The sequence below is a fragment of the Salmo salar genome, chromosome ssa02 (assembly GCF_905237065.1).
Source record: "Salmo salar chromosome ssa02, Ssal_v3.1, whole genome shotgun sequence".
NCBI lineage: Eukaryota > Metazoa > Chordata > Actinopteri > Salmoniformes > Salmonidae > Salmo > Salmo salar.
In genome coordinates this window covers 11277321-11348636 of record NC_059443.1, presented here as the reverse complement: position 1 = coordinate 11348636, position 71316 = coordinate 11277321, and the positions used below count along the sequence as shown (strand labels likewise).

Below are 71316 nucleotides of genomic sequence, written 5' to 3'. Positions count from 1 at the left end.
CAGTAGAGTCTCAACAAGCCAGTTTTATGAAATGTTCATGCTATTAAAACCACTGCTTTTGTTCCACTGAGCAAAATGTGATCCTGGATTCATCAAATTAAACCACAGATGATATCACTACTATAGACTACTGTAGAGGCCCTGGACTTTTCTTCAATGACCAGACGTATTGTAAAACCCTTAAACTGTCCCTCTAAAGAGAAGGCAAGGCATTCCACCTCACATTATTGGGCTCTCTCCCCATTGACCATAGTAATATCATGTTTATTTTCATCAGAGGTTCTTGAAGATGGCCATATCTTTTAGAGAGAGCTGAAGCACCAGTGGTTATAAACTACATGCTGACCTCTGTTAAATATGAGCTATTTGAATGCGTTTCAACATCTGTCCTGGAGGCAAAGTGATACTAATGATCCAGGGTTGTGGCGACGTCCCCAAATGGCACCCTACTCCCTTTACAGTGCACTACGTCCAAACAGGGCCTATACGGCTCTGGTCAAAAGTAGTGCATTATATAGGGAATAGGATGCCATTTGGGACAGACACTCTGTGCATGCCTTGTGCTGAGAGGGAAGTGGAGCCTGCCAACTCCTGCCGTTGCCTATCATTGAGAGCACTGGGCTGGAGTCGCCTTCCCCCCCCCAACACATTTCCTCTCCTCTTCTCCTCCTCTCTTCTCTTCTCATCTCCTCTTCTCTTTTCTCTTTTCTCTTCTCTCCCCTTCTTTCCTCTCCTCTTCTTTCCTCTTCTCCTCCTCTCCTCTCCTCTTCTCTTCCTTCCTCTCCTCTCCTCTTTTCCTCTTCTCCTCCACTACTCTCCTTTCCTCTCCTCTCATTTTCTCTCCTCTCTCCCCTTCTCCTCCTCTCCTCTTCTCCTCCTCTCTTCTTCTCCTCCTCTCTTCTTCTCTCCTCTCCTCCTTTTTTTCTCTCTCTCACACTACAGCGCTTCCAGATGTCCAGAGCTTGTGGGCTTGACTGTGTCTAGCTAAATCAAACAATTACTGCATGGGAGTTCAGTCCAGCTCTCCAGTTCACTACATATCCAAATCCAATTGATCTGTTGAGTATTTCTGTCAGTTGTGTGAATATAATGTAGTCTACAGGTATATAAATTTGTTGATATTCTGTTTGAATTACGTTTTTGTCTCTTTTTGTGAATACCTGGTCACTTCTCACTTACCAAGCCAACAATGATGTCCTTAAGTTTTCTGTTTCCCCCTGACATGACCATAACATATGATCGTCAACGTCAGAAAACGTAAAGTTCCGGGGGGATAAAAACAGAGTTTTCGCTTCACTAAGAAAACTGTGATGAGCATAGACAGACAAGTGAGACATTCTGCATGTTATTGGGCCTCCACGGCGGCATCAGCAGGAAATCTCTTTTAAATCACCAATTGAAGCCCACGCACTTGTTTTCTAAGTGGAGAAATGTTGACACAAAGGACCATCAAAGGAGATGCTGGCCAGCCCTCGTAGACAGGAAGAGAGAGGGAGGCTGGGATGTATTCCAGTGCTACTTTCCTGAAGTTGATAGGGGTCAAGTCGGTACTGTGGCGGCCGTGCGCACACAGGACACTCGCAGGTGTGCACACCACGGGGGTTAGGACGGAGACAAAGGATTAGGGGGGAGAAGGGGAGAGGGAGGGTGGGTGCTGCTGCCAAGTTAGCCACCTGTCGCTCTGTTGTTGGGAATTTGTAAGGACTTCCTTTCATCCAGCTGTAGCATGGCTCCCCGTGGGCCTGCTGAGGGTCCTGCCAGAACAGAGAGCTGTAGCATGGCACGCCGTGGGCCTGCTGAGGGTCCTGCCAGAACAGAGAGCTGTAGCATGGCCCCCGTGGCGCTGAGTCCTGCCAAACAGAGAGCTGTGCATGGCTCCCCGTGGGCCCGCTGAGGGTCCTGCCAGAACAGAGAGCTGAAGCATGGCTCCCCGTGGGCCCGCTGAGGGTCCTGCCAGAACAGAGAGCTGTAGCATGGCTCCCCGTGGGCCTGCTGAGGGTCCTGCCAGAACAGAGAGCTGAGGCATGGCTCCCCGTGGGCCCGCTGAGGGTCCTGCCAGAACAGAGAGCTGTAGCATGGCTCCCCGTGGGCCCGCTGAGGGTCCTGCCAGAACAGAGAGCTGTAGCATGGCACCCCGTGGGCCCGCTGAGGGTCCTGCCAGAACAGAGAGCTGTGGCATGGCTCCCCGTGGGCCCGCTGAGGGTCCTGCCAGAACAGAGAGCTGAGGCATGGCTCCCCGTGGGCCCGCTGAGGGTCCTACCAGAACAGAGAGCTGTAGCATGGCTCTCCGTGGGCCCGTTGAGGGTCCTGCCAGAACAGAGAGCTGTAGCATGGCTCCCCGTGGGCCCGCTGAGGGTCCTGCCAGAACAGAGAGCTGTAGCATGGCTCCCCGTGGGCCCGCTGAGGGTCCTGCCAGAACAGAGAGCTGTAGCATGGCTCCCCGTGGGCCCGCTGAGGGTCCTGCCAGAACAGAGAGCTGTAGCATGGCTCCCCGTGGGCCCGCTGAGGGTCCTGCCAGAACAGAGAGCTGTAGCATGGCTCCCCGTGGGCCCGCTGAGGGTCCTGCCAGAACAGAGAGCTGTAGCATGGCTCCCCGTGGGCCCGCTGAGGGTCCTGCCAGAACAGAGAGCTGTAGCATGGCTCCCCGTGGGCCCGCTGAGGGTCCTGCCAGAACAGAGAGCTGTAGCATGGCTCCCCGTAGCGCTGAGGGTCCTGCCAGAACAGAGAGCTGTAGCATGGCTCCCCGTAGCGCTGAGGGTCCTGCCAGAACAGAGAGCTGATTGAAAGCCACTGCAGATGGACGGAGGCTGAAGCTGTGCAACAGAGTTGGATTCGTAACCTCAAGTTCTTAAAATTCGAATTGCTCGCTTTTCTAATCCCTGGTGTGACTTGGAGCCCTGTAAGGGGCAGGGGCAGGATGGAAGCCATACTGCTAAGGAAGCACAGTTACTCCTGTTACAGCTGCAGTAGCAGGAGTTTTTGGAGGAAGGCTCACACAGTACTCCCATCTTCAGGATACAGAGATCCAGGTCAGGATCCAACCGAGTGGGTAGTGCAGGAGCAGATGCCTGCCTGGGGTTCTCCAGAGAACAGACGTCTAGACCGGGGGCTGGTTTCAAGCGAGAGCAATCTGTTGCAAACTGCTATATCTGTTGAATCCTGTGGGATCATGAAGAACGCTGTGAGATCGATCATGAAGAATGAAACACAGAGAAAGAATAATCCGGCCAGTGTTCACCAAAGCAATGCTGTTTTAATCAACGTCACTAAGCTGTTTTAATCAACGTCACACACGGAAGTTTGGAGGGAGAATTGTTTCTGTATCAGTTTCATGTCTGTGCATTGTTCATGTTTCTTGTTTTGTATTATGTTTCGTTCATTTATTAAATGATTCACTCCCTGAACTTGCTTCCTGACTCCCAGCGCACACGTTACAGAATAACGCCTCCCCTAAGGGAAGCATCAGGGAGTGATTTTTTTTTTTGTGGTGTTGGAAGGGATGTCGGGTCCAGGTGTCAGTACCGGAGCTACCGGGGAGTCCTCAGCCGGCTCAAGCTTCAGCCGGCTCGTCGGGCTCTCAAGCTTCAGCCGGCTCGTCGGGCTCTCAAGCTTCAGCCGGCTCGTTGGACTCTCAAGCTTCAGCCGGCTCGTTGGACTCTCAAGCTTCAGCCGGCTCGTCGGGCTCTCAAGCTTCAGCCGGCTCGTTGGACTCTCACGCATCAGCTGCCTCGTCGGGCTCCTATGCCTCGGCCGGCTCGTCAGGCTCTCGTCAGGCTCTCACGTCTCAGCTGGTTCGTCTGGTTTCCGTGCCCCAGCGGAGGCTACCAGTCCGCTCCTGATCACCGGGATTGTCTCCGGCACTCTAGGTCACCAGGCTACTCGTTATGGCGCACACCTGTCACCATCGTTCTGCGCACCAGCGCGTCTTCAGACTCACCTGGACTCCATCACCTCCCTGATTACCTTCCCTATATCTGTCAGTCCCTTTGGTTCTTCCCCCAGGCGTTATTGTTTCTGTATCAGTTTCATGTCTGTGCGTTGTTCGTGTTTCTTGTTTAATATTATGTTTTGTTCATTTATTAAATTATTCACTCCCTGAACTTCCATCCTGACTCCCAGTGCACACGTTACATGTATGAATCATCTATTGATGAATTGTTCCTATTCCCAGGACAAACACATTGACACCTTCCGGGAGTGGTCAATACTCCACAGCCAATCTGCAGAGGAGTACTGTAGTCAGTTAGATAGATAGGAGACTGTTTACCATAATAAGAGGTACTAACGCCTGTACACAGCTGTGAGCGTTTTATCCTTTTACAAGTCCAATGAAACAGGAGGCCCTTCCCATTTTACAAGGCTCCAATCTAATATACATGTTTAATATATTCCGACATATGTGTACAAGACTTCCTATCCACCACTCCTTTGGGCCCACGACCCCTTGGCCCTGTAACCAGCTCTGCCTTGCATGTACCATTTTGGAACTGAAAAAAACTGAGCTGACATGTTTTGATTGCAAAGGAAGCATAATGCTCCTCCGGGCTAACCTGTCAGCTCCCAGTGGTTTACCACAAAGCATGGGAGGAGAGGGGAAAGGAGACAGCCGAGAGGAGAGGAGAGGAGAGGAGAGGAGAGGAGAGGAGAGGAGAGGAGAGGAGAGGAGAGGAGAGGAGAGGAGAGGAGAGGAGAGGAGAGGAGAGGAGAGGAGAGGAGACCACATTCCCTAAAGCCTGCCTGTGTACTACAGTCAGTAGCAGAATGCCAGGGCCCAGTGCTCCCTGTCCTCTTCAATTGGGCCTGGATTTACAGACTGGAAAAATCTCTCTGTGCTGTCAATCACTGGATTGAATAAAAACAAAGTATAACATTGCGGTCTCGCTCGCTTTCCGTCCCCTCTGAGAGTTTGAACACGAGGGAGGGTGTCTGCATGCCGAACTGTGAAAATCTATGGCTTTTATTACCCCTCCTCCACTAACGCTTTGGAAAATTGGGATCGTTGCAACAAACCCCCATCTGGTCCACATTAGCTAAACCACCTTGAGTTTTCCTGATCATGAAATGAAACGTTGGTATATTAGAATTAGAAAATAACTCAATAGCTCAAAGCTCCTTCTTCAATCCAGACATGGTGCCACTACCTTTTCAATGATGTTTAAACAGATTTCCTTAAGAAAAATAGTCTTAACCCCCCACATGAAATCACCTCCACTTCACTGAGCCTACAGACTGTGTTTGCTTGGCTTTGTGATGGAAAGTCAAACATGCGGTGGGTCAGTTGTATATTTAGCCAGCGTCTTCCTGAGCCAGCCAGGGATATTGTTTACATCCCAAATAGCACCCTATTACCCATGTAGTGCACTATTCTTTTGTCATGGCCCCATCCTATTCCCTATGTAGTGCAGTACCTATAGGGCTCTGGTCAAAAGTAGTGCACTATGAAGGGGAATAGTGTGCCGTTTTGGACACAGACATTGAGAGGTGTGAGGAGGAAGGGAACATTATAGACAGAGTGGTCTGCCTATATCATCCCCTATGTCTAACGGAGGTTTGAGCTTGAGGTATTTCTTCATGATCCTTTAAATGATGCTGTATTTGTAATGTTTCTGAATGAATAGGTGAAGGGAAGACAGAATGTAAATGACTTGTGATATGGGACCAATAGGGACATGATAACTGTAATTATAAACTGGGTGGTTCGAGCCCTGAATGCTAATTGGCTGACAGCTGTGGTATATCAGACCGAATATCACACCCTTCTGGCCTTATTCTGGCCTTATTACCTACTATCCACCAAATTACTATTTACATTTACATTTACATTTTAGTTTTTGCGTGATTTATTGCTATCAGGGTCAGTATGATCATTTCAAAACCTCATATTCCAAACCCCAGGGTCCATAATACTGATATTTGAAATTTTTCAATGACATGTCAAAGAAAAATACTATTTCGGAAATACACTGTGTACTAGGTTTAAATCAATGAAAATATATTCTAACCTCATTCTTGGTATTTGGCATTCCCACAAAACCCAGGTATGCACCACAACAGACCAAAATGTCATAGGAAACATTGGCATTGGTATAAGACAAAAGCCACATATTCAGAGAACAGGAATGATCCCAATATCGCCGGAGGTGCCTATTACCCAAAACCCAGGTCCAGGTTGCACGTCTCTCTCTACCCAGACATATTAGGCCTGTCTGTGAATTGTCAAACACAGGGGCCAATGACTAATCTAATAGCACTGCCGTCCTGTGCCTCATTTCAAGCCAAAGCGCCTTCAAAAAGCACAGAGAGAGAGAGAGAGAGAGAGACCATTTCTGCTCTGACAAATCTACTCAGGACTTGGCCAGCTGGAGTGTGTACTCTTGTGATTTCCCCTTGAACCCCCACCTTCCCTTTTTCTCTCCTACAGCTACTGAATAAAACTCTAAGACTAAGAGGTCTGAGGAGAAGGTGAGGAGGAGGAGTGGTGAGGAGGAGGGGGAGGAGGAGGAGAAGGGATGAAGAGTAGGAGGAGGAGGAGGAAGGAGGAAGGAGGAGGAGGGGTGAGGAAGAGAAGGGATAAGTAGGAGGAGGGGTGAGGAAGAGAAGGGATAAGTAGGAGGAGGGGTGAGGAGGAGGGAGGAGGAGGAAGAGGAGGAGGAGAGATGAGGAAGACAGGTGAGGAAGAGGAGGAGGAAGCAGGCTTCCTACAGAAGCCCAGGCAGCCTTTTCATATCCCTCAATGTGTCTTCATTTATGTAACCCTCCACCTGGAAAAGTAATTGGAGAGAGAAACGTCTTCCTCCCCAAGAGACCTGACTACAGACATATGTTCTCTTTCAGTCTACAGTAGAGGAAACGTGTGTTTATTCCAGAGACACACAGGCTGATTCCATGTTCTCTTTCAGTCTACAGTTGAGGAAACGTCTGTTTATTCCAGAGACACACAGGCTGATTCCATGTTCTCTTTCAGTCTACAGTAGAGGGAACGTCTGTTTATTCCAGATTGGCCGCCAGGCCGTGATTCCATGTTCTCTCTTCTTAGTCTACAAAACGAGAAACTTTATTCCAGACACACAGGCTGATTCCATGTTCTCTAGAGAGAAACGTCTTCCTCCCCAAGAGACCTGACTACAGACATATGTTCTCTTTTTCAGTCTACAGTAGAGGAAACGTGTGTTTATTTCAGAGACACACAGGCTGATTCATGTTCTCTTTCAGTCTACAGTTGAGGAAACGTCTGTTTTATTCCAGAGAAACACAGGCTGATTCCATGTTCTCTTTCAGTCTACAGTAGAGGGAACGTCTGTTTATTCCAGAGACACACAGGCTGATTCCATGTTCTCTTTCAGTCTACAGTTGAGGAAACGTGTGTTTATTCCAGAGACACACAGGCTGATTCCATGTTCTCTTTCAGTCTACAGTAGAGGAAACGTCTGTTTATTCCAGAGACACACAGGCTGATTCCATGTTCTCTTTCAGTCTACAATAGAGGAAACGTCTGTTTATTCCAGAGACACACAGGCTGATTCCATGCTTGGTGCTGTAGTTGTAGACAGGTTGTGTTAAGAACCAAAGGTTCAGATGTAACTCTATCCAGTGCCCACAGTTAGGAGGGGAAAGTGGGGGAGGACCAAAGCACTAGACACCAGCCCCCATACTAACGAATTAAGAGAGCCCCCATACTAACGACATTACAGTGACCACAGACGCTAGAGAACCAGCCCCCATACTAACGACATTACAGTGACCACAGACAGCTATGAGCTGAACTAACGACATTACAGTGACCACAGACAGCTATGAGCTGAAACCTAACCACACACAGTTTAAGAATAGGGATTGGATAGGATAAATCTTCATCAAGTTCAGAATGAGATTTATAAACCCATTAAATGAACACATTAAGATCAGCTGACAAATCACCACAATTGACTGCAAGATAAAACAATGATTTTTCTTGTCATTCTGTATTTGTAACTGGATACATGGATAGCAACACAGCACACACATACAGTCCAATAGGTGACGAGATCTACACAACATTAGACTAGCACATGTTTATTTATTGAACCTTTATTTAACTAGACAAGTCAGTTAAGAACTAATTCTTATTTACAATGACAGCCTACCCCGACCAAACCCGGGCGACACTTGGCCAATTGTACGCCTCCCTATGTGACTCCCAATCACGGCCGGATGTGATACAGCCTGGATACGAACCAGGGACTGTAGTAACGCCTCTTGCACTGAGATGCAGTGCCTTAGACCGCTGCGTCACTCGGGAGCCCACATCAGTCAAGTCAGCGTCATAATATGTTCCCTTCAATGTATTCAAAATTATTTCAACATGTTTCCAATCCAAAGAAAACACCCAGAAACCAATTAGGATGGCTGCCATTTAAGGTAGCATGGCCTGGCAAATGATCCCAACCACAGTTAAGCATGGGTCAAGGGTTTTCGATAAACCTTGTAAATTAAACCAGACGGGGAATGAGTTTAATATTCAACAACGCAAAATAGGATGCTTTGGCGACTGCATTTTGATTGGCTGTTACTTAGCTCTGCACCAGAAATGTCCAGTTGTTCACTAAATCAACTAACTCCTTATTACGGTCATTACAGCAGAGGCTGAAAGACTAAATCTGTCACCTCTCAGGAAAGTCACCTCTCATCCAGGAAGGAGGACAATTCTGTCCTCCTTCAAAGGGGTAATTGGTACATTCATTTTGGGACATTTAATGAATGATATCTACCCATTATATTTTGGAGTATATAACTGTATAAACTGCAGATTTCCCCTTTAAGGAGTGACTTTGAAATTGATTTTAAACTGCAGACACAAATGGCTTCAAAGGAATTATAGTACATTAATAGCTCAAATCCTAATGTAATCTTAATCCAGACAGTGCGTAATAATGGTAAAAACAGATGGATTGACCAGATTGTGTGAGAACAGCCAAAGCCTGATCTTGCATAGTTCCACTGGACATTGAGAACAAGAGTGCTACCCATTACCTGACCACAACCACCAGGAAAATGAAGTGTGACCGTACGTGGTCAAACCTTACCCCTGTTTTATGCAATCAGTCCATTGATGTTTCCTCGTCTTCTTGGGTCTATTGAATACTAAGACCATGAGGTCTGGATGAATCCAGACACACAAATGTGTGTGTGTTACAAACGAAGCCTAGAGGGCGGACACGGTGCAGTCCTGTCTTCCACCCAGCAGAGCAGTTGGCCCAGGGACACCAGTTCCCCTTGTCTGTTAACCCTCCTCTGACCACATTCACCTCTGATTACAACACTACCTGACAGAATCTACGGTCCAAGTCCACCCATTTAGTGTTAAAGCCATATTGTGTAATAACCAATGGCAATAACCCATAAACCAAATATCAAGGTTAACCTCTGTTTAACTTGTTAAGAGAAGGAGCAGCCTGATCTTTCATCTTAGCAGTTTAAGTAGTATGACATGATGCATGGAGGAGAGCCTCCTGTCTGGCCCACTAATGACTGCCTCAGCAGAGGAGAAATCAGACCCGGCAGCGGCTCACAGAGGAACTCAACTGTCAGACACCATCACTTCTCCCATTTAGCACTGGGTTGTAATTCATCCTTCCCAACAATCTGACGACTCCGTTTGGATTTTGTTTAGTCTGCCTGTTCAGGTCCTGTCTGAACAATACAAGTGGGATACGTTACGTTTTGTTAAGTTTGTGTTTGTCGAGGTCTTTCTCTCTCTATCTACTCGTGTGTGTGTGTGTGTGTGTGTGTGTGTGTGTGTGTGTGTGTGTGTGTGTGTGTGTGTGTGTGTGTGTGTGTGTGTGTGTGTATATGTTATTTTCCAGTGATCGTCATGTAAAATCAGTTTCATAAGAGAGATAAAGAGATGTCGTACTGTTTTGGACTTCAGAGAAATCCATTCCACTCACTCATTCCCCAAGATGCTGTCCTTTAGATGAGGGGATGGGATATTTCTGTCTGAACATTTGTCTAAGGATTCTTCTTCCTCTCCATAAACCCCAGAGCAGCTGACCATTTGGGACTTCTCTGTCCAGGCACCACACTGTTTCTGGCAGGTGCCAGGTTCAGTTGGGACTTCTCTGTCCAGGCAACGTACTGTTCCTGGCAGGTGCCAGGTTCTAGGACAGCACAGATAGAAGAGCTAGCTTCCTGTGCAGACTGCTTTTTACAGAAACAGAGTTTTATAAGCGTCAGAGCCAGTACATGGAGGTCTGGAAAGGACCACTGAGGATGTGATAGTGGAGGATCTCCGTGGTTGGTATCCACCACAAAATGAAGCCATATTGGAGTGTCACTTCAGATTCCAACTTGTGGTGTGTTTACTATATAAGTAAACAGTGACTACTCTTACAGCTGGAATCCTTATTGGTGAAACAACCAGGTCCGTTTGGGATATTACAACAACATAGAAGTTACTGGAAACAACCAACACAGTTTTTTCCCCTCAGACATTGCAGGTGCGATAGAAAAGCACAATATGTATTGCAATTGTTTTTACCATGATGATCCTCAGCTGGGCAACAGAAACAATAACGGTGTTGGGGCGGCCAGTGGCGCTGTTTCCCCTTACTGGGGATTCCATCTTTAAGGTCCAGTGAATTTACTTTCTACCAATCGTGACACAAGACTATGGTAGCCTGCTAAGCTAAAGCCTAGACATCAGCTCAGGGAGCTACAAGTCTTCAGGTCTCAGACAAGGTAACTCATCATGAGAGGGTCATAAGCCACCATGTATATATATATTTTGTAATCAGCTGCTCCTCATTCTGTGGCACTGGTTTTGCTCAGCACAGCACAGTTGATGTTGAAGCTGTGCCTCAGGCCACAGTACATGTGTTAGCAACAACTGCCTGTGTGCAAACAGCAAGGCTGATGTGTCAGGGCAGTCACCCCATGTCAACTCCAACACATGGGAGAGATCACTATAAAACACTGTTGGATGAGAGAAGCGTTTATGTCTGGAAAATTGCTGCAGCAGCAAAAGGTAACAGTGACATGTTCTGTCAACATATTTTTCTTCCGTTGTTGAATCACTGCCATATTATATTTTATACAAAGTTACCAAATGTTGTTTGTATGGGCCAAGTTGACAGTTGAATGATTGGGTGAAGTTGAAATGTAGAAAATGTTTTGTGTAGAATGGTCATGTAGTCCAAGCAGTTGTGTAACACTGTAAGACATTCTGCCTTCAAACAATGCATCGTCTTTCCTTACAATTGTGAATTTGCATGTATATACAGCCTTTTATTGAATTACCTCTAATTAGTACAACAAACAATGCTTTTTGAGAAACCTTTATTTCATCAGATTGATCAGATTGGAGCCAAACATCTTATTTCCATTCACCCACAACTCAAATGTACTACCGGCAGTAAGACCAGGGGGCACAGCTGCTGTCAGAATACCATTTATTTCAAGATCACTTGAAGTGAAAAATTGGTGGTAAATATCCACAGATGTACTGACGTCTCTGTCATGAATATAAGTGTGAGAGGGACTCTCTGCGGTCTGGTAGAGTCGGTGGAGCTTGAGGGAGACGACACACGAGTGAGAGGCAGGGAGATTTACAGGCCCTGCAGGGTAGAGCTGAGCCAACTCTACCTGGAGGAAGCCTCTGGCACTGACAGGCTCCTGGCTGGAGCTCCTGGCTGGGGCTCCTGGAGGCTAACCAATCACTAGAACACAGAGCAGACAACATGGAGAACACTCAGTATGATTTAAACAATTTGCCTGTGAGTGGTAAGATAAGAAGTCTGAAAACAGTGGTTGAATGTGTAATATGGATGTAAGTTGACTCCGGTAGGTAACACCTCTGGTCTGTTTCTACTTAGGTCTTAGAAGCAGTGGTCTTATTTGTAACAGAAATTGTTATACAAAGTATTCACTGGGGTAATGTTTCTGATTCACCACATCAATTTAAATATTTTTGCAAAACAGGAAATATTTTTAGACCTGCTAGAGAACATTTGTGGGTTTCGCAATAGGAGAAAGTGATATTTTCCTCACCAAAGTGTTTCCAGCACATATTTAGGTGGATATAAATCATCTGCTGTTTCTCTGTATCTTTCCCTTACCAGAACACATAACCCTACTTACCATCTGAACAGAAGTGCTCAGTGACCTCAGTGTTTTTACTGGGATTGTTTTATTGTTCATGGTGTGTTTTCTCTAAACCTACCTACTGGGTTCGTCTCAGTGCTGACCTCATCTCTGGTTTCTGTTAGGAAAGAAAGCAATCATTCAGATATTTTTCAATAATATAGGTTCAGTAGTTAAAGAATTCTGCTGTGGATCTTCTTTTTTGTAAAGCCATAGTTTGGAATCATGGTAGAATAGAAGCCAGACGAACCTCTACTGTTGGCTTCATCAGTACCATTGAGTCTACCATTGACATGCTCCATACTGTCCAAGTCCTGCTGTTCTCTGGCTGTGTCCAACACTCCATTCACTACACCCCTACAACTATCCCTACGTAGGGCCTGCTCCGTGGCTGTGCCTGTGACCTCTTGGCTTTGGATATCTCTATCTCTACTGTTTAGACTGGTATTCTCGTCATTTTCACCTCCATTGACTGTAGTCCCCTGCTCTCCGGGCACACAGACAGTACCCTGGCAGCCCACCATCACATCCTCTTCACTGTTGAGATCAATGAGCACTCTGCTGGTTCTCTCTCTCCCCCCTGTGGGGTCCCGCTGAGTCTCTCTATCCAGCTCCTCGCTCCCATTGGTTGTATCCTGCCTGGTGGTTGTCTGCATGCTGTCCACATGGTCTGGGTTTATGGTTTTCCTTCCTGGAGGTTGTTTGTATTTTCTCACATCACTTGGAGGAGAACTGTCAGTCTCGTCGCTGCTGCTGTCATCTGTCACTGTATTGAGGATTAAGAGTCAGTTAGAACTGTCAACAGATTCCATTTAGAATTTACTCTTGGTATGAAAATCTATGGATATGAATAAGTGCTATTGGTTTAATAGGTTTTTATTCTAAGTATGTTAATTCTATGTTTGTTTAAATACACTGTTGGCCAAGGACTTCATCGAGTAGATTATGACATATCTTGAATCTCAGTAGAGGGTTTGGCGGCTGCTACAACCACGACCACATCATTTTTTTCATCTCTGTTGCTGTCCTACAACAAGACAAGGCCAGGTGATGTCATGTTCAGTCTCTTACATAGTGTTAGTTACATGTCTATGGGATGTAATTATAATAGGCTGGAATTCTGACCAGCAGAATTAGAATCCTGTGCTACCTTCTGCATTTCTGTCTGGAATGAAAAACAGTGACGCTACATCAATTATCTAGCTACCATTTCTTTACATTACATTGATGTAAAACATGACATACCAGTTTGTGTAATCTTTGTATTAGATCCCAGAGAGTCATCATCATCCTCTGAAGAAAGAAAGAAAGAAAGAAAGAAAGAAAGAAAGAAAGAAAGAAAGAAAGAAAGAAAGAAAAGAAAGAAAGAAAGAGAGAGAGAGAGAGAGAGAGAGAAAGAGAGAGAGAGAGAGAGAGAGAGAGAGAGAGAGAAAGAAAGAAAGAGAGAGAGAGAAAGAAAGAGTGAGAGAGAGAGAGAGAGAGAGAGAAAGAGAGAGAGAGAAAGAAAGAGAGAGAAAGAAAGATAGAGAGAGAGGGAGAGACAGAATCAGAATTGGTGTGGCCGTAACAGTCTATGACATCAATATTACAGATTACTTTTCCCCTACGGATATTTCAGTGATAGATTATTTTGATATTTAATATACCTCTGCTTTCTGCTGAGTTACTTTCAGATCGTCCTGCATCTGTGGGACATTGAATAAAACAACTCTGAAAATGATATTGAAACTTCCTATATAACATTATTTTCAAACCATATTCCACACACCTGTAAGATCATCGGAGTTGCAATTCTCTTTGGATCTGGCATCTGAGTCTACAATATCTGATACATGATCAGACAATGATCAATAACACAAAAAACACATGATCAAGCACATATCAATAACACTAACTACTGACTATTGATAACTTCCCAGCTCAACCTTCCCCACACTAACCTGTTAAATAAGCAGAGTTTGCAGCCTGGGTAACATTTGAGATTTCTGGAAGACAAATGATTGCGGAGTAATGATACACGTAATGTAACATTGATTTCATTATATTTCACAACAAAGTTTGACCGTTTGATTAGAAACTAAAGGTAATAAAAAACTACCTGCAGAGTTCTCTGTTGGTCTTAAAGGACTTGGGCGTGCTGTTGAACACGGTAATAAATTAGGTCAACATGGCAATAACAGATGCTAGTTAGAAACATTTCCCTCAAACATCCAAATCTACTTTCACTAACCTGGGGTTGGATCTGGTTTACCAAAGGTATTCTCAGGACCTGGGGAAAGTAGAACAGAAAGACGGCAGATTGGGTTAATGATTTTAAAAGTAACAAAATGAGGAGAGATACAAAATGTATATATAAAGTGTGAAGAACCGACCTTTGATTTTCCCTGAGGTGCTTTGAGTTGGGGGAGCAACGTCAAGGGCACCTGTAACAACATCTGAAAATGAGGTACCTTACCAACAGCTTATTAGAATCTCACCACCTGTGATCAATTTTTGAAAATGTGATTTCTCCATCAAGACTAACAACTGTTTGTGTCTCATCATCACAAGAAAATAAACAAGTGCATTAGCATGTAGCCAACCATCTCACCATTCAAAAAGCTTAACACATCCTCACTTCTGTCTGAAAAGGAAACAGTAGTATTATTAATGTATTGAATCTCCATAACCTCAATAATATAATGTCATATACTGTATCATACCTTTTTATCACAGCAATAAAAGCAAGCTCATTGTTTTTGGCCAGTGTATGACACGCTGAACAATTCACTGGAAAAGCTTACTGGAGCAAATCGATATAGGCTGATATATGATCCTTGTTTAGGGTAAATGAGGCTTACCTTTCATTGGTACCATGAACACAACAGCCACTAGCATCAGAACTGACAGAGAACACAGGGAGCTACGAGAAAAATAAAGAGCATTGGCCTTTTCAGTTGAATGCATTCAGTTGTACAGTTGACTAGGTATCCTCCCTTTCCCTTCCCTTTTATAAAGATAGTTGTACAGTGTTAAATCTAATGCTTTGTAAGACTAAGCCAAGACAACGCACAACATTTAAATTAAATGTTACATGACCTAAATGTTACATTGTTATAAAGAATATATCAATCAAAGAGGCCATGATGCAATAAAAAAAGTGACTTACAGCTTCATTGCGGGTGGAAGTCATCACACGAGTCCTCTATCTCTTTGTTAAAAGACCCATCAGAGGTTTTATACCTTTCCTTCTAGCTGATTGGCTGGAACCACAGAGACAATAGACACAGACCCACTTTTATGAGATAGAATGGGGGCTGTGTCAGGTGTCTCTGCAGGAAACAGTGCATGACCGCGGGAATGGTTTAAGATTGAGGAATCAGATGAGCATTTAAACAAAAAGGTTTACAGTTTACAAATGACTAATTATAATATCAGTCGACAAACAACTGACTGACTTAGAAGACAAAGACTCCCAAGATGTGACTGTTCATTCAAGAGGTGTACAAAACAAAGATCTTCTCTTTCTACACTATGTTGATTATAGGTGACTGGTTCCTGTGGTCAGTGATGCAAACAAAACATGCCTCTGGCATTTCCTTGTCATTGTTACAGCAATTTAGAAGAGGGTAGGCCTACACAATGAGTGGATTAATTGATACCGCACTCTGAAAGTGTAGCATGAGCATATACAGTGAGTGTACGAAACATTAGGAACACCTGGTCTTTCTATGACATAGACTGAGCAGGGGAATCAAGGTGAAAGCTATGATCTCTTATTGATGTCACCTGTTAAATCCACTTCAATCAGTTTAGATGAAGGGGACGAGACAGGTTAAATAAAAAAATGTAAGCCTTGAGACAATTGAGACATTGATTGTGTATGTGTACCATTCAGAGGGTGAATGGTCAACACAAAATATTTAAGTGCCTTTGAACGGGGTATGCTGGGTTTTTCAGTTTCCCATGTGTATCAAGAATGGTCCACCACCCAAAGGACATCCAGCCAACTTGACATAACTGTGGGAAGCATTGGAGTCAACATGGGCCAGCATCCCTGTGGAATGCTTTCGACACCTTGTAGAGTCCATGCCCGACAAATTGAGGCTGTTCAGAGGGCAAGATGGGGTGCAACTCAAAATTAGGAAGCGTTCCTAATGTTTTGTCCACTCAGTGTACGTTGTCCCTTAGCCATAACGACCAAAGAGAAAGTATGTTCATTCTGTATTCAATATTTCTCTTATCAAAGGCATTCTTCTTTGGTCGTTCAATATTTCTCTATTTTCTAATTCTTCTTTGGTCGTTCAAAACAGCACTGTTTAATTGAACGTTGCAAAACCCTCTGATATTGCCGACTACTTTCATGACTTTTTCATTGGCAAGATTAGCAAACTTAGGCATGACATGCCAATAACAAACTCTAAACCTTAATTTTCATGGATAACTGAATTTGAATTCTGTAAAGTGTGTGTGTTAGAGGTGAAAAAGGTATTGCTGTCTATCAATAATGACAAACCGCGTGGTACTGACAACTTGGATGGTAGCGGACTATTCCCACTCCTATCTATCTAAGCCTACAGGACAGTGTGTGTCTCAGGGCTGCAGGAAAGTAAAAGTACTTCCGATACCCAAGAATAGCAAAGCACCCTTTACTGATTCAAACAGCCGACCAATCAGCCTGCTACCAACCCTTAGTAAACTTTTGGAAAAAAGTGTGTTTGACCAGGTACAATGCTATTTCACAGTAAACAAATTAACAACAGACTTTCAGCTTACATATAGGGAAGGGCCCTCAACATGTACGGCCTTGACACAAATGACTGATGATTGGCTGAAAGAAACTGATAATAAGAAGATTGTAGGAGCTGTTTTGCTAGACTTCAGTGCAGCTTTTGACATTATTGATCATAATATGCTGCTGAAAAAAATATACACTACCGTTCAAAAGTTTGGGGTCACTTAGAAATGTCCTTGTTTTTGAAAGAAAAGCAATTTTTTTGTCCATTAAAATAACATAACATTTATCAGAAATACAGTGTCGACATTGTTAATGTTGTAAATGACTATTGTAGCTGGAAATGGCAGATTCTTTATGGAATATCTACATAGGCGTACAGAGGCCCATTATCAGCAACCATCACTCCTGTGTTCCAATGGTACGTTGTGTTAGCTAATCCAAGTTTATAATTTTAAAAGGCTAATTGATCATTAGAAAACCCTTTTGCAATTATGTTAGCACAGCTGAAAACTTTTGTGCTGATTAAAGAAGCAATAAAACTGGCCTTCTTTAGACTAGTTGAGTATCTGGAGCATCAGCATTTGTGGGTTCGATTACAGGCTCAAAATGGCCAGACACAAAGAACTTTCTTCTGAAACTCGTCAGTCTATTCTTGTTCTGAGAAATGAAGGCTATTCCATGTGAGAAATTGCCAAGAAACTGAAGATCTCACACAAAGCTGTGTACTACTCCCTTCACAGAACAGTGCAAACTGGCCCTAACCAGAATAGAAAGAGGAGTTGGAGGCCTCGGGGCACAACTGAGCAAGAGGACAAGTACATTAGTGTCTAGTTTGAGAAACAGACGCCTCTCAAGTCCTCAACTGGCAGCTTCATTAAATAGTACCCGCAAAACACCAATCTCAACGTCAACAGTGAAGAGGCGACTCCTGGAGTTGCAAAGAAAAAGCTATATCTCGGACTGGCCAATAAAAATAAAAGATTAAGATGGGCAAAATAACACAGACACTGGACAGAAGAACACTGCCTAGAAGGCCAGCTTCCCAGAGTCGCCTCTTCACTGTTGACTTGAGACTGGTGTTTTGCGGGTACTATTTAATGAAGCTGCCAGTTGAGGACTTGTGAGGCGTCTGCGGCGCCGTTGTTTTGGGTCGCCTACTGGGTTCCGATCCATTGTCCTGGGTGGTGGTCCAAACAGAGGATCCGCTTCGGGAAAGTCGTATTCCTGGTTGTAATGTTGGTAAGTTGATATTGCTCTTATATCCAATAGTTCCTCCCGGCTGTATGTAATAAGACTTAAGATTTCCTGTGGTAACAGTGTAAGAAATAATACGTAAAAAAACGAAATACTGCATAGTTTCCTAAGAACGCGAAGCGAAGCGTCCATCTCTGTCAGCGCCAAACACATAGCCATGCAACATTTCCTGTTGCTGCAAGATTAATTTCCTGCTGTAGCAAACGGGCTCAAATTAAGATCATACATCTGTGTTTTTATCACACCTGGACTACTGCCGAGTTATATGATCAAATGCTGCAAAGACGGACATAGGCAATTGACCAAAAACAGAGCAGCACGGTTGGCCCTTAAATGTACACTGAGGGCTAATATCAAGAAAATCAACGTGAATCTCTCCTGGCACAAAGCGGAGGAGAGATTGTATTCATCACTACTTGATTTTGTGAGAGGTATTGACGTGCTGAAAGTTCTGAACTGTCTGGTCAAGCAGCTAACACACCTCAGACAGCCATACATACCCCACATGAAATGTCACCAGTGGTCTCTTCACAGTCCCTAAGTCCAGAACAGAGGCTGGGAAACACACAGTACTACATAGAGCCATGACTACATGGAACTCTATTCCAAATCAGGTAATTCAAGCTAGCAGTAAAATCAGATAAAAAAAACCCCAGATAAAACAACACGTCATGGCACAACGCAGACTGTGAAGAGACACACACTCTACACACACCCACACATTGTAATATTGTACATTTTGTACTGTACATTTGTAAAGGTGGAGCAGATAGGCAAATGTGTATAGTGCACAATGTATTGTGTGATGTGTTTTATTTATGATGTAGACTATTGTTGTGATGTTTTGTGCATGTTTGGACCCCAGGAAGAGTAATGGCTGCCTTGGCAGAAGCTAATGTAGATTCTAATAAAATACTAATGTTTTGGAGTTATGCATTATCAAATCAACAATAGTTACGCATTAGAGTTAGATGTCCATGGGTCCGGAACGTCATACATACCTGGGGTGCATTCAGTTCGATTAAACAGTAGCTAGGTAGTGTGACGGTTTGTACTGAACAACACGTTTCCTCAAAACGTGTTTCAACATTCTTGAACAGACGTTGAGGTACGTTTTCTCCGCTTAGTGGGCGTAGTACGGTGTGGCTTGAAGCAATGAGTGATGAAAGGGCAGTGGAGCGTTCCCCAACCCACAACCCAACCCCTCCCCGGTTTTCAATTGGTCAATCAGAACAGCACCGTTTCCGTTGTGCGTTGTCCCTGTCTGGAACATCATTGGTCTTGTCCCAGTGAGAACATAGATTTATATTGTGGAAAATAACTAAGGAGGATGTACTACCATAGTCAATCAATCAACAATATAATAATAACTTTAGTAAGAAAATGTATCTTTAACTTACAATCTATGAGATTAGATAGGTTCAGAATTTATGTGAAACAGCACAAATATATGGCACACGGAAATCACAAGAGGGTGGTTTACGGTGAGAGGTGGGATGGACTGAGAGTAGCTGAGTGGTGGGGTTAAAAACTCATGTTCTATAATAGTTATGACTATAAAAAAAAAATATGAATAAGTACTATCTATCTAGATGTAATTTATATCAAAATATCGGATTACTTTATTTTTGCTATGTAACTACTGTAAAAAATGTGTGCATGATTTACATGTAACAACAAAAGAAAAGCTGTAAAAACAAAGTTTGTTTTTGTCCTTTGAAGAGGGGGGGTGGAGGGCCCCCCCAAAAATACATTAAAAGTACGATGTGGATGTGGACTCACATACACCACCCCTATCTATTGTCGAAACTTCTGGCATGTGGCGCACAGTGAAAAATATATATATAATATGTATAATATACTTAGGATTGAATTGTGAGACAGAGGTTCTCAAATTTAACCACTAGGTGTCAGTACAGGTTTTCAGAGAAGTAGAGCCTCGTGTTTTCTCTCTCCCATTTTCCACACAAAGACAGCACAGCGCCCCTCACAGGAATGGAGGTGCACATTGCCGCTAAACCAAGCATCGCCATATTGATGTCCCAACAACGTCGAGAGGTAATACACATTAGCTTATTTACCTACGTGAGATGGCCATTGTTTTCAGTCAACTTTGCATGTTATTGCATATAAGACAAATACTCTTAAAGCATACATAAGTATGTATAGCTTTACTACCATTAGCTATCAAGGTAGCCCACAAAATGTTAGCTAAGGCGTTGTCAGCCAGTTACCACGCTTAATGCACTCCGTTGTCACTTTTTTAATTCTGAAAACAAATAATATTTTGTAGCTTGTTGTAGCTAGCAATCTTCAACGTATGTACGTCAGCTAATACTATTTAGTAACATTTATAGATAAATACCTGCCCAGCAATTCATGTTTCGTGAATATAACTATTGCTAACATTTGCTTGTTAGCTAGCTAACGTAGTGTTCCCATCCGGCTTTTGATGCGGTGCAGTTCATCATGGAAGCAGCTAGCGCGAGCTAGTTGGCTACATGTGCAGGCCATGGCTCGTGCGTGTGTGACTGTCTCGAGGGAGTTTCACCACAGATGATTAAACCGTGTGGGTCCCAGCCGGACACTGTGTATCATAATGAAACTGCTTTGTGTACCACAGATGTTTCTGATCGGTTTCATCATACAGTGAATGATTTTCAGCATTGTTGACACTTGACAGACCGTTACACAATACCATAGAAATAAAGCTCGTAAGCAGTGACAGGTTTATGAGTCAAGTCAGAGAGGTTGAGTTGAGACTCTTTGGCCAAGTATTGTACTAAATCAATCACATGTATGTCTTCCAACAGGGCATATGACAGTGGGAATCCTAGTGATGACTCTACTGAGCCCGGTGCCCCCTGATTAGACTGGTTGGATGTCCTCCTTAACAACTACAACAATCAGGTTTGTTGATTTTAGCAAACTATCTTGACCAGTATAACTTTGACCACTACATCAGCGATTTCCCAAACACAGATTAAGCTTAGTCCTGTACTTAATTCATTTCCATAGAGCATGCTTTATAGTCCAGGACTGGTCTTAAATTGTGTCTGGAAAACCTGCCCATATCATGATGGCTACCTGACCAAAATATGTAGCTAGCAAACTAACATCTTGTGTGTTTTATCCTGCAGCCTCTACCAAACCAACGTAGCATCAGCTCTGCAGCGACCCCACCTGTCACCTGCAGCTTGGAGGAAACCTCCAAGGTACCATTCACACGGTGATCAATCACACTCTTATAGGCCTACTGTGCCAAGTCAAGCGAAACAGCAGTCAAATACCTGATGCAAACAGTATGCAAAATAGAATGATTCATTAGTCTACATTACTTTCAATCAGTCACTTAATTCTCCTTATAGATATTTCTTATATATGGATCTTCCTTGATATCGATTAGATAGGTTCAGAATTTATTAGAAACAGCAAAGTTGACAAATATATGGCACATGGAAATCATCAGAGGGTGGTTTACGGGGATAGGTGGGATGGACTGAGAGTAGCTGAGGGGTGGGGTTAGGGAGACAGGTGGGATGGACTGAGAGTAGCTGAGGAGTGGGGTTAGGGAGACAGGTGGGATGGACTGAGAGTAGCTGAGGGGTGGGGTTAGGGAGACAGGTGGGATGGACTGAGAGTAGCTGAGGGGTGGGGTTAGGGGAGACAGGTGGGATGGACTGAGAGAAGCTGAGGGGTGGGGTTAGGGAGACAGGTGGGATGGACTGAGAGTAGCTGAGGGGTGGTGTTAGGGAGACAGGTGGGATGGACTGAGAGAAGCAGAGGGGTGGTGTTAGGGAGACAGGTGGGATGGACTGAGAGAAGCTGAGGGGTGGGGTTAGGGAGACAGGTGGGATGGACTGAGAATAGCTGAGGGGTGGTGTTAGGGAGACAGGTGGGATGGACTGAGAGTAGCTGAGGGGTGGGGTTATAGGGAGACAGGTGGGATGAGACTGAGAATAGCTGAGGGGTGGTGTTAAGGGAGAGACAGGTGGGATGGACTGAGAGAAGCTGAGGGGTGGTGTTAGGGAGACAGGTGGGATGGACTGAGAGAAGCAGAGGGGTGGTGTTAGGGAGACAGGTGGGATGGACTGAGAGAAGCTGAGGGGTGGGGTTAGGGAGACAGGTGGGATGGACTGAGAATAGCTGAGGGGTGGTGTTAGGGAGACAGGTGGGATGGACTGAGAGTAGCTGAGGGGTGGGGTTAGGGAGACAGGTGGGATGGACTGAGAGTAGCTGAGGGGTGGGGTTAGGGAGACAGGTGGGATGGACTGAGAGAAGCTGAGGGGTGGGGTTAGGGAGACAGGTGGGATGGACTGAGAGTAGCTGAGGGGTGGGGTTAGGGAGACAGGTGGGATGGACTGAGAGTAGCTGAGGGGTGGGGTTAGGGAGACAGGTGGGATGGACTGAGAGTAGCTGAGGGGTGGGGTTAGGGAGACAGGTGGGATGGACTGAGAGTAGCTGAGGGGTGGGGTTAGGGAGACAGGTGGGATGGACTGAGAGAAGCTGAGGGGTGGGGTTAGGGAGACAGGTGGGATGGACTGAGAGTAGCTGAGGGGTGGGGTTAGGGAGACAGGTGGGATGGACTGAGAGTAGCTGAGGGGTGGGGTTAGGGAGACAGGTGGGATGGACTGAGAGTAGCTGAGGGGTGGGTTTAAAAGCTCATGTTATATAATAGTTATGACTATAAAACACAATTTATATTGTATAAGTACTATCTATCTATATATAATGTATATCAATTATCACATTTTATTTTTGCTATGTATCTACTGTAAAAAAAATAAAAAATAATTGTGAATGATTTACATGTAACAACAAAAGAAAAAGCTGTAAAACCAAATTAGTTTTTGTCCTTCAGGGGGTTGGAGGGGCCACAATTAATGACATTATAAGTGCGATGTGGACTCAAATACACCACCCCTATCATGTTTGTTTTTATTATAATAGGTGCATCTATTTTCTATGTCCCAGGTGATCCAGAGAACATCCTGTGTATAATATGTCCGGCTCTGTCCCAAGCCGCTCTCGAGTTTACTCTGATGTAAACACACAGAGGCCTCGGGAATACTGGGACTACGAGTCCCATGTGGTGGAATGGGGGTACGTAGAGCGTGTGTGGTTCAAAAGCTGAACACATTGTTTTCTGTTGCATGTTCTGGTATGTGTGTTAGTAAGTCGCTCTGGATAAGAGCGTCTGCTAAATGACGTAAATGAACTTGTCAAGCCATCACATTGCTTGCCTCTTCTCTGACTATGTAGGAACCAAGATGACTACCAGCTGGTGCGCAAACTAGGACGAGGCAAATACAGTGAGGTGTTTGAAGCCATAAATATCACCAACAATGAGAAGGTTGTTGTCAAAATACTCAAGGTTGGTACCATATTCATTTTAATTTAATTTAGTATTGGCATTTTATCCCCTAACTCAAATTTCGCTCCTCGCCAAAGAGACGTACTGTATGAAGTCCTAATGGTATTTTGTTATGTTTGTCAATAGCCTGTCAAAAAGAAGAAAATCAAGAGAGAAATCAAGATTCTGGAGAACTTGCGAGGCGGTCCCAACATCATCTCACTTTTAGACATCGTCAAGGATCCTGTGGTGAGTAGAGCTCATAATCCTAATTTCTATAAATCTGCCCTAGTAAAGTGTAAATCATAACACAACCACATGCTCGTTTTGTTGTGCCTTTTTTACAATGGCTGTTGCTCAATCACTAAGCAGAAACAATGTGCTTCATAATCAGCTACCTCCATCCAGAGTTTCCCCCTGGATTTTTTTTCAGCAGCTGTGGCAAAGTTAGCGGGGGCGTGGCCAATTGCGCAATTTTAGAGGCCCTCTTAGCCGCAGAGACAAAATGTTGCTGTTTTAAATAGGGATGCACGATATATCAGTGAACGTATCGGAATCGGCCGATATTAGCTAAAAATGCCAACATCGGTATCGGCCCGATGTCTAGTTTAAAGCCGATGTTAAAAACAGATGTCAAAGCTACCGTGCATACCTATATAACGTAGGTACATGACGTAATAACGCCATGTAAATTGTTGCACTACACGTGCAACACATCATTCCTAACCTAGCCCACAATGTCTGCTGTGTGGATCGAGCAGTCAACAAGTCAAGCAGTCATTTGAAAGAGTAAGAAAATTTCAGCGAGACAACTCAAAGGCGAAATCCATGAAAGCCAAGATAATGGAATTCATTGCCCTTGACAATCAACCGTTCTCTGTTGTGGGTGATGTTGGCTTTTGCTGACTGGTCGAGCACCGGTACACACTACCAATTGCTCTGTTTTTCAGATGTTGCCCTACCGGAGTTACACAGTAATAGCTTCACGACATGCATACTATGGAACGGCGTTTGGCTCTTTGTGTGTCAAAAAAGATACAGTAGCACTGTCAAAGCTGTACAAAAAAGTCTGCAAACACCGGCCACGAACAATGTGTTTACAATACCGTGTTGGTAATAAAGCATCATTTGTTCGACCGCAACTTCTGGGGTAGCTAGCTTTAGCTTGGTATCTAGCTAGCACCAATACAACCAGCCTGAAAACAATGACCAGTAGAAACTGCAGTCATTTTCATTGTTCTTAGCAATGATTTAGGAATCCTTGTGAGTAAGTATTAGCTAGGTTGCCACTTGTTGTTCGCCTATTGAAATTGAACTTCAGTTCATGAAAATAAATAGCTAGCCAGCTACTTTACCCTGTTGCCCAAAGCTAACGTTATAAGCAGCCAACTAGCTTCATCTGGCTAGTGAGACTTGACCGGACCGGCTTATGTGTTGTGAAGCTAGCCACAATAAGGATTAGGCACAATAGTGGAATTTGCATTTTGCCTTCAAAATAAAAGTATGTAATTTACAGTGATGCAAATGAATACAAATATAATTATGCCATACTTTTATTTTGAAGGCTAACTGCAAAGTTCACTTTTGTGGCTAATTATTGTGGCTAGCTTCACATAGATGGGTCTGACTAATCAAATAAGAACTGTCTGATAAATTAGGGTTATTTTAGATGGTGACACCTAGCTATATAGTTAGCTAGTTAACGGTAGCTACTGAAACAGATTATGTCGTTTTGCTATGTTTTTGGGGAAGAATTACATTGTTTGCATCTATGAGCTAGCTAGCTTTTTTTTTATGACCAGCACTGTAGGTGCACGAGACAACTTTACCAGCATTGAGCATACGTATTGATGAATCGTTGTGATATATCAAATACGAGTGATAGTGTAATAACTACGTAAAAAATGTATAAGCTCGTTAAATTATTATTTGACTTGCAGTCATATTCAGGTCCTGATTGGTCAACAAGCTTATTTGACACGCAAAGACCCAAACGGCGTTCCATAGAAATCCTGGTTGAGAATGAAACGACTGAACAACGCTGCTTCTGTGTGTGTGTGTGTGTGTGTGTGTGTGTGTGTGTGTTAACTTTTTAACTGTACTGGAATGCTTAAAAGGTCGCTACAATTTTAAATATCAGTTATCGTTATTGTTTTTTTTGGCAAGGAAAATATCGGCCAAAAAATGTCATATTGGTGCATCACTAGTTTTAAAGCTAATTTCCTGTAATTCTACACATTTTGCCATGGCTTATGCCATGTTCTTATGCCTTGTTCTTATGCTATCTGAGTGACTCAAACATTATAACAAAATCAATGCCATGACATTTTTTTTATTCTCCCTGACTGTCTACCGTAATTTCCGGACTATTAAGCGCACCTGAATATAAGCCGCACCCACTGAATAAAAAAAAATATATATATTTTGAACATAAATAAGCCGCACATGTCTATAAGCCACAGGTGCCTACCGGTACATTGAAACAAATGAACTTTGCACAGGCTTTAACGAAACACGGCGTGTAACAAAAATAAATAGGCTTTAACGAAACACGGCTTGTAACAAAATATTTGCAGTAAGCATTAGTTGTCTTTTTGCACTGAGTCAATTCCTCACGCTGCTGTTTCCAACGTCTTATCATCGACTCATTAAGACCAAGCTCCCGTGCAGCAGCTCTATTTCCTTTTCCAACAGCCAGATCAATCGCCTTCAACTTGAAAGCTGCATCATATGCATTTCTCCGTGTCTTTGCCATGATGAGGGTGACAAAATGACTACCGTAATCAGAATGATGGGAAGTTTGAGAACGCTCGATTTAATCTAAACAGTAAACAAAAACGTTGTTTGACCTTAACCCGTTCGGCAATTTCGTTGGTCTAATGAAAGCTTCATGCCGCCAAAAAACTGAGCGGGAAAAATCCATATATTAGCCGCGTCATTGTTTAAGCCGCAAGGTTCAAAGCGTGAGAAAAAAGTTGCGGCTTATAGTCCGGAATTTATGGTAGTTTTTATTTTGGTGGTTGTCAAAGATTATCTTATTTAAAAATATATCGCTTTTCTACTTTATACCTGGTTTTAATCATTTGAGTTTACATTGAAAACGTTTTACCATCCCGATTATTATTCTTATTTTTTTCAAATGTATTTTTTGTGTTCTGGTTGAGTGAGTGATTGTAGTTATTGTAGCTCCTCATGCCTTTTCTTATGTCTTCTCAGTCTCGAACTCCCGCGCTGGTTTTTGAGCATGTAAACAACACTGATTTCAAGGTGAGGAGAGAGACAATGTTCATCTGTCTGTACAGAATTCTAATTAACGTTACATTCTGAACCAATGTCCAGCCATCTCATTTTGATAGATTTTCTTTCTCTGTATTTCAGCAACTGTATCAAACTTTATCAGACTTCGACATACGGTTCTACATGTTTGAAATATTGAAGGTAAGGGATGGTTTCAAAAAACAAACACCTCACGGCACAACGCCTCTCCCCCATGTGACCTACTTGTTGTGTGTATGTACTGACATGTATGTAGAACTGGTAGATGTACACACACTACCTGTTAATGCTTTTAAATGTATGTTTTTTTGTCTGTAATGTATTTGTTGTTATGTCGGACCCCAGTAAGACTGTCTCCATTGGTGTCGACTAATGGGGATCCTAATAAATCAAATCTCAGATGCCAATGATACATCTCGTATTTAGACTACTATTAGTTTAAACCGTTACCTAATTTTTTCTTCCCAGGCCCTTGACTACTGTCACAGTATGGGGATCATGCACAGAGATGTCAAGCCACACAATGTGATGATTGATCATGAACACAGAAAGGTATGAATTCAGTCTCCTACTTTCATTCATTCTGTTACTATAGCTTGTATCAGTACCATAATTAACCAGACGACTTTGTTAGACGTTTTTGTTTCCTTATTGTAAAGCGTCTTTGGGTTTTAGAAAAGCTCTATATAAGGCCTGTGTATTAATAGTGTTATTATCATAGAACTAGAAATTTATTATTAACTTACGTTCTCTTGTAGCTCCGTCTGATCGACTGGGGCTTGGCAGAGTTCTACCACCCTAACCAGGAGTACAATGTGAGAGTGGCCTCGCGCTACTTCAAAGGACCTGAGCTGCTGGTAGACTATCAGGTGAGACCACTCAATACAGTCTGACCAGACTAGTTATAAACATGAAACTAACTAGTATAGTTGGCCACAAATATATAGTATCATGTTGTTAATGTAGTTCTAATAAGTTGGTATAGTAATGTAGTCGTTGTTTTAAGCACAGCTCTCACTCTCTCCCCCTCTCCTCTCTCTCTTTATTTCAGATGTATGACTACAGTTTAGACATGTGGAGTTTGGGCTGTATGTTGGCCAGCATGATCTTCAGGAAGGAGCCTTTCTTCCATGGACACGACAACTACGACCAGGTAGAATTGTCTCATGGTGCTGATCACAATGTGTTGATATTGAATCCTGATGCTGCAGTCTCTACTACAACAGCACTGATTTTAACTATCAAGTGGATGTCTTGTTGCTCTCTTAGTTGACTGCCAGTTGAATTGCAACTTTCTGTAGGATTACAAGTAAGTATTTTGGTTGAGTCTTTTGGTTTGTCTACAATCAGGTGAGAAGAATTGAGTCTCTCAGTGCTGATGAACAAACCTCAAACAATGTGTTGATCATGATGAGACTACAGTCTTTACAACAAGGCTGATGGTTGATATTTACTGCATACTTCTAGCCCTCTTACTTGACTGCCAGTTGAATTCCAGATTTAGGCCTTAGGCTTTTGATTTAGTTTGTTTTCCCTCTGAAATGTTTTGTTTCTGTTTTACAGCTCGTACGGATTGCTAAAGTCCTCGGCACAGAGGACTTGTATGACTACATCGACAAGTACAACATTGAACTAGACCCACGGTTTAATGACATTCTGGGCAGGTAAGAATATCCAACATTTCATCGTCAGATTACTTCAACAGAACTGGGCTTCAGAATGTATTACTAAATGGTCCAAATACACAATGTGAATGTAAGTTTACACCTGACCCCTGCCTTGAGTAATTCAGGTTAGTAATGCCCAATATATTGACCCATAGAAACAGAAAGAGTTGAATGGCGAAAGCCCCTCAGACATGACAATTTAAGAGTACTCATGGGTACAGTCAATTTGGCCACCAGTCTCTTTCCATATATTGATATGACTTGTTCCTATTTTTTTGTCTCCTTTTTCCCTAAACTTCTTTGTCAAGTGTATTGAGAGAACTTTGTGAATCTACACTCTGAATGAATGTTGACTTGATTTTATGTATTGACCTCTCTCTCCTGGTCCATTCTCCAGACACTCCCGTAAGAGGTGGGAGAGGTTTGTGCACAGTGAGAACCAGCACCTGGTGAGCACAGAGGCACTGGACTTCCTGGACAAGCTGCTGCGTTACGACCACAACGCTCGCCTCACGGCCCGGGAGGCCATGGAACACCCATACTTCTGTGAGTTTCCCCTCCGCCTCCACTCAGACTTCTAGATATACGTGCTACAGGTGTTCCCTGTAGCTCAGTTGGTAGAGCATGGTGTTTGCAATGCATGGTGTTTGCAACGCCAGGGTTGTGGGTTCGATTCCCACGGGGGCGCCAGTACGGGGGGGAAAAAAATGTATGAAATGTAAGTCGCTCTGGATAAGAGCGTCTGCTAAATGACTAAAAATGTTTAAAAAAAATTTAAATATAGGCCTGCTGCATTAGACACCTAACTGAATGTTTAAGTACTAGAACCCTTGCTAGATATTAAGATTATGGTGCTAAATTATGCCTCAATACAATACTTTTAAAGTACTTCTTGTTAAAAAAGGTTCATATTCAGTGGATTCTCTTGCAGCCATTGAACACATTGACGCAGAAGGCTTTTTAACAGATATTTACAGTTTCTTCAGGGGAGTTCATGTGACTACAGTATACATTTTAGCCCTTTAGCAGATGCTCTTATCCACATCGACTTAAAATTAGTGCATTCATCTTAAGATAGCTTGGTGAGACAACAATACATCACAATCATATCAAGTTCACTTTCCCTCAAAGTATGGGTGGGAGGGCCAATAGACCAGTGGTGGTGGAACGAAGGGCTCAGGTTGGGATGTAGGGTTTTCAAATAAGCCTGATTGTAGGGAGGGACGGTTCCTCTTACTGCTGCGTAGGCAAGCATCAGGGTCTTGGAGATGATGCCAGCTTCGACTGGAAGCAAGTGGCGTGTGCAGAGGAACAGGGTGACATGGGAGAACTAGGGCAGAGATGACACGCTCAAGTGTTTTGGGGAAAAAAAGAAAGAAGGCATACCGGTCTGTTGTTCTTGACGTCAGAGAGTTTGAGTCTTGCTATCATAGCTGTCGGTGGATTAGGTTAATGAGTGTTGCTATCATAGCTGTCGGTGGATAGGTTAATGAGTGTTGCTATCATAGCTGTCGGTGGATTAGGTTAATGAGTGCTGCTATCATAGCTGTCGGTGGATTGGGTTAATGAGTGTTGCTATCATAGCTGTCGGTGGATTGGGTTAATGAGTGTTGCTATCATAGCTGTCGGTGGATTGGGTTAATGAGTGTTGCTATCATAGCTGTCGGTGGATTGGGTTAATGAGTGTTGCTATCATAGCTGTCGGTGGATTGGGTTAATGAGTGTTGCTATCATAGCTGTCGGTGGATTGGGTTAATGAGTGTTGCTATCATAGCTGTCGGTGGATTAGGTTTGTGTTGCACGTGGATTAGGTTAATGAGTGTTGCTATCATAGCTGTCGGTGGATTGGGTTAATGAGTGCTGCTATCATAGCTGTCGGTGGATTGGGTTAATGAGTGTTGCTATCATAGCTGTCGGTGGATTGGGTTAATGAGTGTTGCTATCATAGCTGTCGGTGGATTGGGTTAATGAGTGTTGCTATCATAGCTGTCGGTGGATTGGGTTAATGCATGTTGATTTAGAAGATATCTGATTGTCTCTCTCTCTGATGCCAGACCCCGTTGTTAAAGATCAGGGAAGGGGCAGCACTCCTGGAGGAATGGTTACCAGCTCCACTCCAGTCAGCTCTTCCAGTATGATGGCAGGTAAGTCATCCAACACTGTGTTCTGAGGACCGTAGGGCTTTGGTCAAAAGTAGTGCACTATTTAGGGTATAGGGTGCCATTCGGGACGGAACCTCTGTCTCAACTCCCTGGGAAGATGTGCTGTTATCATTACTCTTTGAACTTTGTACGTTGATTGAATGGTTTCCCAACACCACTGTTTTATTTGTGATCTATGGTGAGTACTCCTCCTGACTAGGGCTGTTGCAGTGACCGAATTACCGCCATACCGGCAGTCACGTGTCATGAAGGCAGTCAAATTCCACATGACCGTTTAGTCACAGTAATTAGACTTCTCCAAGCTATAATGTTGCTGCTGGTCATTAGTAGCCTACCAAACTTGCTAACTGCCTGGTACTCAGCACTCTATTGTCCCTCTAATTACTCTGACATCAATGTAATCTAAAATCTAATGAGAGCCCATGAGCTCATGTTGCGCAACATTTCTATAGGCTATTTAATTGCGCTAGAAAACAGAGTGATGGCCTCTACTAAATAGAGGAGGATCCCATCAGCTTTCTATAGGCTAGACCTACTATATTTATTTCTCAACTTTCCTAGTATTAAGCACATTGCTTATATTTACAACAGGAGTACAGCCAACCTGGCTGGCATGAAAATGAATCACGGAAAACCGTCCTCCATCCGCTATTTAAGTGCATAGATGCCGTGTGCATTGCTGCCCTTATAATGTGAAGAAATAGCCTAATAGTTTATCAATATTTTAAGCTAAACGTTTTGATCTATTGTGTCAGCCACATTGCGTTAAAATAGTTTTTTTGATGCTAGTAATTATATTAATTTGGGATCTATTGCATCCCACAACTGTCCCAGACTATGTTTGGAATATTTATATCTGCACAGAATAGAATAGGTCAACTTTTGTACTATGGGGGATAGTAGATTGACAGGTTAGTGCTTTTGCTGTTCGTTAGACCGACTAAACTTGTTGGCTGATTTTAAAAGTAAATGTGGGCAGTTCTTCTAATATCTTCACCTCTGAATTGGATAAGGATACGCGCAGTTGCGTCCACGATGTGTTTGTCTTAACTTGTAGCCTGTGAGAAAGACCCGATCACGTGATTGAGAATAGATTTTTTTTTAGGGTACATTATGGCCACAAAGGGGATGCCGCCGTGAAATTCGAGGTGTTATCAAGTGCTTGTCAAATTGTGAATGAGAGACTGATGAAGTGTGTATAGCCTGCGCAAAAAACAAAGCAGAGCTCAAGCTTTTTCAAGCGACTTTTTTCAAATCATCATTAGTCGCATCATGCAGCCTTACAATGTATTAAAAATCTAAACATATAGCATTTGTAGAACTAAAGTTACATTAATAACTCTAAATTAAGCAAATAAGAGTACCTATTTCTTTGTTAACCGCTCAACACAGAATAGCCGCATGTGCACACTCCCTCAAATCATTTGGAGAAAATATTAATATTTTATTCAGCTTTGTTCAATTGTATTCTTCATACTATAAAATAATGCCACGGAATTCTAAGCAAATATTGTCTGCTAAATGAACTAGTGTAGCCCACAGCCATTTGTCATAGCCACATCAGGATCTAACGTAAGGACAACTCAGAGTATGCTAATCTGTTCTTCTGAAATAGTCTACATTTTCTTCATATCATGTTTCTTTAGACCTAAAATAAATCATGGATTTATTGTGATGGTGTAGGCTATATTTATTAGACTTTTTACAATGTAAATGTTCCTACGGTCTGCATCAGTGTCCTGAAGGTTCAATTACCGTGAGGCCAACAGTTATTTGCTTGACAATCACCGGCTGATGAAATTTCGTGACCACCACAGCCCTACTACTGACCATAATCACACTGCTCTCTTCTTTTACTTCATGTCAATAAGTGTACTGACAGTAGGAGTCATTGGTGAGAATGTGTCCACTATCTCTTCTAGGTATCACCTCCACAAAGGCACTGGCTAACAACGCTGGATCACCTGTCATTTCTGCCCCCAACACTCTGGCCCCACAAGTCCCAGCGGCCGGGGCACAGCCCTGAAACCTCCACCACCTCCTCCCAGCGGCCGCCGTGGCACAGCCCTGAAACCTCCACCACCTCCCAGTGGCCACCGGGGCACAGCCCTGAAACCTCCACCTCCTCCTCCCATCTGCCACCGGGGCACAGCCCTGAAACCACCACCTCCTCATGGGACCTCCTCACCTATGTTTGTGTGGGCCCGTGGTTCGGTTCAGCCCACCCCACTCTCTACTATGTGTTGGCCTGGCCCGTGGGTTTCCTTTTTATTACGTTGAGAAGAATGATGGAGAAAAGATGTTGAAATTGCTTTTCCCTGTTCAGTTATATTTTGAGATCTGGACTTGACATCATTTTTTATTGTCGCACCTGTCTGGATGATTGAAAGTAGTAAATAACATACATGGGGTGTGTTACTTCACAAAATGCCAGTGGTCTAGGAATTCTAATACAATGTTGACATGATGAAGAAGAAGAGAATGGATAATAACATTTATTTTGTATGTCCCAAATATACAGTCTAGCTTGAAACAGTTTGTTTGGGGATTCCTGCTGTTGCAATACACTGAACCTGTAGACAACTTCACAAAACGAGACAGGATTCTCTGATGTAGCCTCCACTTGACAGTGGTGGATAGTTGCTCACACACTACTGTTAAGTGCAGGAGTTACCGGTGTTTTGAAGTTGTTAGAAGCTATGGTACTTGGATTGGACATCTGTAGATACTCTACAGTAACTGTTAGGTTGCATGCACCAAATGCTGACTATCACAGGGTCAATAGTTTGCCAATTTGGTGTTACTTTTACTTCTGTATGTATACATGTTTGTTTTTTAATGCGGTCTCTTACACATGATTTTGAATACATAGGCAATTTTGTAACTTTTTGTTTTTAATTTGGGAGGAGTCTTATCACTTGCAAAAAAAATCGACTTCATAAATAAACAATTTTAAACAGGCAGGTATGAATATTTATTTATCATTGTATGTTTTCTGTTCTTTCTGTGAAATGTACCGACATTGATGCTGTAGAAACCCTGGCAAATATATGCATGGTTAGATTGGTGTAAAAGCAACACAGACAGATTAATTTATTTCAACTAGCCCAGCCTAACGTATTATGTAATGGAGTCTAAACAACAAATGTTTTCTATTTTATTTAACTAGGCAAGTCAGTTAAGAACAAATTCTTATTTACAATGACGGCCTACCCCCAGCCAAACCCTCCCCTAACCCGGACGATGCAGTGCCAATTGTGCGCCACCCTATGGGACTCCCGATCACAGCCGGGATCGAACCAGGGTCTGTAGTGATGCCTCTAGCACTCTGGAGCTTAAATTCACTGGCACTAATGCCAATGGAATTTGTAAAATATCAAATAGTTTGGACCTTGCAAACAGATGGAACTGAGAATGAGTACTTTGGTGTTAAAGTTCAAGAAGGGGTAATTAATTGGGTTACTCAGCGTTTTATTTGTCTCAAGGAAAAAAGCCAAAAATGTTTCCCATACAACAGTATTACACATTGAGCATTGTTGCATGGTGACCTATCGCCACCTTCCTACTGCGTTGATACAGAAAATTTTTTCTACTGCATTGATACCAGGATATCTTATGATTGATGTCCACTACTGCATTGATACCAGGATATATTATGATTGATGTCCACTACTGTATTGATACCAGGATATGTTGTATTCTGTTCTATGAGTGATTTCAACTGTTCATGTGCAGATTGAGATTTTAAAATCAAATTCACTATTGTCCTAAAATATAATCTATTGGTTCTGGGGAGAGAGTCTGTAATTGATTGAATAGCCTATAATGGAAGGTAATTGCCTAAATATTCTGGTACCAAGGAAAAGTCTACTATATCACTGACATCAGTACAGTGTATGCACCAATAATGTATCTCAGCCCTGGATTGCAGACTCTCTGTATTGGCCATTGAGAGGCTTTGAAGCCACCAGGCGGCCATATTGGCACTCCCCAGTGGGAGTGGTCCTCCATAGGAATGAATGGAATTCTACAGTATTTCAATTCAATGTTTCAAGGAAAAAATTGCATGTATTTAAGTTTTTTTCTTGTAGTGTGGACAGTACCAGTACTTAAAAAAAAAAACTTTATGTAAATGCTTTAATATTTTTTTTACATTTTGTATTTTTATGTTTAGCTCACATATTATTTAAAAGTATGCATGAAGGTGTCTGTAATAGAATAAACATGTCACAAACGAATGTAGACATTAATACATGCATTTCTATAGCTACCAAAATACATTTTTTTACAACGGAGAAGGAATACCAAGATGGCTTCAATAAAGCGCTCCCTGTTAGGCATCCAGAGTTTATACACAACATTGGAATGCACATCGCACACATTCAGTGACAACATTTGACATCAGCCGCTGCTCATGTTAACATTTTACGTCAACTACAGTTGCGTTGTTGCCGCTCAGTGAGTCTGCGGGAGATAGGGGTCGTCTCCGGGGCAGGGCGCTCAGTGAGTCTGCGGGAGATAGGGGTCGTCTCCGGGGCAGGGCGTCACTGGCTGAGACTTGCAGATCTTCAACAGAACGTGAAGTTATCTAGAAAGTTGCTCAATTTACTACTATCTAATTATTGAACATGGGGAAGCTGGTTGTCATATCACTTTTTGTTGCTGCTTTATCAGCATTTGTTGGAGAGAGAGTTATTAACTTAAGGTAGGCGGTGTTTATGTAGTTGTAGCTTTTTTAGCTGTAATATAATTGCATGCTAACGTTAGCTGTTATAGTAGCTAGCTAGCCAATTTAGTATTTTTGCTAGCAACCTCAAAAAGTTGTTTTGTTGACAACAAGCAATATAAGCAAACGAACCTGTTTTTCTATTTAGATTTCCTTTATTAGCCAGTGCTTTATTACTGAGTAATAATGGTTTGGGTTCTTCTCACTTTTCAGAATTTATAAATTGAGAGATTGAGGGTCACTACATGTTGTTGACAAACAGCAATTCTGTGTGCCAAGCATGGCCTTTTCTGTCAGCCTATGAAGACATACATCTGATCTCAATGCTCAAGTTACAGTAGTCTGAGGCTATACAAGATGTGATAGCTGACTAGGCTATATTTATGATTGTTTGTACATAGACACATAAAAATGCCCTAAGTCATAACTACAGTGTTGAAATTGCAGTGTTATTCTGGAGTTTGAACCATTTGAAGGGATGTAACTATGAACCTTATTTTACATTGCAGGAGAAGGACTCTTGCTTCCAGAAAGCTTGTCCAAACTCACCTCCCAAACTGCCATCCAATCAAAAGCCTTGGTGCGTACAGTACACATATGTACAGGACATTGGGAACTTTAACAGTGCTGGCATGGATATAAAAGGCATGCCTTTCCATAAACTCTATTCCACATGTTCAATGGTATTCAATGAAGTAACTGTACAACGTTATTTGCCTGTAAAGCCATATCTGAACACATGTGATTTGATTTCTGACAGAGTACGGATCAGAGGACCTCACAATACTTCCCAATGGACTTGCTATTATTAGCACTGTGAGTTACAACATTGACTTGACCCTATATGGAACACGCAACATAAAAAATATAGTCGCAAACAAATGTATTAGGCTATCTATTAACATATCCTAATATTAATCTTAATATTATTGGAATTAATAGGGCTTGAAGGATCCAGTATTGCCATCCTATTCAGATGCCCCTGGAAAGATGTACACCCTTGATATGAGTGAAGATTCTAGGATGAAACCAGTGGAGCTCCGCATGGGGAGAGGCTTTGACCTGGAATCCTTCAATCCTCATGGGATCAGTGTATACACAGATGAGACGGGTAAATAAAACCCAGAAGCTGTGTCACAAATGGCACCCTATTCCCTAAATGGCACACTATTCCCTACAGGGCGCTGGTCAAAAGTAGTGCGCTATAAAGGGAATAGGGTGCCATTTTGGGACGCAAACAGATTTGGAATGCTTCTGCTGCTCTTCCCACTCTTCTCTTATGTGAAAAGAGAACTGTCAAAAACACAAGACGGATCAATTGATTGAGCTGAATGTTTTCTCCACTTTCCAGATAATTCAGTATACCTGTTTGTGGTCAATCACCCTCAACAAAAAACCCAAGTGGAGATCTTTCTTTTTGTTGAGGAGGACCACTCCCTTGTCTATGTGAAAACCATAAAGCATGAATTCCTTCACAGGTATGCAAGAGCTAAAGTCACGTCATTGCTTCAAACCAATTTGGTTTATTACCTAGATTGTCGGTAGAGTTTCATATTACAGCAGGGATAAAAGTGTTAATTACATGGTAACAACATGGAAATGTAGCCTATCCTCTTAAACTTGGCTACTCTCAAGACTGGAGAGTTTGGAGAAATTAGGGACATTTGAACTGAGCACAAACTAGTGCTAATTTTTGTTTTGTAATGTTGTTATGCATCCAACAGTTCTTTAATATGCCATTTAGAGTAAATCGTGTTTTAAGTTGATCTGTGGTTTTCTCTTAGTGTGAATGACATTGTGGCTGTGGGAGTGGAGAGCTTCTATGCCACCAACGATCACTATTTCGGTGGAGGTACTCTGAATACCCTGGAGATACTTCTGGCTCAGCCCTGGTCTAACGTTGTGTATTACAGCCCTGAAGAGGTCAAAGTAGTGGCTGAGGGATTCTACATGGCCAATGGCATCAACATCTCACCTGACAAAAGGTACAATAATTAGATGAATAATGTATTCAACCTCTATAGCGCTATTCAAGTATTCAGTCCCGTGTAGCTCAGTTGGTAGAGCATGGCGCCAGGGTTGTGGGTTCGATTCCCACGAGTGACCAGTATGTTCACTAATCCTGTCCATATGGGCAGTCAAACCTGTTAAGTGTTTGATTATAGAGTGGATATCACATGTTGACATGATAAGACCTGTTGGTGTAACTAACTAGCGACGTAACATATATGTAACATATAACTATTTATGCTTTCATGTAGGCACATATATGTGGCAGACTTATTTGACCACAACATACATGTTTTGGAGCGACTGGAAAGCAATGGTTTGGCCCCAGTGAAGGTAAAATATAAGAAATGGCAGATTTGTTTTACACCTGGTAAGTAGTCAAATGGACTATTGAAACATGCTGCTTTGTTGAAAGCCTTCTAAATCTGATGTGTTTATTCTCTCCCATTGCTTGTGTATCTGAATCCAGAATAGGCTCTTTAAAACTCATTTCATGATATTATTATTTTAAAAAGCATGAGCTGGCGCACACCCAAAGAAATTAATTTAGTGTAGAGGTGCTGACTAATAGCGAATAAACTATAAGTCTAAAAATAAAGAGAGTCGCACACCAAATATATATAAACTCCCAGTAATTTATTGGGTAAAAAAACAAAGTTTCAGCATTCACTGTGTCCTGAAGAAGGCACCCTGAAGAAGGCACCCTCTGCTCTCAGGCACCCTGAAGAAGGCACCCTCTGCTCTCAGGCACCCTGAAGAAGGCACAGTGATGCCGAAACGTTGGGTGTTTTATCCAATAAATTACTGGGAGTTTATATATATATATTTATATATATATGAGTGTGTGACTCTCTTTATTTTTATAGCTTACGTGATATTATTCTTTGTCAGCAGGTCGTGGAAGTGGGCTCTCTTGTTGACAACATTTATGTTGACCCTGAGACTGGCGACTTGTGGATAGGTTGTCACCCTAATGGCTGGAAACTATTTCAAAATGATCCTGAGGATCTACCTGGATCTGAGGTTCGTACACCTGCCGTGTGCTATTGAAAATTCCTGAGTGAACTGCTTTCTGGGTCATATACCAGCAGTGTATCTCTGTACTATACACCAACATTGTTTTCACATGTTCACGCCTCTACTATGCTATAGGTAAAAGCTGCTGGACTACAGTACATTCCAACTACTGTACGACAGGAAACAATGGACTTAGAGTGGACTTAGAGTTAACTTAAAGTGGACTTAGAGTGGACATGGACTGGACTTAAAGTGGTCTTAGAGTGGTCTTAGAGTGGTCTTAGAGTGGTCTTGGAGTGGACTTGGAGTGGACTTAAAGTGGTCTAAGAGTGGACTTGGGGTGGATTTGGAGTGGACTTAGAGTGTACTCAGGGTGTACTCAGAATGAACTTAGAGTGGACTCGGAGTGGACTCAGGGTGGACATGGACTGGGCTTAAAGTGGACTTGGAGTGTACTCAGAGTGGATTTAAAGTGGACTTGGGGTGGATTTGAAGTGGACTTGGAGTGGACATGGACTGGACTTAAAGTGGTCTTAGAGTGGACTTAGAGTGGACATGGAGTGAACTTTGGGTGGACTTGGAGTGGACTTACAGTGGTCTTAGAGTTGACTTAGAGGGGACTTAGAGTGGACTTGGGGTGGATTTGGAGTGGACATGGACTGGACTTAAAGTGGTCTTAGAGTGTTCTCGGAGTGGACTTGGACTGGACTTAAAGTGGTCTTAGAGTGGACTTAGAGTGGACTTGGAGTGGACTCAGAGTGGACTCAGAGTGGACATGGACTGGGCTTAAAGTGGACTTAGAGTGGACTTGGACTGGGCTTAAAGTGGACTTGGAGTGTACTCAGAGTGGACTTGGAGTGGACTCATAGTGGACATGGACTGGGCTTAAAGTGGACTTAGAGTGGACTTGGAGTGGACTTGGACTGGGCTTAAAGTGGACTTGGAGTGTACTCAGAGTGGACTCAGAGGAGACTCAGAGTGGACTTAAAGTGGACTTAGAGTGGACTTAGAGTAGACTTGGGGTGGACTTGGAGTGGACATGGAGTGAACTTGGGGTGGACTTGGAGTGGACTCAGAGTGGACAGTGGACTTAAAGTGGACTTGGAGTGGATTTAGACTGGACCTGGGGTGGACGTCTTTCTATTGCGTTCCCTATGTAATGCTCAGTGTCTGGTATACATCTACATTTCATGATATTGTTTTCACAGGTGATTCAGATTAAAGACATCCACTCTGAGAAGCCAGTGGTGACCCAGGTGTATGCTGATGACGGCAGTGTGCTCATAGGATCCTCTGTAGCAGCTCCCTACGGAGGAAAGCTTCTCATTGGAACAATCTACCAGAAAGCCTTGGTCTGTGATCTAGCCAAGGTAGACCAGTAGCCAATGCTCTATGTAGAAAACAGCCATCTGACGTGGGTTGTGGTCGGAAGAGTGCAAGTGTGCAACGTACTGAACATTGCAGATAGAAATGCAATGAATAGAGTTAACAAGATTCTCACTTAGGAGTCTAGGTGCAATTTGGAATTTTGGCCACTAGATGGCAACAGTGTATGTGCAGCGTTTTAGACTGATACAATGAACTGTTGCATTACTGTTCAAAATGTTGTTTCAAGTCTGCCCAAATGTGCGAATTGGTCAACTGAAACATTTTCAAATACATAACTATAGAGAACATACAAAAATGATATGGTAATAAAAAATGTAAGTTTACACACTTCCAGGAATGTAATAAATTATGGATAATTAGCTTCCCTACAGAAAATACACTAAAATGTAGCTTAGTTTTGTTTGCTAAAATCAATTTTTATATTTAAAAATCTAGATGTGTGAAGGTTTTTTAAATATAAAAATTGATTTTATCAAACAAAACTAAGCTACATTTTATCTCTGGGACCCTCAGGATGACAAATCAGAGCAAGATTACTGAATGTAAGAACATTATTTACCTTCAGAGGTGAATATATCAAACCAGTTGCTGTGATTAATTTTTTGTTGTTGTTGTGCACTCTCCTCAAACATTAGCATGGTATTTTCTCACTGTAATAGCTATTGTAAATTGGACAATGCAGTTAGATTAACAAGAATTTAAGCTTTCTGCCCATATAAGACATGTCTATGTCCTGGGAAATGTTCTTGTTACTTATGAAGAGGGTTAAACCAAGGCCTTATACCTTTTTAAGGGGTTAATAAATTATGTTATGATAAACTGAAAGGTCTCCTCTTCAGGAGACCTCTGTGTGTGTGTTAAAACCTGTTTTTGAGTGTTGTGACCTTCAGACACTATCAGAAGGCTTCTACGTTCAGACTCCTGTCTGGATCCCACCATGGTTGTCTGGTTTTCTGAGAACACAAGGCTGTCACAGACCTGATAAAACCAGCCACGTTTCAGAAGATGCTTACACTCGTTCACTTTATGACCCTATACTTGTGACGAAAGGTCAAGTTTCGGTCAAACCCATTTCTGAGCTTTTAATTGCTGATAAGATGGTTACTGCTGTCAGGGGGAGGTTAGATTTATTAAAATGTTGTTACCAGGGAAACTCACGCAAGGATGACTGGGAGAGGCTATATGAGTTGCACGATGTCTTAGACATTTTGCAGAACTTGGGGAGAACTATCATGTACTGTTATACTGTACTCTGTACCAACTTCTGCCTACAATTGTATTACTAAAAGGAGTATTTTAATACTTAAACAAAGAGTCTGTGTTTCCTTTCCATTACTAATGTATGTTTGATAATTATATAGACCTGATCATTTGTTGAAGAAATTGACCAACACTTACAACGTCATGCTAATATCATTATCGCTCTTTATTTCAACCATCCCGTGGGGGGGATACCGATCCCATGGAGGCAGTGGTGGATAAAGTATCCAATTGTCATACTTGAGTAAAAGTATAGATACATTAATAGAAAGTTACTAAAGTAAAAGTCACCCAGTAAAATACTACTTGAGTAAAAGTCTAAAAGTATTTGGTACTAAATATACTTAAGTATCCAAAGTAAATGTAATTGCAAAATTATACTTAAGTATCGAAAGTAGAAGTGTAAATCATTTCAAATTCCTTCTTTTAAGCAAAGCAGATGGCACCATTTTCTTGTTTTTAAAATGTATGGATAGCCAGGGGCACACTCCAACACTCAGACATCATTTACGAAAGATGCATTTGTGTTTAGTGAGTCCGCCAAATCAAATATCACTGTGGCCCCATCCATTGATACCCCCGGACAGGGACAAACAGGCAGGATATAACCCCACCCACTTTGCCAAAAGCACAGCCCCCACACCACTAGAAGGATGTCTCCAACCACCAACTTACCGTCCTAAGACAAGGCCGAAATTATAGCCACAACGATCTCATGTGGCACATGCAAAGGGGGGGGCGCCAACTGAAACAGGAAGACCACGTCAGTGACTCAACCCCTCAAGTGACGCACCCCTCCCATGGGCGTGGAAGAATTTCCAGTTGGTGTTGACTCAGCCTCTGTAAGGGTTGAGCCTTGAAAGTCCCAGTGGAAGGGAGACAGCCGGCAGAACGGCAAAGAGCGGTTAGGTGCCAACCTTTCCGTTCACCTTCACACTCTGGGCCAGACTATACTTAATCATAGGACCTGCAGAAGAGATAAGTCTTCCCAGTAAGAGACTTAAAAGTTGAGACTGAGTCTGCGTCTCTCACACATTGGTAGGCAGACCGTTCCATAAAAATGGAAGCTCTGCTAGGAGAAAGCCCTACCTCCAGCCGTTTTGCTTAGAAATTCTAGGGACAATTAGGAGGCCTCGCGTCTTTGTGACCGTGGCGTGCGTGCTAGGTATGACGCGGACCAATCGGAAAGATAGGTAGGAGCAAGCCCATGTAATGCTTTGTAGGTTAGCAGTAAAACCTTGAAATCAGCCCTTGCCTTAACAGGAAGCCAGTGTAAGGAGGCTAACGCTGGAGTAATATGATCAAATTTTTTGGTTCTAGTCAGGATTCTAGCAGCCCGCGTTTAGCACTTCAACTGAAGTTTTATTTATTGCTTTATCCGGGATGTGAGGCGGAAAGTAGAGCATTGCAGTAGTCCAGCCTAGAAGTAACAAAAGCATGGATTAATTTTTTTCGTCATTTTGGACAGAAAATTTCTGATTTTTGCAATGTTCCGCATTAGATGGAAAAACCAGCTGTCCTTGAAACAGTCTTGATATTTCTTCTTAAAAGATCAGGTCCAGAGTATGCGAGGTCCTTCACAGTTTTATTTGAGGCGACTGTACAACCATCCAGATTAATTGTCAGATTCAACAGAAGATCTCTTTGTTTCTTGGGACCTAGAACAAGCATCTCTGTTTTGTCCGAGTTTAAAAGTAGAAAGTTTGCAGCCATCCACTTCTTTATGTCTGAAACACAGGCTTCTAGCGAGGCAATTTTGGGGCTTCACCATGTTTCATTGAAATGTACAGCTGTGTGTCGTCTGCATAACAGTGAAATTTAACATTATGTTTTTCGAATGACATCCCCAAAGGTAAAAATATAGTACAATAGTGGTCCTAAAGCGGAACCTTGAGGAACACGAAATTTACAATTGATTTGTCGAGAGAACAAACCATTCACAGGGACAAACTGATATCTTTCCGACAGATAAGATCTAAACCAGGCCAGAACTTGTCCATGTAGACCAATTTGGGTTTCCAATCTCTCCAAAAGAATGTGGTGTTCGATGGTATCAAAAGCGGCACTAAGATCTAGGAGCACGAGGACAGATGCAGAGCCTCGGTCTGGCGTCATTAAAAGGTCATTTACCACCTTCACAAATCAGAGGCAGAAGGGATGACCATGTGTTGTCTTGATAAGTGCGTGAATTGGTCATTTTCCTGTCCTGCTAAGCACTCAAAATGTAACTTTTTGGGTGTCAGGTAAAATGTGCTGAGAAAGTACATTCTTTTTCTTTAGGAATGTAGTGAAGTAAAAAGTAAAGTTGTCAAAAAACGTAGTACTGTAAAGTATTTTTGCTTAAGTGCTTTATACCACTGCGTAGAGTTTAAAGTTATGTTTAAATTACAGGTACGTCTCACTGATTTGACATGGAAAACAAGTATTTTAAAAGCTTTTTACCCTCTTTGCTAAAGTGAACTAGAGTCAGTTGTGATATAACTGAATATTGTTTTTTTTCTTCACAAGTGTGTTAACTTCTTTACATTAAATGTGGGCTTGCTAATTTGGCGTGCAAGTCTTAGCTGTTGTTTAGTTGTCCAGCTCATTTTGTCTTAAAAGCAGCAAACAATAGATGTGGACAATATCATCATCATGAACCCCGGGATCACAGTTTTGGGACTGCAGGTTTTGACCTCCCTCTAGGAATTGCTGAACGGCGCCCCATGGTTCAACTGTGCAATTGCACTCTGCTTGTACACTGCACCCACATTTTGCACACTGCTTTCATAACCTTTGACCAAGAAAGAGTTTGTCTGCCCATGAAGTGGGTGCTTGTATCCATCTGCATTGCTGCCTTGGACAGCTCTTTTGGAGCAAAGACTTCTTCAGTGAGGTAGGCTGCATGGTTGCTGAACATTTTAACATTATAGGGCATGTGTATCTTCTTTGGAATGTCTTCTTTGGAATCATGCTACATTTCCCTGATCAGAGTTTACAATATTGACATTGTCAGCAGAGGCCTCAGACATTAAAAGTGATATTTGAAAAATAGGCTTTTAGCAACTTTGAAGTGAACTACTTTAGGTGAATTGAGCAGTGGTGTGACAGTGTTAAAAGCTGAATTCAGAATGATCTGTGTTGCTTTTGCTTTCACTCCAAAGTAATATTAACCGGGTTCTATTTGCAGTGAAATAGCCCTTGCCAACAGAGAAGTGCCCTGTAAAAACGCCTCCCCAACTGTCACCTATTAAAGAATATAGGTATGTCTAGAACCAGTCCATTAAATTGTAATCATACATTGACATTATAACAGTTCATGCTTTAATTAATACATATAGTATAGTTCTTCTGTGTTTCACATCGGTGTGAGATAGATACTAATGTAATGTTGAAATAGCCTGTTCTACTTTGAGCCTATTCCAGTTATTCCAGTAGGCTCAAAATAATGAGTCTTCTCAGTATATGTGATGAGATCAGGCTGTATAACCGCTAGTTGGGCAAGTGTCAGGGCTGAAGTCCATTGGACTAATAGACCAAGTATCAACGTGTCCCAGCATGCTTTGTTTGGTGTCATAATGATGATGTTATGTTCAATGAAGGCCTTTGGCCTATGGGATAAAAAGAATAGGCTATTGCTAATGGTTTGTGGACAATCCTATATGTACAGAATATAGAGCAGAGGACTTAACCATACTTCGAGATGGACTGGCCCATCATAAGCACCGTAAGTAATATCCATTGTCATGATCGCGATCCTTAATGGCAAGCATATTCTGGTAAGGCACACTGAATAATTAAAATATTGTCCTCAATTCATAATATTACATATTGAACATACCTCCCTCACACTGATGATAAAATAACTATTTTTACAGAATAAAACGACTGTTTTTAACAATACAATACATACACCCTGTTTGTTCCCAAATGGCACCCTATTCCCTCACGTAGTGCACTAATTTGGTCAAAAGTAGTGCACTATAGGAATAGGTGCCGTTAGGACTTAACATTGTCCGCATGTCAAATCAAATCAAATTCAAATCAAATTTATTTTTATATAGCCCTTCGTACATCAGCTGATATTCTCAAAGTGCTGTACAGAAACCCAGCCTAAAACCCCAAACAGCAAGCAAAGCATGTGAAAGAAGCACGGTGGCTAGGAAAAACTCCCTAGGAAAAACTCCCTAGAAAGGCCAAAAACCTAGGAAGAAACCTAGAGAGGAACCAGGCTATGAGGGGTGGCCAGTCCTCTTCTGGCTGTGCAGGGTGGATATTATAACAGAACATGGTCAAGATGTTAAAATGTTCATAAATGACCAGCATGGTCAAATAATAATAATCATAGTAGTTGCTCGAGGGTGCAACAAGACGTCCGGTGAACAGGTCAGGGTTCCATAGCCGCAGGCAGAACAGTTGAAACTGGAGCAGCAGCACGGCCAGGTGGACTGGGGACAGCAAGGAGTCATCATACCAGGCAGCCTGAGGCATGGTCCTAGGGCCCAGGTCCTCCGAGAGAAAGACAGAAAAAGAGAAAGAGAGAATTAGAGAGAGCATATTTAAATTCACACAGGACACCGGATAAGACAAGAGAAATACTCCAGATGTAACAGACTGACCCTAGCCCCCGACACATAAACTACTGCAGCATAAATACTGGAGGCTGAGACAGGAGGGATCAGAAGACACTGTGGCCCCATCCGATGATACCGGACAGGGCCAAACAGGCAGGATATAACCCCACCCACTTTGCCAAAGCACAGCCCCCACACCACTAGAGGGATGTCTCCAACCACCAACTTACCGTCCTAAGACAAGGCAGAGTATAGCCCACAACGATCTCGCCATGGCACAACCCAAGGCGCCAACCCAGACAGGAAGACCACGTCAGTGACTCAACCCACTCCAAGTGACACACCCCCCTCCCATGGACGGCATGGAAGAACACCAGTAGGCCAGTGACCCCTGTAAAAGGGTTAGAGGCAGAGAATCCCAGTGGAAAGAGGGGAACCAGCAAGGCAGAGACAGCAAGGGCGGTTCGTTGCTCCAGCCTTTCCGTTCACCTTCACACTCCTGGGCCAGGCTATACTTAATCATAGGACCTACTGAAGAGATAAGTCTTCAGTAAAGACTTAAAGGTTGAGACTGAGTCTGCGTTCTCTCACATTGGTAGGCAGACCATTCCATAAAAATGGAGCTCTATAGGAGAAAGCCCCTACCTCCAGCCGTTTGCTTAGAAATTCTAGGGACAATTAGGAGGCCTGCGTCTTGTGACCGTAGCGTACGTGTAGGATATGTACGGCAGGACCAAATCGGAAAGATAGGTAGGAGCAAGCCCATGTAATGCTTTGTAGGTTAGCAGTAAAACCTTGAAATCAGCCCTTGCCTTAACAGGAAGCCAGTGTAGGGAGGCTAGCACTGGAGTAATATGATCAAATTTTTTGGTTCTAGTCAGGATTCTAGCAGCCGTATTTAGCACTAACTGAAGTTTATTTAGTGCTTTATCCGGTAGCCGGAAAGTAGAGCATTGCAGTAGTCCAGCCTAGAAGTAACAAAAGCATGGATTAATTTTTCTGCGTCATTTTTGGACAGAAAATTTCTGATTTTTGCAATGTTACGTAGATGGAAAAAGCTGTCCTTGAAACAGTCTTGATATGTTCTTCAAAAGAGATCAGGGTCCAGAGTAACGCCGAGGTCCTTCACAGTTTTATTTGAGACGACTGTACAACCATCCAGATTAATTGTCAGATTCAACAGAAGATCTCTTTGTTTCTTGGGACCTAGAACAAGCATCTTTGTTTTGTCCGAGTTTAAAAGTAGAAAGTTTGCAGCCATCCACTTCTTTATGTCTGAAACACAGGCTTCTAGCGAGGGCAATTTTGGGGGCTTCACCATGTTTCATTGAAATGTACAGCTGTACGCATGTCAAATCATTACCCCCCACCCAGGGCTTGAAATATCCTGGAATGCCCTCGTTCTCTGATGACCCAGGGAAGATCTATACCCTGGACCTGTTGGACCCCAGACTGATCCCTGTGGAACTGACAATCAAAGGAGACCTGGACCGGGACTCCTTCAACCCCCATGGAATCAGTGTCTACATTGACGAGACAGGTGAAGTATGGGATATTTAGCTCTCACATATGAAATTAGTTTGTTTCAAAAACAGGACAGGGAGTAGTACAGTACAATATACAGTACCAGTCAAAAGTTTGGACACACCTGCTCATTCAAGGGTTTTTCTGAATGTTTGACTATTTTCTACATTGTAGAGTAATAGCGAAGACATCACAACTATGAAATAACACATATGGAATCATGAGGAAACCAATTTTTTTTTAAACAAATCAAAATATATTTTTGATTCTTCAAATTAGCCACCCTTTGCCTTGACGACAGCTTTGCACACTCTTGGCATAAAGAAAAACCCTTGAATGAGTAGGTGTGTCCAAACATTTGACTCGTACTGTATAGCAAAACAGTACAGTATACAGTAAAACAATAGTGTACGGTATACAGTAAAACAATACAGTACAACAGCACAGTATACAGTAAAACAATACAGTATACAGTACAGTATACAGTAAAACAATACAGTATACAATAAAACATCTGTCAGCAATTATTCTAGTTACTCAAGTCAGAAATGCAACAAATCTCTCCATTCCAGACCAGATTATCCCCAAATTGGGAACACCCTTCAGACCATTGTCTATGGAATTATGAACACTACTGTGTGTGTGTGTGTGTGTGTGTGTGTGTGTGTGTGTGTGTGTGTCTTCCCTGTCAAGCAATAGAGAGCCTTAGACACCAGAGGGGACAGTAGAGACCATATTTTCACTGCTGAACTCCCATCTCCTTCCAGATAAAACCATTCATCTGTTTGTTGTCAATCATCCTCAACATTACACCAGCCAGGTAGAGATCTTTCTATTTGTCGAAGAGGACAACACCATTGTGCACCTGAAAACTATAAAGCATGATCTCCTTCATAGGTAGGTGTGAGATGTTTACATTTACATGATGTGGATGAACCACATTGGCTATGTACTGTAACAGTATGACCAGTGAGAGTTCCACAGTGGTGTTTTTCTGCTTGGCTAACTCTGTGTTTTTGCCCTTTACTCTCTCAGTGTGAATGACATTGTGGCTGTGGGAGTGGAGAGCTTCTATGCCACCAACGATCACTCCTATCCCAGTGAAGCGCTACACATGCTGGCTGTCTTCTTGGGTCTACCCTGGGCTGATGTGGTTTACTACAGCCCTGGAGGAGTGAAGGCAGTGGGCGATGGCTTCCTATCTGCAAACGGCATCAACATGTCACCCGACAAAAGGTGCCTTCTTTGTTTCCACAATTGTAGTAAAGTCTACACAATTGAAAAATCGAACCGTTTAGAATGTACAAATCTGTTGTGCTCTTTGAAAGTGTGTTATGCAGTAAAACAATAAATGTGCTTTTCCCCCAGGTATCTATACGTGTCCGCTATTTTGGACCATGAGATTGCTGTTTTTGAGATAAAGAAAACAAAGACTTGGTACATGTCAAGGTAAAACTTTTTCACTACATCAAATATGAACGCAAACTTCTTTACGGGCACAATATTATATTTTGTATTGTTTCTAGAGATGGTTCAACTGCTGTATTACAATCAGCCATCACATTCCTATTGATGTCTGTCTCCAACCAGTCTGTAGCCGTTGGGTCTCTCTGTGACAACATCGAGGTGGACCATGTAACAGGTGACATATGGCTGGGTTGTCACCCTAATGGAGTAAAGGTAGCAGCATGTGACCCTGAGGATCCACCTGGATCGGAGGTTAGTGCCTCATTTACCATGTCCTCTAGTTGTATTATATTATAGGAATAAATTCACTCTGATCTCAGTTCCAAATGGCACCCTATTCCCTATAGCAGTGGTTCCTAAATCTTTTTATAGTCCCGTACCCCTTCAAACATTCAACCTCCAGCTGCGTACCCCCTCTAGCACCAGGGGTCAGCACACTCTCAAATGTTGTTTTTTGCCATCATTGTAAACCTGCCACACACACACTATACAATACATTTATTAAACATAAGAATGAGTGTGAGTTTTTGTCACGGGCTCGTGGAAGTGACAAAGAGCTCTTATAGGACCAGGGCAGAAATAACAATATAATCAATAATTTTGCTCTTTATTTAACCATCTTAGATATAAAACCTTATTTGTTCATTGAAAATTGTGAATGACTCACCACAGGTTAATGAGAAGGGTGTGCTTGAAAGGATGCACATAACTCTGCAATGTTGGGATGTATTGGAGAGAGTCTCAGTCGTAAATAATTTTCGACACAGTCTGTGCCTGTATTTAGTTTTCATGCTAGCGAGGGCTGAGAATCCACTCTCACATAGGTATGTGGTTGCAAAGGGCATCAGTGTCTTAACAGGCGCGATTTGGCAAGGCAGGATACTCTGAGCCCAGCCCAATCCAGAAATCTGGCAGTGGCTTCTGATTAAATACAATTTTCACAGAACCGCTTATTACAATTTTGATGAAGCTCTCTTGTTCAGATATCAGTAAGTGAACTGGAGGCAGGGCATGAAAGGGATAACGAATCCAGTTGTTTGTGTCATCCGTTTCTGGAATGTATCTGCGTAATTGCGCACCCAGCTCACTCAGGTGCTTCACTATATCACATTTGAAATTGTCCGTAAGCTTGAGTTCATTTGCACACAAAAAATCATAGAATAATGGAAAGACCTGTGTGTTGTCCTTGTTAATACAGACAGAGAAGAGCTCCAACTTCTTAATCATAGCCTCAATTTTGTCCAACACACTGAATATAGTTGCGGAGAAAGAAAAGAAACATCACCCAGATAGGCCAGTCGTGTGAGAAACTCATCAGACAAGTGAAAATTATGGTCACTAAAGAAAACTTGTCAATACTTTGCCCCTTGATAACCAGCGCACTTCTGTATGTTGTAAAAGTGTTACATGGTCGCTGCCCATATCATTGCATAGTGCAGAAAATACACAAGAGTTCAGGGACCTTGCTTTAACAAAGTTAACCATTTTCACTGTAGTGTCCAAAACGTCTTTCAAGCTGTCAGGCATTCCCCTTGGCAGCAAGAGCCTCTCGGTGGATGCTGCAGTGTACCCAAGTGGCGTCGGGAGCAACTGCTTGCACACATGTTATCACTCCACTATGTCTCCCGGTCATGGCTTTTGCGCCATCAGTACAGATACCAACATGAGTAGCAGATACATTTGGCTACATACGGACCGTTAGTGGAATCCCCGCGAGAGAACAACGGTGAAAGTGATTGGATGTTAATTATTTGACTAGGCTACCTGTATTTGACATTGTGTTGTTGTTTCGCTGAACACCAGATGGTTTAATTTGACCCCAGTTTGGGAATACCTGCCCTGTAGAGTATACTCCCTATGGGCCTTGGTCAAAAGTAGCGTAGTGCACTGTATAAGGAATAGACTGCCATTTGGGACACAGCCCATGTACCAAAAGCTTTAATTGGTTTTCTTTATCATAATTTGTTTTATAGGTCATTAGGATTCGGGACATCCACTATGAGAAGCCAGTTGTGACCCAGGTGTATGCTGATGATGGCAGTGTGCTCCTAGGATCCTCTGTAGCAGCTCCCTATGAAGGAAAGCTTCTCATAGGAACAGTCTACCACAAAGCCTTGGTCTGTGATCTGAAGTAGCCAATGATTCCTTTCAGACTTCTGATTTCCAAAGTCTGTGTGTGTTATATAGATGCAGTAATGACACTCAAACTGTATTGTGCTCAAAGTCTGTGCTGTTTCTGTATAGTACATCTTGTCTGGTATAGTATGATTGAAAAGTATAAATATTCCACATGGTTGCCACAATATAACACTGCAATTGCTGTGATGCATGGCATGTGTTATTATGTTAAACGATAAGAGGCCGTCTGCGCTCTTAAGTTCCTTAGTACTCAATAGTGTCTGTTCCGGGTGCGTAGGAATCAAAATAACAATACTGGAAAAGATGAAAGACCTGCACACTGTCAAAAAAATGAATCAATCCAAAACTGAGGCTTGATGTGTTATTATGTTTACATGTATCTTGATGGACTATTTGTATTGATTAAACAGTTATATTCCATTCTCTGACATTGACAAATTGTTGATAATTGATCTTTGGGGATTTTTTTTGTGTGTGTGGGGGGTAATGACAAAGCAAAAAAATACATGTTTCTATATCTTACATCTCCTTTTTCAAGTCCACAACCACTACATCTACTCATATAAAAAAACATGGAAATTGCATAGAAACTCATGTAAACTTTATTTCTGAAGGCAGTTTGTAACAATAGACAAACTACGTTGCTTTCAGTTCTCATTTTAGAGTCAGGTAAATCACCCTGGCAACTCTGAGTCCATTGTTTGCTATATTTTCCTTTCTTTACTTTTCCCACAGACCAAAATGTGTGTTTAACATCGAGATAAACATTACATAGAAGACAGTAAGTTGTCTAGACTGTGTATTCATGGTCTTAGGCCGTGATAATCCTGGGTCTACATTTCACTGATCACTATGTTAAGGAAAACCGTAGAAGATTTGGACCCACTCCTCACCACAGGGGAATATGACCAATCCCTAACTCTGCCATTGTCTCTGGTTGTCCCAGGACCTTGTTATGATGCTTCTACATCATTCAGTTCACATGGATAAAAAGGTGTGATGGGTGTGATACATGAAAAGGTGTGATATGGTGATAAATAAAAAGGTGTGATGGTGTGATGGGGTGATAAATTAAAAGGTGTGATGGGTACAATAAATAAAAAGTTGTGATGATCCGCGGACCCATCACAGACCCATCATACCTTTTTTATTTATCTGAATTCACAGATTTTATGCACGAACCAAACCTCTAGAGGTCCCCTTTTGATTACATCATTCAGTTCTCCATGAAGAGGATGGATCCAAGGCTTCAGCCTTTCTCATCATTCTCCTCTCCGAATCCCCCTCCACTACCTTTGATACAGTAAACCTATTCTCTCTACCATCTTGATTCTGAACATTCTCGTCTTTGTTGATGTTAGGACCTAGATCGGCGGAGTTTAGGTTCTCTTTTGAGTTGGACACATTAACAGCCTTCGCTCTAGTGTCCCTATCCAGACAGTTCTCCTCAAACACAGGGTCTTTCATAAAGACAGGGTCTCCCATAAAGACCGGGTCATCCTCGATAAGCCTCTGCCCCTCCTCTCCCATCCCAAAGCTGCTTAGTAACATATTGTGACTGATGCTGAGGTGGCGCCTCAGGCGGCGTGGGGAATGCTCCAGGGTTTGGATATTCGTTCCCAGGATGTCACTACAGCTCTTTGAACGACTCAACTCCTTGAATTCCGTCTTTGGCTTCGGCTTCGCGGCAGCGCCAATCTGCCTGATGGCGGTGCTGTAGTCCTCATGCTTCTCAGACAGGAAGTTGAAGATGTCGACGGCGGTGGGGAGGCGGCGAGAGGCTGCGGATGTCGTCCTTCTCGGACTGCCATCGATGGTCAGGTGGTCCATCCTGTGTCTCTGCCTTCTCTTCTTCAGGACCTTGTGGGCCGACACAACCATGTGGACGTTCCAGCTGAAGAACAGAGACAGCCAGGCCAGACCCATGTAGATCCACACCTCTGCAAACACCCGGTACAGCCTTGGGTAGTCTATGTTCGGATTGATACCTGTGGAGTCAAAAGAGAACATAGTTTAATTAAGTATATGTCACCCTTTCTTCAGCATGGACCAAGCAGGATTGCACCAGGCAATGAATCCACCCCCAAATAACTTCGTGATCCTCTAACGTGAATTAGGTGATATCATTCTTCACATATCTCTTTAACATAAACTAATATTTTCTGAGGAATTCCATCTACTTCATGAAAAGCCTATGTAACTACCTGCGACGTAGTCCCCGAAGCCCGACAGTGGTGAGGGTGATGAAGGAAAAGTAGAAGCCCTCCAGGTACGACCATCCCTCCAGGGACATGAACACAAACGGGGGGATCACCAGATGTACCAGCAGACCCCACAGGAGGAAGATGGCCGTGCAGATCAACTGGACCTTTTTCTGCAGACGTCACACAGGGACAATCAATCGATCATTCAAATGTATTTTTATAAAGAACTTTGTGACAACTGCTGATGTAAAAAGGGCTTTACAGTGAGCCGGCCTAGACCCCAGAGAGCAACCAAAGCAGAAGCTAAAGCACAGTGAGAAGAACAAGCAATGGCATGTGACACAAGTGACAATGTTAGACCAATCCCTTTGATTTGACCATGTCAATTGTCATTGTGAGTGTTCCACCAGATCTGGTGATAAAGCTAACATGTCTTGTAGGCTAACACTTCTCCATTAGTTGGACCATACAGGATTCAGTAATTAGTACGCAGCTACAGTGGCTAAACGTGGCTTGTCATTGGCTAATCCGCTGTTAATAAATGTTTAAGTCATGTATTGCACCTCCCCCAAAGTCATTGATAGAAATCCAAATCAGCACATTAAACGTGCTGAGAGATTCCTAGTGAGTCTTACCACACTAAGGCCTTTGAGTACCAGGACCTGTCCCAGGCGCTTGGCTCTGTCTCCGAAGAAACGAGCCCAGCTCACTAATCCAGGTGAGGCAGAGAGGGATCCCACACAGGCCATACAGGATGCAGAATATACGGCCGCCAGCCGTCTTTGGGGCAACATTACCATAACCTGCAAATCACAAACGTATAGACTTTCAGACAGGTGGCAGCTTCCTTTCTGCTATGGTTAGACATTGGGCAACTGAGTTGGCAGCAGTTATCGGAGAGAGATGTACATGATTCATTGTTTCCAGTGTTGTATTCAAGATATTGCCCACCTATGGTAGTGACAATAGTGGCAGCAAAGACAACCGAATTGGTCCAGTCCCAGTTGTTGTAGGTATTCTCTCCAGTGATGGTCACACCTTGTCCAGCAGCGCTGACACCACCTAGGGAACAGAGTGGCTTATCACACCGTAAAACAGAGCTGATTGGGGTTATCTTAAAAGTTAACGGGTTCCAGTGGGATGAATTTCAGGAGTCTTCACACTCTGGGAAAACACAGCTCTAAAGTTACTTTGGGAATCTAAGTTCACTGAGATTGAGCAAATAAAAAATATAAACTGTTCCCACTTTGATTTGTTTGAAAAGAATATTTTAGTCATTACACACAAACAATAGACCCCTCTTATATACTTCCAGAACCTTCAAATAGAAGCACACAGCCGTAATTTATGGACTGAAAACGCCCTCTGTAGTCTCCTAAACACGATCCTAGACAGGAGTGGCATTGAAACATCGGAGGCAACCCGGATATCTAGAGAGACTACGCCCTCTGAAAATATGTGTCCCTTGTGCTATTCCATGATAGCAGAGTGGCACTGAGACTCTGATTTTTCACTATAAAATGTATGTCAAAACAAAAACCAATAATTGCAAAGTTAAACAAAACATACAACTCTGCACAAGGACTACTTTTAACAATTTCCACTGAAAACATATTGGCTTGAAGAACAGTGCAGACGCAAAAGTTTGGTAACAGAATGACTGTGCAGTTTTCTGACGTCATTCTGTTACCAAACGGCATCTGCACTGTTATCCGAGCGCCAAAGAAAATAACAAACCCGTTCTTCTGAACTGTCCCAGCATGCTGGCTTGACTCCTTTGGTTAAAGAGCAGAGAGATTATGAAAATGCATGCAGGCTCATCACTGGTGTGTTCTGTTGCTATAATCGAAACTTGATTCATAAGCATAGTAGTACTCCAAACTTTTACTGCAACAGTGAAAATAATATATTCAATGCATAACAACATATAACAATAACACAGCCATTTCAGTGCTGCCAAGGACTGGAAATGTCCTAACCCGACAAGCTTTGTTTAGATGAAATCATTTCAGATGATCTACAATGTTATTTTTTTTCATGTAAAATTACCAACAAAGCATTTGACATCAGGCAGTCCGGACCAAATCTGAACCAATCGGCCTATATTTGGCCCAAACATAGACATTCAGATTTGGTCTGGTCCAGACCGCCTTGATTTAGCCCAAACACAGACATGGATCTGGCCCACACGGAACAAATGTGTACTTATTTGGGGGCATAGCTCATTAGAATAATACCCAGCAAGTGTTTGTTTTTACATTTATATTTTGGACATTCAGTAGATGCTCTTATCCAGAGTGACTTACAGTCAGTATATTCAACTAAGGTAGATAAACAACAACATATCACAGTCATAGCAAGATTTTTTTTATCTGTAAATGTTACTCTGAATGTTATTGTAGTTAAAGTGGTCTGTTGGTTCATTCTGTATGCTGGCCTAGTTTGATCATCATTCCTGCCAGTTTTAAAGCATTTGAAAAAAGCTTACATAACTGCATGTGATAGATGGGAGCAATAATACATATTTTGTTTCTTACTTAATAGAGCATAGCATGCATTGCATTGAACATTTTGCCATAGAATCAATGGCTGAAAAATACATATTTTCAACGTCTGGAAAATACATATTTTTACCATTCATTCAGCCCCTAAAATGCACCTGATTTCAACGTCCAGAAACTAAGTATTTTCGACATCCATATAACACTTATTTTTATATTTTCGCGGTCTAAGCTTTCATTCAGCACCTGAAATGCACGTGATGTCAACTTCTGGAAAATAGGTATTTTCAACATAATTCTGCTTACTGGGTATGTTTATTATCCAGGGACAACATCCATGGGCCTAAATAGTTGTAGAACAGTAGGCCTAAAACATAGTGGCAATTATACGGTAACAGAGGGATTCTGAGACTCGGATTTCTTCACTTTAAAATAAACAAAAAACAATGATTGCAAAAAAGTTCAACAAACCATACAACTCCACGCACAAGGACTACTTTTAACAATTTTCACTGAAATGTTTACAATACATTTGCTTGAAGAACAAAAAGTGCATAGAGTGGTGTGGTTTGTTTAACTTTGCAATTATCGGTTTTGGTTTGACATACATTTTAAAGTGAAAATCCGACTTTCAATAACTGTTACACCTTGGAATTTCCCATAGTGTAAAATACAATTTTAGAGATATAATAAAGTTCCAATGCAGACCAAGCTGACAACACAGTAATGATAATCATTAAAACACAGATTGGGAATATAATACATGCATTCTTAATTGAATCCCCAAGCATACCCCCAAAATATAGTTCAGATCTTCTTTAGTCAAGCACGGATATGTTTTAAGAATGTTTTCCTTTTGACGGGAATATTCGGATTTGGCCAGTTTCCAATTGGGTTCTTCAAGTATTTGAAATATTGCTGCCCCGATCGATAGGTAAAAAATTATACCTGACGTTAATACAGGACCCTTATCAGACATTGCCGATCACTTAAACATACTCCTCATTATAAAACGCGCATCAAAATTGTTGCCCAAAACAAAAAATAGGACGCGTGTTGCATTCAAACTTCTCTTCCTGGTTCCTGTGCTGGGTAATTACAAAACGTGGAGACTGGGATTGTGATAATATAATGGAGGACACATTCAATCCAGTCCAAGCATACAAGACATCGTTTCAGGTGTGCGCCAGTTGTTTAGCCTATAGTGTATAATTTTCTAAAGAGACAAAAAAACGTTATAAGTGACTTTGTGATTTGTACAACCTAGCTATATGGGTTTAAAACTGGAATCCGTAGCTGTGAAACTGCCATGTTAGCCCAGCTACTTCAAACAACGAACACTGTTTTTCCCCCTCGAACATCATTGCACGTCATTGCAGCAAGCGATAGAAGCAGCAGATGATGTACTTCTCAAACTTCATAAACCAAGATAAATCGTAATAAGAAATGCGACCAGTGGCACTGTTCACTGTACCTGCTGATCTCAGATGTAATGCTGTGTGGATTAAAGGTCTCAAATGAAATATCTTTATTGAGTTTTGACTGATTGAAAGTCGACTGGGGATGTGTTTCTGAAAAGCAGCCAAATAGACGTCTACCCTTAGGAAAAAAGATTGCAGTATAACTGTAGTATGCTGCAAAGACTGCGCCCCCAAATAACACCGTTTTTGCGGTAATTTTGCAGTTAACTCGAGTCCAACTTCGGTACACTGCGTCCAAAAATACCACAGTTGACTGTTGTTACTGAACTTTTACTGATGTTTCAAAAATGTACAGTGTTTTTGTAAGGGTGTAATTGGTTTAGATTTGGTTGTCCATTTGGCCCAAACATTGATGTCTAAGTGTTTTGTTTGGACAGCATTGCAGAGTAGAGAGAGCTATACAGTAACCGACTCACATGACATTAACAAAAGTAGAGTACAGCACAATACAGTTATCACAGTCATAGCAAGACAGAAAATATGACAGAGAATTTTACAGAGAATGTTATTGTAGTTGACGTGGTCTGATGGTTTATTCTGTAGGTTGGACTACTTTGAACATCATTGCTGCCAGTTTGAAAGCTTTTGAAAAGCTAACATTAGTGCATGTTTACAGATGGGAGCAATAATACATATTCTATGTTGCAATCTTTCCTCGGCTCCTCTTTCCTATATTAAATGGATTTAAAATGTATTATTGTGATATTGTGTTTACGTCATTGAGAATGTATGTACAGTTTAAATTTGCCCATAGAATTAATTACCAAAAAAAAAAAGTCTGTCAATGACGTCTTTTTACCTTTCATTCAGAACTGAAAACGGACCTGATTTCAATGTCCGGAAAATATCTTTTCAACTTTCATTAAGAACTGAAAATGAATCTGATTTCAACATCCGGAAAATATGTATTTGCAGCTTTCATTCAGAACCTAAAATGAACCTAACTTCAACGTCAGGAAAATACGTGTTTACAACGTAATTTTGCTTACTGGGCATGTATAATGTTATTAGTGTCACGGTTGTTGTAAGGAGAAGCGGACCAAAGTGCAGCGTGTGTCATTCCACATTTTATTTACACTGTGAAACTATGCAATACATAAACTAAAGAACAAAACAACAGCCTGTGACGCAGCGGTGAAACATACACTACCCAAAAACAATCTCCCACAAACCCAGGAAGAAAAACCCCTACTGAAGTATGATCTCCAATTAGAGACAACGAGGACCAGCTGCCTCTAATTTGAGATCATCCCAAACAAAACCCAACATAGAAATACAAAACTAGAACCTGACAACATAGAAAAACTAAACTAGAAAAAAAAACAGTCACACCCTGACCTACTCTACCATAGAAAATAACATCTTTCTATGGTCAGGATGTGACAATTAGCCTATATGTAGGCTACATTATTGACATATAATAACATTATATGTAGGCTATAATAACATAATAGCCTACATTATTGCCTTTCATAAAATACAGGTACACACACACACACATTTACTTGCCGGCATTGCCTACACAAGTGCATAATAGAGGCACTAATAGAGTTTGCCAGCTTGGAGTCCCAAAAACCAGAAATTAGTTACCTCCATTCCAATGGAGGGAAATGAATCGGGAAAGAATGGGGTTTTGGGACAAACGCCAAAAATAAGGTCTGAGGCTAACACAGGCTCAGGAGATCTTATACATTTTGTTTTATGAGATATCAGTCAGTTAACATGACTATGAATTATGAAGCCTTTATGTGCTTGTTTAGATTACATAAATGCTTCAAAATTCACAAAAGGTGATGTTAGCTGAGATGATCTCATGGAACAAAAGGTATAAGAGCTCCTAAACTTGTGTTTACCACAGATGTTATTTTCTGCGTTTATCCAAACCCCCCCCCCCCAAAAAAACATGAATTTCCACATAGGCTTTGGCCAACGAGACATTGTGGAGTTAGTGCCTACAAAAAGACACCATTTACTATTGCTCTCTATAGAATACCACAGTATGAGTCATAATACCCATAACAAACGGTTCCAATCATTTTTCCACCATTCATTTTCCCCATAAGGGATTTTAGAAACACTTAAAATAAGGCATGTGTTTTGTGTAGGCTTACCCTGGTGTGATGTTTTGATAACAGTGTAGCTGCTAATGTGGTTATCATAAAGAACTACAAATCCCATGATGATCTGGACGAGCGTGCCGAATCGAGGCAAAGGTAAAAAATCTCTGGATTAACTATCTAATGTTAGCTAAATGTAGTAATTCATAAATTGGCAACATTTCTTTAAATTGACAACTCTGTGAACTGTCTTTTGCAAGTTTGAAATTGACACAATACCTGTTAGCAAAGATGTCAGCTACAGATGACGTGCAGGAGCTTGCAGGGATTTGTAGTCTTGCATGATGACTAATTTGATGCTAATTAGCATTTTAGAATCTGTTGTAAATAAAGCTGAAAAGTCACCTTGTCTGAAAAAGATTTACATGCTTATCAAAACATCACGCCAGGGTTAGCCTGACTTGCCTAGGTCAATAAAGGTTAAATAAAATGTTTAAAAGCCTACATGAAACACAGGCCTTATTATAAGTGTTTCTAAAATCCCCTATGGTAAAAATTAATGGTTGAAAAATGATTGGAACCATTTCCTGGGCGCCGAAGACGTGGATGTCGATTACGGCAGCCCCCCGCACCTCTCTGATTCAGAGGGATTGGGTTAAATGCGGAAGACACTTTTAAGTTGAATGCATTCAGTTGTACAACTGACTAGGTATCCCCCTTTCCCTTTCCCTGTTTGACCGCTAGGTTTTATGGGTATTATGACACCTCCGCTGTGGGGCTCAATAGACAGGCGGTAGAATCAGCATCCACAATTTTACATTCACAACCTTACAATATTACTCACTCTGGAGTCAATGGGAGGGACTGCCCCTTTCACCATTATCGTGTTGAGCAGGGGGGAATTGCCCTTGTGTTGGGTAGATTAGCTTCTAAACTGACCAGCCCTTTTGGAGCTCACACACACACACAAACACACACACAATCACACACACACACACACACACACACTCAGAGATAAGAGCAACCGTCATGACACACACACACATTTTCTCCCTGTGCTGAAAAACAAGTGAGAGAGGTGCATCTTCTCTAATGAGGGCTTTATGACATATTTCCTGTTAGTCTAAGAAAAAACAACTAATGTAGCCTATACCAGAAACCTCTGAAAACTCATATTAGAAAATGTATATCTTATTTTATGAAACTATAACAGTAATCAACAGTTGATAATATATGCGCATATATACTATGCATATTACTAGTAGTATATTTCTAAATGATAGCATTCTCAAAGAGTTGTGGAAAATAAGAATTAGGCCTTAATCTTACTCAGATAATTCTTAGAGAAAACGAGAAGATTTAGGACAAAATCAGATGAGGGGGAAAGAATGTATTAATGTGGTCAGGTGGGGAAAAGAGAGCATTTCTGTGGTCAGGTGGGGAAAAGAGAGCATTTCTGTGGTCAGGTGGGGAAAAGAGAGCATTTATGTGGTCAGGTGGGGAAAAGAGAGCATTTCTGTGGTCAGGTGGGGAAAAGAGAGCATTTCTGTGGTCAGGTGGGGAAAAGAGAGCATTTCTGTGGTCAGGTGGGGAAAAGAGAGCATTTCTGTGGTCAGGTGGGGAAAAGAGACCATTAATGTGGTCAGGTGGGGAAAAGAGAGCATTAATGTGGTCACTCAGGTCAGATTAAATACCATATACTATGGTGCTGAACCAGGCAGATAGGCTATGTCATTGTGTTATTTTTGTACCAAGAGAATGTGACAGGAATGGCCATTGGGTCTAAGTAGTACTATTGGGACAGATGCTCAGACAGCACAGCTGTTTAAATGAAATGTCCCTAAAGCTGCTTCATGCTCAGTCAGGGGTGAATGAACTGTGCTTAGTGCTCACTGCTTTACCCACAGAGACAGGGCTTTCAAATGCATACATCTTTGAGGGCTTTCAAATGCATACATCTTTGAGGAGGAGTGCGTCTGACTGTCATACATGTTTCATATTAATTGTGAATTAAAAAAGTTTAACATTTTATTTTAGATGTATAAACTAGCCTTGTTACGAAGGTTAAAATATACGAGGGTAACGGCATCCACGATAGTTTGAAGTCAAAAAGTATTGTCTCCTCCTTGACATGTAGATTCGTGCAAGTTCGTTATACCCCTTACACACAGCGGGATTATAACTGCAGATCCCACAACAGAGAGAGAAATCACGCTGGTACAAGGCCCAGTTGAACAAAGCGTTCTGACCACACATTCCAAACATGTTACGCACTCCACTGCATCAACCTGATGGCACGGTGGTCAGGTAAATAGTATCCCAGCATTGACAAGAAAAGTTACCTGCTCCAATGCTACCATCCAGCAACATTAGGCTACCATCTATTTTATTTACCCCGCAAGTAGAGCGCATATCATCTACTATCGCTCAAGGTTTGGTTTCTATTGGAGTGAGCACCTGACCTAGTCCGCAGGGGTATCCCCACCCACCCTCAGCTGCCTGCGAGCAGCAGAGACGTGCTTCGTCATTGCAAGACGCGTCACTGGAATACTCGGATCAATATGCTGTAACTTCTGAAGGCGTCGGGAAACACTTGAATTATGATGGCGGAATAATACCAGGAAGAAAACAGGAAGAAACGTCTCACCTCTCAGGTAAATAAAAACGAGCAGTGCCATGTTAGGGAAACATCGAATCTAATATAGAAGGAAAAAATAGGTTTCTTTTTTTTGCGCAGCAGTCAGTTCAATTCGCTTGAAGTTCAAATTGCGCCGTGTTTGTGGGAATGGGGGGGGTTAGACTATGTCAAACACTATAGGGATATTGCAGTTTATTTTCTAAATGTAAGGAAATGAAAAATATATGGACATTAAACGTATAAATGATCGAATGCTATTCCCATCCAAAGAATGGTGGACTGCTGTTCTGGGATTTTATTCGTTGTTTGCTATGTTTGGACTGATCGTGTTTGACATCTGGCCCATAGACCCCTACAGAGACAACAAGAATGTTAACAATTAGTGTAATAATCGGTGTTCAAACGTGTCGTTGGTGGGATACAATTGGAATGGTGTCTGACTACTCAGCCGTTTAGTCAAAATAACTCGCTTTGCTTCACAAACAGCGTTGCAATTGATCCAAATATAGCCCTAGACTTTGTTATTTCAATAATAGCTATTCCATTTATAAGACTTGCCTCCTTTTGAGATCCGATTTTTGCTTTACTAGCCTATTTCTGCATTGATGTTGAACAGGTGTTTCTGAGCCTACCACAGAAAGCCAGCTTTTGCGCATGGCCTTGTCAAGACAGTCCACTTGCTTATATTTGGAATACCTCCGTTTAATACAATAATACCTGTTATTGTTATTTCATATATTTCCTGATTTGTATTAGTCTATTTGATTTTAAAATGATAATATAGGCCTCTTTGGTGTTTCTGTATTTTTACCCTACCCAGAGGCCAGTAGCCACCGAGCACAGGAGCCGTAGACTTTATTTCTTCACAGTTTTACAATTTAATTAAAAATTAAAAGCTGAAATGTCTTGAGTCAATAACTATTCAACCCCTTTGTTATGGTAACCCAAAATGCGTTCAGAAGTCAAAATTTGCTTAGCATGGACTTTAGCTTACACTAATAGTGTTTAACATGATATTTGGAATGACTCATCTCTGTACCCCACACATACAATTATCTGTAAGGTCCCTCAGTCGAGCAGTGAATTTCAAACACAAATTCAACCACAAAGACCAGGGAGGTTTTCCAATGCTTTGCAAAGAAGGGTACCTATTGGTGGATGGGTAAAAAATAAAACTGACATTGAATGTCTGTTTGAACATGGTGAATTTATTAATTTCACTTAGGATGTTGTATCAAAACACTGAGTCACTACGAAGATACAGGCATCCTTCCTAACTCAGTTGCCAGAGAGGAAGGAAACCGCTCAGGGATTTCCCATGAGGCCAATGGTGACGTTTAAACAGTTACAGAGTTTAATGGCTGTGATAGGAGAAAACTGAGGATGGATCTACAACATTGTAGTTACTCCACCATTCTAACCTAATTGACAGAGTGTAAAGAAAGAAGCATGTACAGAATAAGAATATTCCAAAACATGCATCCTGTTTGCAACAAGGCACTAAAGTAATACTGCAAAAAAATGTGGCAAAGGAATTCACTTTTCTCTCCTGAATACAAAGTGTTATGTTTGGGGCAAATCCAATACAACACATTACTGAGTGCCACTCCATATTTTCAAGCATAGTGGTGGCTTCATCATGTTATGGGTATGCCTGTAATTGTTAAAGACTGTGTAGTTTTTCAGGATAAAAAAATAAACAAAATTGAGGAAATTCCTAGAGGAAAACCTGGTTGTCTGCTTTCCACCAGACCAAGATTAATACACCTTTCATCAGGACAATAACCTAAAACACAAGGCCAAATTTACACTGAAGTGGCTTAAGAAGACAGTGAATGTTCCTGAGTGGCCGAGTTACAGTTTTGACTTAAATATGCTTGAAAATCTATGGCTAGACCTGGAAATGGTTGTCTAGAAATGATCAACAACCAATTCGACATAGCTTGAAGAATTTTGAAAAGAATAATGGGCAAATGTTACACAATCCAGGCGTGGAAAGCTCTTAGAGACTTATCCAGAAAGACTGTAATCGTTTGTTGTAATGATTGTTGTAATCATTACCAAAGGTGATTCTAACTTGTATTGACTCAGGGGGGTTGAATACTTATCAAATCAAGATATATTAGTGTTTTATTTTTCATTAATTTGTTACAAATGACAGAATATTTCTTCCACTTTGACGTTACAGAGTATTTTGTTTAGATCGTCAACAAAAAATGACAATTAAATACATTTTAAGGCCGTCATTGTAAAATAAGAATTTGTTCTTAACTAACTTGCCTAGTTAAATAAAGGTTAAAAAACAAACAAAAAAAAGAATCCCACTATGTAACACAACAAAATGTGAAAAGTCCAGGGGTGTGAATACTTTCTGAAGGCACTGTAGTTTCACAGAGAAAAGCTGACCAATACAACTATGCAATGCAAGATGGCCAGTTTTGTAACATTATATGTGTTTCATACATACAATTGTGAACATTTGTGAAATAGAATTCATGGGGAAGGAATATGCCGAATATGTCCCAAATTGCACCTTATTCCCTATATAGTTACTACTTTTGACCAGGGCCCATAGCTCTGGTAGTGCACAGGGAATAGGGAGCTATAATCTATATATTTCAACCCTCCCTGATCTATTTTACTGATGCTATTCCTTTCTCTCACTCGTCTGGAGTGGATCCCTGTACCTCGTCATGTCTGGGATGTCTCCTGTGTTTCCATGCTGATGTTTGGTGAGTATCCAATTCTATTTTCAGTGCTGCTAAAAGCTGCTCTTTAGAATCATTGGAGTAGGCTGTTTCATGTGTTTATTTAACATCATGTGCTAAATGTTTTACTTGTAGGCAGACAGGAACATGACTGAGGGGCCTGTATTTTGGTCTATGGGGAGTCAGAAATACAATATCCCCTTGTTTGAATATTTGAGCTCTAATCACACCAAGCATAGAGCTACATATGTAGGATCTTAATTTGAGCCAGTTTGATACAACTGGAAAATAGAAAATGAGACAGTTGATCTGATGTGTGAGTATGTCTTCTGGCATGCCTGTGCTTTGGTGCTGCTCATCCAGGCTGAAGTAGGGAGTGGTGGCATCACGTCTGGCTGAGACCCTTCTGGCTTCTTTATCTCTCTCAAACACTTGCCGTCCCAACATGCATTGCGGCATCGTGGCGCAATGGAAAAAGTGTTCCCCTCTATGGGTTTCCCCTATGACTCTCAACTGGTGCTGTTAGCACACAACGTGCCAGAATGTTGGTCTTTATCTAACGTGGATTTCATCTAAATAACTGTGTGTTCTAGAGTAGTAATAACTATCACATATAACTGACCAGGACAACCTGCAATGGAGCATTTCTGCTGAAGAACACCACTTTCAAAGACAATCCTGTCAGGAATACTCCTGGGGGAAGCTTTCTGTATGTGGAGGTTGAGCCAAGAACTGTAGTTGTCTCTTTAGCCACCAGGTGGAAGCACAAACTCAGGGATGATTCTACTGGCACAGATACAGGAGGATGAACACTGAATACTGTAAGAACATGAACAGATATAAACACAAAGGCTGTGGTGCACATAGCTTCATAATGCCTATAAAGTGGATCAAGCTGTTTCATAATAGATGGAGCAATGCCTTGACACAGGCCCGTGTCTTTGACTGCTGGTGAATCTGAGAGCGTGCATCATCACCAAGGTTTTACAAACCCTCTGATCTCAGTGATGCAGACAGGGCAGACGTTCTCATTGGCGTGGCTATTTTCACAGTCATCTCACTCGTCTGTATTAAATGTTTAGCTCTGTAAGAAAACCTCGGGTGCGTTCAGTGGGTGTGAAACGGGAGAAAATGTACTGAAACAGAGAAGATGCTACCTGAGCTTGTTCAATAACAATTTATTTTCCTTTTCCCCCTTCAAATGTTTTTTTTCTCTCATTGGTTCCTACTGAACATGATGACCCTGATGTTGTGCAACTAGACTAGCACATCTCCCTGAATCATCCAAACTGGGCATGAGCGGGGAGGGGCAACACAGCTACTGCTCCTATAGTATGCTATCTACTGGGAGAATACTGCAGAAACATGGAACATTCCTGCTTCATAAATACTTGATACCATAATGGTGCACTATGAATATTAATGTGCGGTTAGCCTACCATCCATCCATGCCCTTAGTGCTTTCTAGAGCTTAGATCTCCAATCACAAACTAAGTCTCCTAACCCATGCTACAGACAGTACTATATTTGCCGACTGGCGTTATTTTATTTATACCAGATGTTCACAGCCGCAAATATTGTTTTACATATTACAGATATATTGTGTGATGCAAAACAAGGTGTAAGATGGCTCTACCCATGATGCAGTAGCTAACAGAACAGAGGAAAGAAGGCAACGGGAGAGGAGTGTGGGGGGGGGGTATAGGAGCCATTATGTAATCAGTGATGGAGCCAAAGAGAGGGATGAAGATGAGAGAGAGTGTGTGTGTGTGTGTGTGTGTGTGTGTGTGTGTTGCTGACTTTCTTAGAGTGAGAGGTTTTGTGTCTTGGCTGTCTGTGTCTGTCTGTCAGAGTCTCTGGGGAGGGTGCATCTGTGAGTGGTGCCGTCCCCTCTCCTCATCTCTCTGGGGTCCAGCCCAGCACCTGCTCCCTGCATTAGGGAGAGGGGAAGGGAGGGGTTTCTAGGCAACTGGAGGGTGGAGGGAGGGGTGTGTGTAGTAAAACACACCTATCTGTCTGTCTACATTCCTTCTGCCCTTGTTTGCTGTCATGTTGTGACCATGTCCAGTAGTTCTTTTGGATTATGTTACAGTACGACATCAGAGTAAAAAATAACAATATTCTTGTATACTGTATCCGTATATACACCAGAGGCTTGTTAATGCCATTTCAACGTTCCCCCTTGTTTCCAGCTCTGCACCTGAGATCAGTAACAACGTTATAATGATAGATACAGAAACTGATTTGCCCCATATTTGGTCAATCTCAATACTGTAAAAACAGGAACAGACCTGTAGTATTTCCAGATGCCATGGCCCAGTTTGACAGTCGTCTGTGATCTCATGCCACATGAAGTTGGTCTGGAGAGTCAAAGGTGACAGTGGTTAACCCTGTACCCTGTACCCTAACCCTGAACCATAACCCTGAACCATAACCCTGTACCCTGTACCATAACCCTGTACCATAACCCTGTACCCTAACCCTGTACCCTAACCCTGTACCCTAACCATGTACTCTGTACCCTAACCCTATACCCTAACTCTGTACCCTGTACCCTAACCCTGTACCCTAACCCTGAACCATAACCCTGTACCCTAACCCTGTACCCTAACCCTGTACCCTAACCCTGAACCATTACCCTGTACCCTAACCATGTACCCTAACCCTGTACCCTGTACCCTAACCATGTACTCTGTACCCTGTACCCTAACCATGTACTCTGTACCCTGTACCCTAACCATGTACTCTGTACCATGTACCCTAACCCTGTACCCTAACCATGTACTCTGTACCCTAACCCTGTACCCTAACCCTGTACCTGTACCCTAACTCGAATCCAGGCTGCATCACATCCGGCCGTAATTGGGAGTCCCATAGGGCGGTGCACAGCATCGTCCAGGTTTGGTTGGGGTAGGCCGTCATTGTAAATAAGAATTTGTTCTTAACTGACTTGCCTAGTTAAATAAATGTTAAAGGTTATATATATATATATATATATATATATATATATATATATATATATATATATATATATATATATATACACACACACACACAGTATCTCACAAAAGTGAGTACACCCCTCACATTTTTGTAAATATTTGAGTATATCTTTTCATGTGACAGCACTGAAGAAATTACACTTTGCTACAATGTAAAGTAGTGAGTGTACAGCTTGTATAACAGTGTCAATTTGCTGTCCCCTCAAAATAACACAACACACAGCCATTAATGTCTAAACCGCTGGCAACAAAAGTGAGTACACCCCTAAGTGAAAATATCCAAAATACATTCAACTATGTAAAGAAAAAAGTATTTAATAAGATCATTTATTTCATTCAGATCTAGGATGTGTTGTTTAAGTGTTCCCTTTATTTTTTTGAGCAATATATATATATAGGTTGTTTACAGAATAATGAACCCGACTACCCCTTCCACTCCCCCTGCCTCCCCAACCCCAGCCTCTCCATGAGCCGTATGGCACTAATGGGGTCAGGCAGATGGGTGGGGACCATGTCATCCCCAATAAAGAGAGTCTGTGTGTGTGTAGCGGGGGGGCACTACATAAAATGAGCAGTGGTGGCCCATTGCACTTGAAAATGGGGAGACCCTTCTGAGGATTGGTTGGAGGCAGATCCTATGTGTCTCTGTCTCACACAGCATGGTAGTCAATAGCAGAGGGAGTTCTAGGGGGCGACTCCCTCACACAGCATGGTAGCCAATAGCAGAGGGAGTTCTAGGGGGCGACTCCCTCACACAGCATGGTAGCCAATAGCAGAGGGAGTTCTAGGGGGCGACTCCCTCACACAGCATGGTAGCCAATAGCAGAGGGAGTTCTAGGGGGAAACTCCCTCACACAGCTAGGTAGCCAATAGCAGAGGGAGTTCTAGGGGGCGAGTCCCTCACACAGCATGGTAGCCAATAGCAGAGGGAGTTCTAGGGGATGACTCCCTCACACAGCATGGTAGCCAATAGCAGAGGGAGTTCTAGGGGGCGACTCTCACACAGCATGGTAGCCAATAGCAGAGGGAGTTCTAGGGGGAAACTCCCTCACACAGCTAGGTAGCCAATAGCTGAGGGAGTTCTAGGGGGCGACTCCCTCACACAGCATGGTAGCCAATAGCAGAGGGAGTTCTAGGGGACGACTCCCTCACACAGCGTGGTAGCCAATAGCAGAGGGAGTTCTAGGGGGCGACTCCCTCACACAGCATGGTAGCCAATAGCAGAGGGAGTTCTAGGGGCGACTCCCTCACACAGCGTGGTAGCCAATAGCAGAGGGGAGTTCTAAGAGGCGACTCCTCACACAGCATGGTAGCCAATAGCAGAGGGAGTTCTAGGGGGAAACTCCCTCACACAGCTAGGTAGCCAATAGCAGAGGGAGTTCTAGGGGGCGACTCCCTCACACAGCATGGTAGCCAATAGCAGAGGGAGTTCTAGGGGGCGACTCCCTCACACAGCATGGTAGCCAATAGCAGAGGGAGTTCTAGTGGGTGACTCTCACACAGCATGGTAGCCAATAGCAGAGGGAGTTCTAGGGGGCGACTCCCTCACACAGCATGGTAGCCAATAGCAGAGGGAGTTCTGGGGGCGACTCTCACACAGCATGGTAGCCAATAGCAGAGGGAGTTCTAGGGGGACTCTCACACAGCATGGTAGCCAATAGCAGAGGGAGTTCTAGGGGGCTCTCACACAGCATGGTAGCCAATAGCAGAGGGAGTTCTAGGGGCGACTCTCACACAGCATGGTAGCCAATAGCAGAGGGAGTTCTAGGGGGCGCCTCTCACACAGCATGGTAGCCAATTGCAGAGGGAGTTCTAGGGGGCGACTCTCACACAGCATGGTAGCCAATAGCAGAGGGAGTTCTAGGGGGCGACTCTCACACAGCATGGTAGCCAATAGCAGAGGGAGTTCTAGGGGGCGACTCTCACACAGCATGGTAGCCTACAGCAGAAAGAAAAGCGCTGGGGCGCTGCCTGAAAAGGGCTTGGATGGAGGGTTGTGTAGTGTAGACAAGTTCTCCTGATGCTTCTCTATCTGCCTCCCTCCTGTTCTTGGGCTGCATGCTGTGCCTAATGACACAGCACTAACCTAGGACAGCTCATTCATTGGCCAGGCCTGCCTAGTGGTAGGATGGTGGATACATGTGCTGCTGTGGATTCATTTGGTAGTGTAATTGATTTACTGCAAATTAAAATGAGGTGATTAATTGAGAAGTGACAGGCTGGGAGGACACTGCTGATGAATTATCGCTATAGGCCTTTTATTTAACTAGGCAAGTCAGTTAAGAACAAATTCTAATTTACAATGAAGGCCTACCCCCCAGGCCAAACCCTCCCTTAACCTGGACGACGTTGGGCCAATTGTGCACCGCCCTATGGGACTCCCGATCACGGCCGGTTGTGATTCAGCCTGGGATTGGACCAGGGTCTGTAGTGACGCCTCTAGCCTTAGACCGCTGCGCCACTCCGGAGCACAATAGGCTATTCATTATATGGTGTTACAATGAATTGTTGTTCATCAATGGGACATTTTGTAGGACCATGATAAATCATTTCTTTATGCTTAGGCTCTAAGTCTATTTCAATCGTCTGTAGTTTCAAGTTTCAAAGTTGATTTGTCACGTTCACAAGATACAGCAGGTGTAAAACAGTAAATGATTACTTACGAGCTCTTTCCCAACAATGCAGTAATAAAATAATATAGATAAGAAAAACCCGAGAAATAGAATAGGTTATTGTTTCGGCGCTTCATCCTGTCATAGGTGTTGGACCAAGCTCTCAGGATCATTTCAGAGAATTTGGTGATGAATTATGAAGCACTCAATTCAAACATCTTTATCGAGATGGACCATAGGGTTCTTATCACACGTTCAACATCTCCCCCACTTCCCATTGGTTAATCTAGAATTTAGCCGTGTTCAATTGGTGCATACGGTTAACAATGTCCGATACTTCAGTATGGTGACTCCACCCCTTTACTAGCGCAGATAAGCATCTCCAGCACAACAAAGCATGCGTCCGGCTTCTGCAACATTGTAACTTGATTATTGTAACTTCACTGGATGTACGGAATATTCGGTTGCGTTGGATTTAACTAATTATAGTTCTTCATTGATGGTATTTCTATTTTAGGTAAGCGCACTTTTGAATGTATTTCTGGCGGCTGATAGGATTTAGAGTTGGTGTTTATTTGTTTTCTACATTCGGCGCCATTTTCATACTAAAATGATTTAAATGCCTGCGCTATAGGCATCGCGGTGAAGCTGACGCTCACACGGGAAATAGTGTAAAAAAAAATCACACCTTTAAATAAATCAATGTTTTGGAAAAGTTGAAAGAGATCTGTGTTTGGACTACCTCCCAAATTCCAATATGTTGAGTTAAAAACAAGTGAATGAATGGTCATGATGATTAGAATGGGCACGCCAGGGTATTTCATTTGCCTGGCCGCTCACTGCTCCAGGGTCTTTTATCCGAATCGTTTGGCATTTCTTTGTGGCCCAATGAATGTGAAATAAATAACTCGACCTAATTCCAAATTTTTCTTACAATAATTGAATACAATTTCCTAACATTTTTAGATGGCTATTTGTAGTGCAGTGTTTTTTTATTAAAATCAGGACAATGAGGACATTATTAATTTATTCAAATATTACAATGTTACAAACACTTATGGTTCCTTTTCTTGTTTTGACTTTTCTTTAGCAAGATGGAGTGATCTACTACTGTATGTTAACTATGTCAATAGTCATTCATCCCATTGGCCAACACCAGCCTACTATCAATCTCTTGATGGGAAGATAAATGGCTTTTGTGTGTGCAGATTTTCAACACAAAAACATGGGCAGGAAAACGTCCTATGTAAAGCTCAGAAGCAGTCCTGGCCATGCTGATAATCATCACACCTTTCCATTGAACTTGACATCATTTTGTGAAAAAAAATATCAGACTAAAGACTTTGAAACTTTCCTCCATTTTCCCTGTAGTTGTAAAAGATTGAGCCTGGCCTTGCTGCTAAAATGTCAAGAACAGTAATAGGTTTATTCTGTGTCTAGGAAAGTGTCCCACATCCTTAGTGTCTTTTGTTTTAACACAGT

At 42.3% G+C, this 71316-nt stretch overlaps 3 protein-coding genes and 2 pseudogenes across 14 annotated transcripts; 3 read left to right on the top strand and 2 right to left on the bottom strand.

Moving 5' to 3' along the window:
• Positions 1–11298: 11298 nt before the first annotated feature.
• On the bottom strand, positions 11299–20545 carry LOC106573691 (dentin sialophosphoprotein). 9 transcript variants are annotated; one of them, XM_045697642.1, is made up of 14 exons: positions 19090–19437; positions 15266–15428; positions 14958–15019; positions 14708–14740; positions 14490–14540; positions 14348–14386; positions 14216–14254; positions 14058–14102; positions 13886–13942; positions 13764–13802; positions 13363–13410; positions 12368–12883; positions 12197–12235; positions 11299–11693 (listed from the first exon to the last, which is right to left on the bottom strand). In XM_045697642.1, exons 2-14 carry the CDS (start codon positions 15271–15273, stop codon positions 11683–11685), a joined length of 987 nt encoding a protein of 328 aa, XP_045553598.1. In that variant the 5' UTR covers positions 15274–15428; positions 19090–19437; the 3' UTR covers positions 11299–11682. The 9 variants fall into 9 exon arrangements, with proteins under 9 accessions (XP_045553598.1, XP_045553597.1, XP_045553601.1 ...); XM_045697641.1 differs by having other exon boundaries at positions 15266–15359; XM_045697645.1 differs by lacking the exons at positions 15266–15428; positions 19090–19437 and adding an exon at positions 20323–20545.
• On the top strand, positions 20040–33509 carry LOC106605979 (casein kinase II subunit alpha). 2 transcript variants are annotated; one of them, XM_014202011.2, is made up of 15 exons: positions 20040–20146; positions 20902–20998; positions 21229–21303; positions 23063–23191; positions 23351–23462; positions 23589–23690; positions 26658–26708; positions 26820–26879; positions 27186–27269; positions 27476–27586; positions 27769–27870; positions 28281–28381; positions 28782–28930; positions 30439–30528; positions 32469–33509. In XM_014202011.2, exons 4-15 carry the CDS (start codon positions 23091–23093, stop codon positions 32570–32572), a joined length of 1167 nt encoding a protein of 388 aa, XP_014057486.1. In that variant the 5' UTR covers positions 20040–20146; positions 20902–20998; positions 21229–21303; positions 23063–23090; the 3' UTR covers positions 32573–33509. The 2 variants fall into 2 exon arrangements, with proteins under 2 accessions (XP_014057486.1, XP_014057487.1); XM_014202012.2 differs by having other exon boundaries at positions 21229–21317.
• Positions 33510–34860: 1351 nt separating this feature from the next.
• On the top strand, positions 34861–39770 carry LOC123727864 (serum paraoxonase/arylesterase 2). Of its 3 annotated transcripts, none has more exons than XM_045697631.1 (9): positions 34861–35251; positions 35782–35917; positions 36033–36088; positions 36215–36383; positions 36624–36750; positions 37057–37257; positions 37534–37615; positions 38174–38305; positions 39508–39770. In XM_045697631.1, exons 2-9 carry the CDS (start codon positions 35905–35907, stop codon positions 39679–39681), a joined length of 954 nt encoding a protein of 317 aa, XP_045553587.1. In that variant the 5' UTR covers positions 34861–35251; positions 35782–35904; the 3' UTR covers positions 39682–39770. The 3 variants fall into 3 exon arrangements, with proteins under 3 accessions (XP_045553587.1, XP_045553584.1, XP_045553585.1); XM_045697628.1 differs by having other exon boundaries at positions 34862–35251; positions 35782–35852; XM_045697629.1 differs by having other exon boundaries at positions 34867–35251; positions 35782–35852; positions 38177–38305.
• A 4605-nt stretch (positions 39771–44375) lies between these two features.
• Positions 44376–51059, top strand: LOC123724032 (serum paraoxonase/arylesterase 2-like; annotated as a pseudogene).
• A 722-nt stretch (positions 51060–51781) lies between these two features.
• LOC123733414 (potassium channel subfamily K member 5-like) lies at positions 51782–54535 on the bottom strand (annotated as a pseudogene).
• Positions 54536–71316: the final 16781 nt, after the last annotated feature.

What these genes read in the sequence shown, in the direction of transcription:
- LOC106573691 (XM_014148974.2), bottom strand. Translation starts at nt 15,063, where the DNA reads ATGCATTCAACTGAAAAGGCCAATGCTCTTTATTTTTCTCGTAGCTCC. An exon ending in GTTCATGGTACCAATGAAAG is followed by an intron (nt 14,741 to 14,957) that starts GTAAGCCTCATT and finishes TTTCCTTTTCAG; the next exon opens with ACAGAAGTGAGGATGTGTTA. An exon ending in ACCAACAGAGAACTCTGCAG is followed by an intron (nt 14,103 to 14,215) that starts GTAGTTTTTTAT and finishes TTTGTCTTCCAG; the next exon opens with AAATCTCAAATGTTACCCAG.
- LOC106605979 (XM_014202011.2), top strand. Translation starts at nt 23,091, where the DNA reads ATGTCCGGCTCTGTCCCAAGCCGCTCTCGAGTTTACTCTGATGTAAAC. An exon ending in TCCCATGTGGTGGAATGGGG is followed by an intron (nt 23,192 to 23,350) that starts GTACGTAGAGCG and finishes CTGACTATGTAG; the next exon opens with GAACCAAGATGACTACCAGC. An exon ending in TAAACAACACTGATTTCAAG is followed by an intron (nt 26,709 to 26,819) that starts GTGAGGAGAGAG and finishes TCTGTATTTCAG; the next exon opens with CAACTGTATCAAACTTTATC.
- LOC123727864 (XM_045697628.1), top strand. Translation starts at nt 35,175, where the DNA reads ATGGGGAAGCTGGTTGTCATATCACTTTTTGTTGCTGCTTTATCAGCA. An exon ending in AACATCTCACCTGACAAAAG is followed by an intron (nt 37,258 to 37,533) that starts GTACAATAATTA and finishes GCTTTCATGTAG; the next exon opens with GCACATATATGTGGCAGACT. An exon ending in ATGGTTTGGCCCCAGTGAAG is followed by an intron (nt 37,616 to 38,173) that starts GTAAAATATAAG and finishes ATTCTTTGTCAG; the next exon opens with CAGGTCGTGGAAGTGGGCTC.